This window comes from Plectropomus leopardus, chromosome 5 (genome assembly GCF_008729295.1).
Source record: "Plectropomus leopardus isolate mb chromosome 5, YSFRI_Pleo_2.0, whole genome shotgun sequence".
In the NCBI taxonomy this organism is placed as follows: Eukaryota; Metazoa; Chordata; class Actinopteri; order Perciformes; family Serranidae; genus Plectropomus; species Plectropomus leopardus.
Genome location: NC_056467.1, coordinates 11584366 through 11656454, shown reverse-complemented (window position 1 = coordinate 11656454; position 72089 = coordinate 11584366).

Here is a 72089-nt window from a genome sequence, read left to right as displayed (position 1 = left end):
TTACTGTCAGTTAACGCCACCAACACGTACAGACCATTGCAAACTGTGGGGAAAGAAGGAAGTGCAAAACCCATATTAGTCTATCACTGACATTGTTAAAATACATAATTTGTGTTTAAACAGCCTTTAAAGTAACCATCAGATGTTGTATTACTTAAGCATGTCAAAATATCATTTTAAAGATTTACAGCTTTTATTCAGATTTTTTCATAAGTATCCATCAGTTGGAATGGATGGTGGGCCTGAATGTCACTGCAAAAACAGTAGGAGAAATACAGTTTATATAGGGAAATACTGTTCAGATTAGATTTAATAGTGATTCAATCAGCTTTAATTGTATCTTTTTGATTATGTTCACAGAATATTAATCTCTGGAGGTATTCCACATGCTATTTTCGGAAGATATTTCAAAAATGAACGATATTTTGAGTCATAATGACAAAAATGAAAATCTTTGTATATGTATGTGAGGTATTTTAAAGCATGAGTTATTCCTTGATAAGAATTGACTGATTATGAAATATAAATACTTTTTTTTGTCCAAAAAAAGGCAGTTTATTGGCATTTTCTCTTTTAGGCAATTTCTGCATTTAAGTTCTCATCCATTGGAATAATATTTTTTTGTCTGATATTAGTAAAAATGTCTGTCTGTACATGTTTGAGGGAGAGGATGTGTGCTGATAGGCTTGCAAAGTTATGAATTTAGATTCTCGTTGAGTTCCATTTTTATTTAAAAGAAAGCAAAAAAAAAAGAATTGCAAGTTATTGTAGAGTAAAGGTTAACTGGTATCAGGATTTAAGAGACGAACTGAAACTTAATTTCTGCCAGAGTGAAAATTTAATGGGAGCTTGTATCCCATCCATCAGGTTTAAATTTACTTCTTCATTGTCCTCACTGAAAGTTTCACCCAGGATGTCTATTGTTAAACAAAGCACGTATTTTCTGTGCAAATGCTCTCATCAACGACATAGAAGATCTGTAAAAAAAAATAAATAAAACAAATTCTTTTTATTAGCTGATATGGGCGGGCAAGTTTTGTTTGGAAAAGCTCACACCATATTGACTGTTTACGCTTGGCTGCGGTTTGGCTTCATGGCTTCCTGTATTCTCCCTGTTGGGACTTCAGACAGGTGTGTATGTGCATGTGTTTGTCAGTCTTTGTGAGGGTGAGAGAAAGAGAGAAGAAGACAGCGAGAAGCCGACTCAGAGAATTGATTTCCGTATGAATGCTAGGGATTGATTTGCGTGTCTGTGTTTAAAATGCCTCTGTGTGAAAAGTGTCTGCAAATCCATATCAGAGAGTCAGATGTTCCACTCTTAAGAGCTGCTAGATGTGAAGCCATGTGTTTCAGGTGCATGTGTGTGTGTGTGTGTGTGTGTGTGTGTGTGTGTGTGTGTGTGTGGGTGTGCACGTGTGTGTGTTAAGATGTTGGAGTTCAGACCTGAGTGTCACAAGTGGAGTCATTCTCTGCCATCCTTTCCTTTCTCTCTCTTTCTCTCCCTCTCACTCTGTCCCTCACTGCATGATTTTCACACACAGAGACACACATACATGAAAACACACGCACAGCAACTGATCACACGCACAAAGTCTCGAGAGCTCTACGCCAACAGACCGTCAGCAACTGCTCTTGTTTACGCTGGAGATGAATGAGACAGATCGTTGCTCGACTTGCCTAAATAGTTCCCCAAACACCCAAACAGGTGGTGTGTATGTGTCTGTGGTGGTGTGTGTGTGTGTTTAGGGAATGCGCATATATGTGTGTATATGTGGATTGTGGTTGGTTGCAGAGAGTGTGTGGTTACATGTATGTTTCAAAGATCTAGTGGCAGGTGGCACCATTTCATTGTTTGTTTTTTGCTCCGTCCCTCTCGACTCCTCTCATTTCCTCTCCCTTTCTCTCTCCTTTTTCTCACCTTCTGCGCTCTCTCTCCTCCTCTCTCTTATGAAGTGCAATTCTTAATTTGAGAACAAAACTGAGGTGTGCCATACTTAGTAATTTCCTGCAGAAGCATGTCACATTCAGAGTAAAAATGCAAATGTGGCCCCAATCCAATCGCTGTAATTGCAAGTGGTTAGTTAAAATTGCAAAAGGTGCTGATACGCAGAAGACGCTACTGCTCATTTGGAGTCTGGTAAGGAAAGCGGAACATTTTTATTTCCTCAAGTAGTAGAATATTAACTAAAAAGGCAAGCATATGTAAAAGAAAAAGACAAAATCTTTCCCAGTTGCTTAAAGCAATGTTGGTTTTGGAAAACGCAACTGCAAAAACCAACACAACCAGAAAACAATAGATCTGTAGAGGATCTGGAAAAAAAAAAGATAGCAAGATGTGAAATGAAGGCGAAAGCTGCATTTAACAACAGATCAATATGGTTGACTGGGCAAGGACCACAAGAGACTTAACCCCAATAAAGGGAAAGTTAAAGTATAATTTTCTGAGTCACAGCTAATAGATCTGCCAAGAATCAATATACTTGACTTGGAAAAGAGATGTAGCCCCAAATTAGGACCAAACACATCTGTTCATGCACACACATGACGATACAATATCTCCAACATACACGTTTACTGTGTTAGAGAGGTGTCAGTTTAGTATTGAAGACTGCATCATATTTTAACAATAAGTCCTTCAACCCATACGCCCACACAAGTTGTTTGTTCTTATACTCAACTACAACCTATAAGAACATTTCCTAAAATAGCACTCCTACCAGTGTCATACCTAAACAAAAGAATAGCTCATATAACGTTTGCAATTTTTTAACACATGGTAACATTGTGAAACCATCACAGTTGAACTACTTTGTGTTTGTGGCAACAAAACTACTTGATTAGGTTTAGAAAACTAACTATGGTTTGGCTTAAAATAAGAATGATTGTTACCAACTGGTCCGGCCACAGAAGCCAGATTTTTCCTTGGTTATTAGTTCAAGGTCCACTCATAAGATAAATCACCACATATTCTATTTTATTTCACAATATGAAAACACCAGAAATGGGACTTCAAAATAAAAGCCCTGATCTGGAAATTCATTGCACTTCAAAGTGTGATATCTACAAAACTGATTTGTTTATGAGTCTCTGCAGTCCATTCAAAATGTGCCTGCGACGCACTTTTGGACCTTGACCCACCTGTTGGGAAACACTGCTCTAGATTAACTCTCATCAGTTTAAGACACACCTCCACGCGGGCAGCCCTGTTGTAAAAGCAGCGCTGAGCTGATGGGCCAAACCTAACTAAACCAAGCCAAACCAGCCCACGACTGTCGTAAAGCAGCATATGTCACCGGACTCCCTCCTTTACCCCTGTCATTATTATTGCAGTCACGGGTGCAAATTTGGGAAGGCCTGCAATGGTTTGATCCATTCCTGTGGGTAGCTGTGGCTTAGGAGAAAGGGCGGTCTCATCACATAAAAAAGTTTGTGTTCAAAGGCCCCTGCAGTTTACATGATGAGATGTCCTTGGTTAAGACCCCTAATTCCTCCCCGTGCTGTGCTATCTGCATGTGCGTGTGAATGGTCATCACCTAATCGGCAGGAGGTCTGTTGCATGGTAGCCTTTGCCACCATTTAAAAGTCTTATGCCGGCATAGATGCTATATATTTCAAATGCAAACTGGTGTAATCACACCAGAAGATTAGTATTGTGAATCTCATATTGTCTGCCAAAGAGAGTTCAAGACATGCTAAGTTGAAAGGGATGTCACACTAAATACTTGCGACTTTAGCCTGTTGAAGCTGTTGTTTTTTTTCTGAAATATTTGTGTTTTTAATACTGCGTACATATTTCTTGTATTTAGCAAAGAGGCAACTGAGAAATAAATATGTATGATCATTACAACCTTGTTAAACAATAAAGGTTAAGGTAGCCTAAGTCTTTTGCAAGGTACTATATGTGTGTGTTTGTGAATGCTGGCTTACGTTGTCCTCTCAGTGGTCTATTTACCATTCTGATTTTTTTTCATGAAATGATTATATATAACATCACTTAACAATACTTTTTCATCTTGTTCTATCACTTCTTTCAGCAGCGTGCTCTTTCTTAATAGCTGCCTGATGACTTGTTGGACAGCTGCACCAACACACAAACAAGACACACATAATATGCATGATGCTGTTTAACGTCTTCAGTGCACTTTAAAAAATGTCTACTCGCAGCAAACACAAGCCCTAATAAATCAACAAAAGAAATTGTACCTCAGAACACTTCTACACCATTGATTGGCATTTGAAGCACACTAGGAAGAAATCAATGGACATCTAGCCTTTGTTTGTGATTGTTTGACTGAAACCCTGGGGACCAAAGTTACTTGTTGCCGTACTTTGCCATCTTTTATGCATTCTGAAGTTTTCATCCTCTGTCTGAGAGTTTATATGACAAAGGCCTTGATGTAAAGTTGTATTATATGGCTATATGAGCCAGAATGTGTTGTTTACCTCTTCCAGGGAACTATGTAAGACATTAGCATTAAGCCAATTGACAAAAATCAGTAAGAAATGATTTGATCATATACAAACACAAAATGGGAAGCCTGACTAACAGGATTTTAAGAAAAAAAGACTTTAAGAGATATTATCCTTAATCCACATCTGTGTAATCACCCTTTTAGCAGCACTCTACTCCCACGACACACTCCCAATATTACACAATACTGTCCCAAAAACTAACTTAACAGACTGCATTTAGAGCACATCCTTGGGGTGTTGCATACCGTTGTATAGTAACACACACACCTGCAGATGCAACTATACAACACTTGGTAGAGACTTGGTGTGTGTGTATGTGTGCGTGACCCTGGAAAGAGCAGAAAGCAGGTCGCGTTCCTGGCTGTCAGTCCTTGTTACGCTGCATCTTTTCTATCCATGAAAAATTCACACCAATTACAATGAGACCTCATCAACTATTTACAGGAACCTGCGCACACCTCAGAGTCTTGTGATGTTAAATGAATAAGTGAAGGAATACTGAATCGTCTTTTTCAGACAATCAATAATGCAGTAATTTACATTTTGTATTAAACAATGCAGGGATAATGTGGAAAAAAACGCTAATAAGGATTTCCATTTGGACTTTGTCAAGAAAGTGCCCTTTAGGTAGTCGACCATCTTTTCACCTTGATTCTTAGAAATATATCTAAGACAACCAGCCCTCCTGCTGCTCAAGTGTATTTCAGAGCTGCGGTGCTGTGCACTTATTCTGTTGAATATCTTATTTTTGGTTGAAGAAATGAATTCAGAACTATTGCTATGCCATTACGTCTTTAACTAGAGGGCCTGGAATTCAAGCACCTGTGACGGCAAGCATCCTCCCTACTTCAGTATCCTTGGACAAGATTGCATTAAGTGAAATTTCACCCAATATCAAAAGAGGCATGGACCATAGAGAGTGCCTTCTCATCAATACAATGGAACTAGATGACACTGCTTGTGGTGCTCAAAGTACCAAAAACTACATTTGAACTAAATACAGCAATGTCTCTTTCCAGATATCATGACCTGGATACTCAAGATAATCAACAGACCAACAGCAGTTTTATGTAGAAACTATTTTCTTTTGACTGAACTACACCAGCCAACCGGATCATTGCTTAGAGGAAGTGTGCATCTACTCATGGATGAGAGACTTGTGCTCATGACAGGACAACAATAATTCCATTCCCCTTGGCTGATATATAATGTTAGGTAGCTCTGTGAATCTCTTGAAATCTTGTTTCCTTCAGTGGGATTGATTATGGAAGACCAGTGATGTGAAACAGTTGACCGGTGTAGCTTGAGAGATAATTCCTATATTATACTGCTCACAACAAGGTCTGTGGATTATCTTGAGTAATCAGGTCTTGCTTTTTGGAAGGTAATATTGCTGTGGCTGAATAAAATATATCATAGTAAGCAACACGTTCTCATCCCAACTCATCACATGTTGCAGCTTTGTCAGACTTCTGCATCTAAATATAGCATTTTAGGTATCCTTCTGCCTCTGTTGTTTAGGCAGCGGGATGCCACCACCTTGATGTCAACAAGTGAACATGGTGGGATGACGTGGCATGTGGTTATGTTAAGGCAGCAACAGCACATTGGCAACCTATGCTAAAACGTCAGCAAGCACACATGCTGCCACAAATAGTTAGGTTTAGGCCAAGGAGGCACTTGGGTGGGGGTAGAAAAACCCCCCATCACATTCAAACGGTAAGCGATCACCAGACACCTGCACAAAAGTCCAGGTTTGTCGGACCCATCCAGTGCCCCTCCCAGCCACCCTATAAGCATCCTCGAGCTTCTTAATTTATGTCATTATCAACAGTGTTTCCACCTGACGCTTGCGCCAAAAGCACTGACAAAATGTTGCTATTTTGCTTGGAATGGGGTCAAACTGGAAATATAACAATGACTCTAATGATAAGAAAAATCTGCCCAAAAAAACCAATGAATAAAATAAAAAATAAGAGAGAAAAACAGACAAAGGCAATGACTTGTCTGTCTATGGTTTTCATGTAGTGGCTGAATTGATTTAAAATAACTATTGAAAAAACACTCAAGCCATTTTCAGCTCCTTCCAATACTTTCTGAGTTCTGTGCTCTTTTCCAAAGAGTCAGGGAGTTTCATATGCGCCTTCTGGCAAAGTGATACAAATTATTCGACAACTACAGCGGTGGTGTCTTTTTAAGCTGCGATGGAAACTAGGCCGTAGGCAGAAAAAGACAGACAGATAAGGACTGAAATGAAGAGGGAAATCAGGTGGCGCAGCAGACAGAGAGACAGACGCAGGAAAGAGGGTGAAGCAAGTGGTAGACCAAGACAGAAAAAGTGACAAAGTTAGAGGGAAGAGGGAGAAAAAAAAATGGAAAGGAGGTATGTGACAGGCGAGACTGGCACCATAACAGGGAGAGAAAGCAGTGTGAGTGACAACAGTGCGATAGAGCAGTTACTTAAGCTTGAGTATGGAGCAAAGATGATGTTATGAAGCACTTCTTGTTTCTATTGAGTGTAATAGAGCTTGCTGTGGCCTGCTTCCCATCCCGGCTATTATGCTATTGCAACAAATACTGTAGATGCATGCACACACCTGCATTGATAAACACACATCTTAAAAAGGGACCATACAAAAAGAATTACTTTAGAACACACATGCTAATTTACAATATTATGCAAGCACACATTTGAATCCAAACAGTCACACATACCCACAGTCACACGTGCACGCACGCACACACACACACACACACACACACACACACAACAGCAGACAAACATCCTCATTCACATACTCAGACACTGCTTCGATCTTTGACACACAGCTGCACCCCAGCCAGGCAGCGAGCTGTTGTATGTGTCCATCTGCAGTGAACATTTATGACAGATGGGAGACACTTTGAAGAGCCATCGGCTATTACACTTCCCAAAGGAGCAACTACCTGGAACGACAAATCACTCCTCTGTTCATTTCTCCTCCTCCCCTTTTTCCTTCCCTCTCCACAGGCACCTGCCACAGCAGGAGAGAGATTTAACACGACACACCGCTGTAAATGACAAAACCGTCAGGCACATGAGAAGAAAAAAAAATGGAGGAATGGTGGATGGGGAGAGGGGATTTAGATATACTGACAGATGAAGGAGAGGGAGGCAAAATATAGTGGCGAGAGTAACACATCCAGCCACTGATACGTACAGTGGGTATGTATTATCCATGATGTGAAAATACTGGGCACAGATTTTTAAAATGAACACAAGCAGAGAGGAGGCGAGGAGATCAAGTGAATAAGAGATGGAAAAAACGGAAAGGAAGGTAGATGATGGTATACCGGGGGTTTGCAACAACCAAATGTGGTTAACAACCTGGAAAAGGAAACATTTGTCTCAGTGAAGCTGCCCTGTAAAATTAAAGCTTATGAAAATGCATTTTCTTTGCCATGAAGTCACATTATCAAAAGGAAGCGTTAGTGGGGATCAAATTCAGCTTAACAATCAACCTGTCAGTACTACTGGAACTGTGCAGCCTGTATGTGCACTTTTACTGTCTTTTAAAGTGAATTACATGTGAACAAATCAGGTTTACGTTTAAGTAAGTTAAGTTACTGTTGAGAACATACCTTAAAATATCTTAAGGTTTTATAACTACGAACACCGGCTTCAAGTCCTGGGACAAAGTCCTGTGTTTTGTTACCCACTTAAAGGTTCAGTGCCTTTTTTACTCCTGTCAGGGCATTGGTCATGTGATCAGAGCCTTCCCACCAAATGGTTACACATAAATTACTGCCTTGTGATTAAGAAAAATATATGTAAATTTTGGTGCATTACACCCCATATAAAAACATGTGGATACTGCATGAGAACAGCTCGTCTGACTTGAATAGGAGTTGCTCAAACTGGAAACAATTATATTAATAAAACCAAGTGATTGAGGTGATTTAAACTGTGCTTTTATGGAAGCTAGACTTTGAATTATCATTTTGATATCTGTAAATTGATAAAAAATAGTTGAAGTTTAGTTTATTCTTCAAATACAAAATGGTATCCCACCTACATGTCAACTGCAAAAAAAAAGAGTTCTACTTGATAAAGTGTGTATTGTTGGATTATAGAAGGTCACCGTAATCTCTTCATTTGACCTTTCTTATGACCCTGCTATTCAAAAATAAAAGAAAAAGAAAAAGTGGAATAGTGGTCTGAATTTGAATTAAGTTGTGCATAGGTTAGCAATAAGCAAATCAATGCAAAGCCTCAACAAGCCAATGATTCTGAAAGAGTTTGTGTGTATGTGAGTGTGATGATCTGAGAGCATGTGACAGAGAGAGAGCAATGGTTGAGAGGTGAAGATGGCCAAAGTGACAGAGACAGATAGAGATTTCAAAAGGCTACCGTCTCTTATCAGCAAAGGTCACTCAAGCAATTACGTGACACATTGATTTATATCCCCTGAGGCCAACACACCACCAAAGCAAGCACAACACACAAACACTTGCACGCACAAAGTCAAATACACACACTCAGACCTGGTATCAATCTGCTGCCCACCCCTAATTATTATTGTTTTCTGTGGAAGTCTTGTGGTTGGCTGAGATCATTAAGGTCTTGGCCACTGGGATGGGGCTGTTTTTAGTATCTCCACTTGCTCATCGCCACAATCTGACAAGCCAGTCCATTCATCACATAAAACATCCCTCAGTCACTCCTTACAGCCTGGAGCTCTCCTGGGGTCCTTTGTTTACTGAATATATGTTTAACAGAATGAAAGAGACAGTGTCTCCTTGCTCCTCCTCGCACTCAGTCAAAAAGCAAATGCATGTGCTTGTGTGTGCAGGACTTCTAGTAACAGATGTTTATAGCACCTAAGTGAAGGTTTATAAGATCACATGAATTGGATTAGAGGAAATTTTCTCTCACATTACACTTGCATCAGAATGCATTACTCCCGGTAATGAAATACGGGGAACGTTATTTATTTATATATTTTTGATGATTCATTTAAAGAGAGAGTTTAGCCATAACGCAAAGTTGTCAAAGTCAGTCACTCATTCCAAAAACCTCATGTTCATAAGCCACAAATCAGATGGATGAAGAGATACAACAATCTTTAGGCTATGTTTAATCTAACTTTAGCTTCAGTCTTCTCATTCATTTGAATGAGGGCAGTCCCATGATGCAGTCCAGGTGCCACTGTACAGGGTTGCAGCACAATTGTGCCACATTGCCTTGTAAAAAGTTGAACCTGGCTCAACAGTAGCATGCTAACAATGTGACTGTAGATAGATAGATAGACAGACCTTTGTTGTCATTGCAAATTATTCAACGAAATTTCATTGGAGCGGTCTAAGTGCACCGTTACATAAATGAAACATAAAAAAATAAAAGTATATTCACATACATAAGTACACAGACGCACAAGCCCAAGCATACCTCCCCATACTCATAACCACATACATTCATCCAAATCCACTCGTGTGACTGTAGAGTTTCTGTTTCATGTCTATGGATTGTGTGTGTGTATTTTGAGCCTATGTGTAAATAACATGGAATGGGAAAAACAGAATTTCCGACCAGGAGTTTAAGGTCAGGTGTGTAGGATTCAGTGGCATTGAGCAGTGAGGTTGGGCTACTGTAGAATAACACTGGGGACTCAGTGGGAAAGGCCCCACATTATACGTAGACATAAATTAACACTAAACACAACATATTGTTAAGGCTGCTGGCACGAAATGAAGAGGATCCCCAAAGCCATCAAGATTCATCATCTGGAAAAAAAATTAATGTCTTTGCCTGTTTTTGTGTCAGTCTATCTTGTAGTGGACGCCTGTGCCAATCCATCCAAGTACTTCCGTCTGGACAAAAGTAGTACTGACATTACCATTTTTAGGGGCATGCCAAGATTGTTGCTTTGCCAACTAGCTGCAATGCCATTTGCAATTTGGTATAATAAGTACTATTTTATGCTAAATGTATAATTGAACAGCAGGCAACACTAACAAAAGACTAAATATCAGCTTTGTAAGATGGGACTTAAATTGGTCAACCAACTGAGGATCCCCACCTGCATTACCCAGCAGAAAATAACAACAAATAATCAAAAGGAAATACAAAAGGATAGCCTTTAAAATTTGCATTTCCTCATTTAATTTACTAAGGAAGTCTCGGAAAAGTCTGAAATGGACTCTCAGCTTGTTGCTCCACAATCCCAAGTCCAGAACTTGTCATCCTATACCATTAGCTCCATATGGCACCACAGCACAAACTCCAAATACCTTCTCCCAGACTCAATCAAGCCATTTTTTGGCCACATTTTTCCACCGCTCTCCCAAGGGCAAAATGTGTGTACTCACCAGGAGGCAAAGTAATTCAGCTCTGCCACCAAGCCAAAACGAGCCTCCTGGATGAATGTACACACATACACACACTAATAAACACACACAAAACAGTGTGTGTGTGTGTGTGTTTGAATACATACACACCCACCAAATGGTTTATTAAACATCGTTGTCTCCTGCAGTGAGCCCTGGTTTTCCAGGGCGTCTGTTCTTTTTTGGCACTCAACACACAACCAACACACAAACTTTACACACACACACACACACACACACACACACACACACACACACAGACACAGAGTTATCATTGGATACCAGACAAGCACACAAACACGCTACATTTAGATAAATGATGAGTAAATGTAAATATCTCATAGACACACAATAGTTCACTTGCAAGCAGCCATGCCGCTACAATCAGGTTTTGACCACAAACACATGTACACGCACACACACACACACACACACACACACACACACACACACACACACACACGTGCACGCACGCACACACACACACACACACACACACACACACACACACACACACACAAACATGCACACATTCACTCCAGGTGACTGTATTTTATATGACATAATTACCTGAGGCAGTGTTAAACAATTACTGAGCCTTTGAATGGATTTAATTGACTTGTGGAGAAGGCACTTCACTTTCAACTGATTCATTAGGCAAAAACAATGGACAACTAATTGAATTTAAGCTCCAAATGCAAATAGGTGAAAAAGCAATAAGTGTCCATACTAAGCCACCCCCACATGCACACACTAACTAAAGCACACACACACACACACTGACTGCAGTGTAGTAAGTGGCTGTGCTCACAGTGAAAGGAGGGTTGTTTCTAACTCACTAAGGGCCATATTTATGCACAGGAAAGTGCAGGTTGTTTTTTTTGCTGTTCATTTTACTGAATTTTCCCTCATGATCTGCATGGACAGAAATTGCTGCCTGAGTACTTTGCCATGCAAGCAACAGCTGGGAGAGCCCAGTAGGTAAAGTTCAGTAGTGGGATTTGTTTGAGATCACCAAGCTCCAAAAATTAATAACAATGTCCCAATGCTGCACAAAACAACAACAACAACCTCCCACACATTACTAGGGCCTTCTACCTAAAAGAAAGACTTTCTGGATACAATACTGCTGCAGGGGTAATCAAACAATAAAAGGAATGGATGAAAGACATGAAAAGAGATGCATAAAGCAACTGATGGGCTTTGGATAACTACATTCAAGTCACCACACCTCATGGTGGGGGAGCTGAGGGATTCAGACAGAACTGTCCAAAATTGCAGCAGTATATCCTGCTTGTTGTTTTTAGTCATTTATTGTTTTGTTTTTTCATTCATTTATTTTATCTTAATTAATTCATTGCAACACCAGCCCAATTGCCAGAAGTAATGAGGCAACATTGAAACTTTTATTACATTTCAATTTGTAATTTTATGTCGTGACAATGCTGTGGCTTATGTGCAGTTAGGTAAAGGCACAAAAACCCATGTGGGTTAATAAAACCACATGTTTTGGCTTACAAAACCAACTTTTATCGCTACAAACATAGTTGGAAATGTCCTGATCTGTTGTTTAAAAAATAGCAGCTTTGGTTAGTTTTGGACAGTAGTCTGCTGCTGTCTGCTGCTTGGCAGCTGTCTTGTGTAGGTACCATGCCATCCACCATCTCCTCATCCCTCTGATAAGAAACTCAGCTCATATACATGCAATCTGAACTGCGTGACTTTCGAAATGTTGATATGATACGCACTAAAATCTACAAATGCAATATTTTTTTGTTGTTGTTTCATGGTGACTGGGTTGGCAACACTTATATTGTTGGACTCTGTCCACATGCAAGTAGAGACAGTAGAAGCAATATTTTCCCAGAGGGCAAACTAAAGTTTTCTCCAAGCCTTGTGACTTACCTTACTCTGCTGTGGGAGGAGAGGTGCAGTAGGGGTGCAGCAGGGGTAGTCCTTGCTATCTCGAACCAGGTCAGCGGTGCAATACACTCTCACCCATACAGTGTATCTCTACAAAATCACAAAAAACAAACAAACAAAAGCACATATTTTATACATTCTCCCAGTAGACACATCTAAATGTGAAGAGAAATGAAAGATGTATTTTAAAAAGTTCCAAAGAAGAGAGTTGCTCTATTTGGAGAAATGTTCATAGTCAAAGCAACATTTAGCACACAAGATCCTCTGGTTATGTTGATTAACTATGTGTGGTAATGGAAAAAACAAGCAACTGTTTGTGCCATCACACCGGTCGTTTTTTTTTCAGTGTCTCAAACTGATGTTGTGCAGTGGTGAAGATGGTGACATCCTGGAAACATGTTAAAATAACTAATGACAATATGGTAAAAGCTAAAATTAACATAGAGAATTCTTCCAAAATCTGCAGTTGCTATTGCCTGCAGGTCAAGATTAGTATACATGAGAAACACTGGATTCTGATTGTGACACACATGGAGCATGCTTAGTATTCTACAGTAAAATAACACACACCATGGATACAAATGCAACCCATATACAGTACACATATCAACCATTTTCTGCAATATCTACATTGGCAATACATTCATCATACGGCTAATCTGAGTGAATACAATTGTTCTGCAGATATTGCTTACAATACTTTGTTTCCTCATTTGCAATTCTGCTCTCTGCAAGTTAATTTCGGCAGCGGGTCTAAGAAACACATCAAATCTGTCCATGGAATTGGATTCTAAGTTCAATTTGCTCTGTAGAATTACTGTTTGCCATCTCAGCTTGGTTGGATTCTTTCCATTCCCATACACCCCCCACCCCCCCACACTTGATTGTGTGGTAATAGAGTTGTCAGAGGGGAGAGTGGGGTTTGGTGGCAAAGTCCTGGGTACACACTGTACTACTATCTGGTAAACCTGAGAACTTGAGGGAAAATGTAAATCTGTGGTAATACTTTTGGACATTTCCTCCTCATTGCCATTTTAGCAGAACAAAAAAGAGCCCTGAATAGACTGTTGTAAATATTAGCTAATTGTAGTGAACCCCTCAGAAGTCTAAAGATTGCTTCTCTAGTTGCGTAATTCCAAAGATTTGGCCAAACCATTATATTCTTTTTTTCCCCTACTGTATTTTGATAATATGATCATTAAGATGTCTATCAGAGATATGATGAAAGTACTAAAAAGGAGAAACAGGGTGGTAACAAATTCTGAGTGTCAATATGATACCACAAAATATATGAAAAATGTCATGTTATATATTAAGCAGCAAACAAATCATGTTTACTGCTCTCTTTTCAAAGAAAATCTAAATATAATTGAGTTACATGTGCATATTTAATATTTTATGTAACTGAGAACATAAATGCGTCTGTTGCATAATGTGTCAAAATGTGTCTGTGTACGTAAAGCAGTGCCTCTATATGATCTGTGGACTGGAATAATTGGTATTACATGATTAACTGATGTAATTGATCTGCCTGTCATTGTTGATTGCTGCATCAGGAGACAGCTAAGTGTGATTGGCCTCCCTGTGAGAGAAACATGCTCTCTCGCAATGTGTATGCATGCACGTAGGTGTGTGTGTATGCGTGCACGTAGGTGCGTGTGCATATTTGCATCCACAAGCAGCAATAGCATTACTTTGCAGTCATATATATTCAGATGCAATGTGAAATATGAGAGGCAAATAAATCATATTTGATATATCCATCATAACCAGGAATTGACTAAATAAGTGAGAAGGAAGGCAGTGTGATGCATGGATGAGCGAGGACTTTTTTCATTTTATTTCCCCCCCTCTGTAATTCTCATTGCTCTACTTCTTTATGGACATTTCACAGACGGTTCAAGCCATCGTGAGGCCATGCATCAAATAAGGATCCACTTTTCAATAAAGCCAAATCAATGTTCACTTGGGTATGAATTCGAAGAAGTGAGTTTATTGAAAAGCACTGGCGCGTACAGAAAAGTTCTCACGCATAATGCAAAATAAAATGGGTCAATATGGGACTAAAATGGGCAAAAGTGAGGAAATTTGGAGGTGCAGACTTTACTGTTTAGGTACTTTTTAAGGATGTAGATTGTATGTTGGTCACACAAAAAAAGTCCCCTACAACTCATTCAATCAGCACTGTATTTATTTCTGAATTCTTTTATTTGAAAAGTAGAATGGAACTAATAGTTTAGTGGAAGTACTGCGATGAATGTATAGATAAAACAAGACATGTGTATACTTTTACATTTACAATAACTTAAGAAATAAATAACTTTGATGGTTATGAAACATACATTTTTGTAAGACCTACATTCATAATTGACAATTTCAAAGAGCACAATATGAGTCCTCTTCAGTGGCCAGGATATGTTATTTCTTCTTTAACATATAAGTATATAGAATAGTGTATAGTGGAGGTTATAGGCACTATGTTAAAAAATAAATAAAAATTGCAATGGCAGATTAAAAAACACGAGTTGAGGCTCATCCAATGAACTAGCTTAACAGGGATGAGTTTTATCTGGAAGGACACCGTGCTTTGTTAACTAAGCTCAAGCTTATTTTAAACTTGCTTTCTGTGAGGTTGTTGGGAGGGCGGAGAGATTTACTAAAATATGCCTGGCTTAACTAGTCTTCATGATTTGTAGAACAACTTTTACAGTGTCCCACTGGCCCTCTGTTAGCACAAAACCTGGTCTTCATGTTGCATGTGTGATGGATGCTGCTAAACAAAATGTAAAATCTGAAAACCTTCATAACTTCAACAAATTAAAGTATGATTAATTCCTAATTTTGTGAAGTGAAAGGAATGCAATCTGTGTTCTCATTTTGCTCCATCTCAGTCTTACAGACACTTCTGGAGAAGTCAAGAAAAGTGACCATACAGGATAGACATAACTCATGGAATGTTGTTATTATGGCAAACACATAATATGCTTCTCCTTATGGCAGGCACGGCTTAAAAATGTAGAGGCCTCTGGGCACGAAATCTTACATGTAATTTAAAACAAATCTCTTTCAACTCTTCATCACCTGCACTAGTCTATGTTGGTTACTGTGAGGCTGTGAGAACAGCATAACTTGTTCTACAGCTGCTAACAGCCCACCATCATTCCCAGTTAGAGAATGGGTGAAATCAAAGCAAAGCAGTGGGCTGGGGCACCAGGCCCCCAAATCACTGAATCTGCCCCTGGTGAAAAGGAGAGCAGCAGAAGGCAGCTGGATGAGACATGAAGCCATGAATCTTCATATTTAAAAATAATTCCATCTTAAGTCTGACTAAAACAAAGTCTTCCGTAGAAGTCGAAGGGAGACACTTTCCACCGCTGAACATATTACTGTTCAGATGCTGTGGTGCTGAAAGGAAAAATCAGCTGTTGCACACACAGTTGGCAAACAGCCTGCATTAAAGCCTGGTTTGTAAAACAAACAAACACACAAAAAAACAATAACTATTCCTGTGCATTTTCAGTATTAACTCTCTAACCAGCTGCTGCATGCTGGATGTTCAATAAAACACAGGGCACACAGTGACAAGAACTGTGCACCTCAGATAGTGCACACTCCGTTTGTGCATTTTGACCTCCAACATCAGCACTATCACCTGCCTGTTTTATATCAGCTGTCTTCTTCCTTTGTTCCCTTTTGTGCTACATAACACCACTAAACTTGGTAAACAGAGAGCTGCCTCCACCCATGCCTCCACCCCACCGAGTGTAAATAAACATAGGAGTTGTGCGCGTGCGTGTTGGGGCGAAGCCCCGCGTGAGCGGAGGAAAACTGACAGAGAGGCAGCGGAGACTAAAACATTTATTACATAAACAACATAAGCATGTGTAGTTTACTCAGTAAAAAACTGATGGCCTTAGTGGTTTGCAAAGTAAGTTAAAACTGCCAAGACTAAAAAAGATAAGCAAAAGATAAATTCTGGGGTTATTAAACTCCTTGCTTACCTGCCAACGCGTCTCCGCCATGCGCTTCGGTTCCCCGGCTGGACCTCCACATTAGTAACTATCAGACTCACCACACACCTCTTTCTCGCCGCCACATTCTGGCTCTTTGCCAGAGAGGCGAGCATGGGGGAAAAAGCTAAAAATGAGGAAATATTTTTTCATATTTCAAGGTCCATGTTGTGCTTTTCTCTCTTCGCCTTCCCCTTTGCTCCTCCGCTTGTCCACCATTTGTTTAATCCACGTTCCGCATTGAGGAACACGTTCGGTATTCTCGTGCACTAGTTCGGTCTAGGCGCGTTCCAAATCTCGCGGTCACATGACTCAACGTCATCATCACGGGCATAGTGACAAAGTAATCATAAAACTTTTGTTGTTATCAGATAAAGTAACTGCGTGAATGTATTCATATTTCAGCACAGATACTAGCAGAACATTAAGTATTTATTTGATTTTTTTTAAAGAAGAAGCAAAGGCTGGATGCTACAGTTGGTTAGGGTTTGGAGGCCCCCTAGAGGTCGGAGGCCCCCGTGCACCGTCCCAATCGGCCCGGTGGTTAATCCGTGTTTATTATGTGCTGGCACAGAAATTAATTTTGTGCAGACATGTTTTCCCATTAGGAAAGGTTGATGGGCATTGAACTCCTTGAATTAAAAATAAATAAATAAATAACATATCAAAAAATAATATGCAGTACAAACTCTACAACAGTTTCAAAGTATTGGGATGGAAACGAAATGCCATGGGGCTTATTAATGATGAGCTGTAGAAAGACTGGATTTTTGAATTATTATTATTGTTATTATTATTTATCTATTTATTTATTTATTTTACCAGAATAAGTTTTACTTGTTGCAGTCAGTGAAAGATGGAGAGAAGGGTGTCAAAAGGGGTAAGGATAAGGAAGAGGTGTGACACCAGAAATCTGATTTACAAATTAATCTACACTACTTTAGCTTTGAATAGGTTTGCTGTAATTTTGTGTGCTGTCTTATTGACTGAAAGCATACCTGTTCTCTTTTACAATCACATGCCGCATCCACACAAGTTAATTAACGGGATGTGTATGATATTAGCTTCACCCAAGAGGTTATTCTTCAGTCATGCATGTTTGTGGTTAGCAGGATTTTCCAAAATTTACAAAGGAAAGGCAGTGAAATCAGGATAGACCATGGGCAGATAGACCATACATTGTGTTTAGTTTTAAGGTACTTTATATTTCTAATTCTTCTTTTGACAATAATGTTCAAATGTAATGTGCAATTACAATTAAATTTGATAAGTTGTAGACATTTACTTCAAGAGTTGCTTCAAAACATCATTTTACCAACCAATGGCACATCACAAAATGATCACTTAAATGGCTATCACCCAGTGATCATGAGCCTGAGTTCCTTAGAATTTTACATTTTGCAAAATCCATCCTTGTACAAAGCCCTGTGTATTTCAGTGTCTATGAGTAAGCCCAAAAACCTTTGTTATTGTTAGGTTAAGAGAAACATCCAGCAAAAATAAATGTGAATGCAAATTGTTTCACCAGAATTTTTGTAATATTAGAATAATCTCTGGTTCATGCAAATCCAGCATGGCGCATGGACATGACAGTATGGAAATGTTACAGGAGAAACAGAAAATATACTGGAATGACCAATGCATGTCAGGTAGCTGGTATCTTTTGAGTCTCTTGATATCATTTTTAACTAATGAATTCTTTTTTTGTTAATCTTTTACAAAACAACTCTGCCAATGAAAGATGTAGATAGTCTTCACAACAACTAATTAGTCATCACAACTAATTAAACTCTAGAGAACATATGATATGAGCACAACAAATTAAAACAATATTAAATTATATACAAACTGGATAAAGCTGGCTGGTAGTGTAAGTACAGCACAGTGAGCGTTAGGCTACTGTCAGGGAGCATGAACCCTTTCAGAAACAGCGACAATATGGAGGGAGGTGATCTGAATAAAAGGCAATTTTTTCATAAGAACAATGGTTCTACGTCTTTTATTTTCCATTTCCACTTCAATAACAAAAGTCTGGGATGAAGAAATGAATCTGTCATGATACTTACTTCAGAGCTCTTTCCATTTTTTTCTTGATTTCTGAGCGCCTAGGGCAACAGAATACAGTATGTGCAGCAGTGATTCTGTTTATTACAGTTGTCAGTCATCACTGTAATTATCAGCAGCAATAGGGAACTGCCTATACACACCATGACACACACACACACACACACACACACGCACACACACACACCCACGTGCATTATCAATCACGTGTAATTATAGCGTATAGAGGAAAAATATCTTGCAGTCAGTAACGTTTCTGCATAGTGAGCGTCACAGTATGACAGAATAATAACCATCATTAAGGTATAAAGAAAAAGGTTTGTAGTTCTAACAAATCTTGCTTCCTACCCATCATTAACTCAACCGTGTAGCTGTGTATGCAAATGTGCATGGAAGTGTGTGTCTGTGCAACTGTTTGAATACATATAATCTGAAAAGTGAGAGTCTAAGATATGGTGATATGTGATGTCAGAGTTGTTCATGTGGATTCTTGGAGAACCAGCAGAGGAATGTTTCAGCTGCTTTGTGTTGTATCTGTGTTTCGTGTGTTGGTTTCTGCCCAAGTGGCATCCTTTTGAAATAAATAAAAATAATTATAATTCTAAAGAGAGTGGACCAAGCAAGTCAGGTCAATATCCTCTGATTATGTATCAAGTTATGGAAAAGGAAAATTTCATATCCCACAAATATTATAAGCACGATTGAAAATGTTTACAAAGGTAGACTGAACTGATCGCAAAGAGCAATAATTTCTATCAAAAAATGAATGAATAAAACCATGTGTGTAGGTGTAGAACTGTGTGCATGGTCACACAGTTTACTTTCCTGCATATGTTACTTATTTGGATATCTCCTTGTGCATTTGTGTGTGTGTATCCGGGTGCACCAAGTGAGCTTCCCTTTGTTGGACATGAAGGGTAATTGCAGCTTTTGTTGACTGTTGGAGGCAGGTGGTGAGCCATCTGGTGACGGCAGGTAAGAGAGAAGGATGGAGGGGCTTCGGGGACAGAGGAGTGCTGAGTGGCGGAGGAAGGGATAGATGCACCCCTCCATCAATCACACATGGATGAACAGCAGGCCCAGGGACGATGGGAGGGAGCAGAGGATGGGGTGAGGACAGAGGAGAGAATGAGAGATAGAGATAAAAGAGGTGTTAAGTTACTTTGAGAGTTGTCTGATTAGTATGTATGGACATGCTCATTTGTGTGTGTGGCTTTGTACCTGCTTGTGTGGCAGCCAAGGAATAATGAGAAAGAAGGACACAAAGGGGACGGAACCGACAGAAATAGAAACCTATATTCATAAATACTGCTAACATAAAGTTACATATCGCCACCCTAGTACTATGAGCAGGAGGAGCAAAGCTGTATTTATTCAAGACACAGTGAGGATTGTGAAATAGTTTTGATGGTTAGAGGCTAGCTTGTTAGACACTGGCACTGACAATTGAAGTTATGATCCATCCCACAAAGGTTTTACCCTCTAATGGGCTTTCTGGGCCCAGTTGCTCAAACACCTGCTGTGATGCGTAAACAACATAAACAAGTAAACTTGCAACTGTCACAATGAGCTTACGTTTCACACCCTGACTGAAGGCAATGAGAGTAGAAATCAGGCCAGACACATTCCCAAGTTCCCAGACTGAATGTGAAAGGAGAGAATTTGTTATTCTTGCTGGTTAAAATGACAAACCTGTGTGTTGCTCATTTCAGTGGTGCACCAAAGACGAAGAAAACCTAATCAAGTATTGCCACACAAAGTCATCAGTAAATAGGCCTGTGCCTACAAGAAATGTGAAGACCTCAGTTTTTTTTGGATTTTTGATCTATACTTTTTTACAACATTTCAGCATGTCCCCAACAGCTTGATTTCATTGTTTTCTATTGGACTGTCCTAACTGCCTGTGAGTGACGCAGTATGCCATTTCGCGCAAATCTTTTGCTCAAAATCAAAAACGAGGTTGAAATAAGGACTTACCATCATGTTAACTTTCACTACAAAAACCTACATAAGTTGGCATCTGGCTGGATTGCCACAAAGCTGAGTTGGTAAGTATTGCTGTGTGGGACAGAGCTTGATAGCCAGCTAGCTTGTTTTTCAAAGTGGAGATGGTGGTGAGATATAGTATGGAGGCTCCAATAACATTTATTGAGTAAGCCACAACAGTATTGTTTTGAATATGGATAATGAGAAGGTCAGTAACCATTCATCTTTTCAGTGGTTACATCTAGAGTTCAGAGGTAAGTGGTTTGTTTACATGTCATGATGGAGTGCCATATTTAACAGATTCAGTGAAGGTAGAGAGTGACCCATGTAACAGGATAGTTGTACACTCGCTTGTAGTTAGGACACGGTGTAAAACATTTGCCTGTCATGATATCTGTGAAGCCTGATAGCCACTGATGAAATGTGCACACCTGCTATTGGCTGATCTTTGGTACAGCACCTTTGGTGTCTTGGTATCTTTGGTTTACAGTATAACAGGTACAGAGAATGGTGATAGAGGACAGCAGTCTGTGAGGAGCTAAAGATTAATGTATGATTTAAAGATGTATTAAAGACACCCCCTCTGATAATTGAACCCATGCAGCTACCTGAGTGCAGCAGGAAGATGTGTGTGTGTGTGTGTGTGTGTGTGTGTGTGTGTGTGTGTGTGTGTGTGTGTGTGTGTGTGTGTGTGTGTGTACATTGCAGTTCCAAAATGGACTGTATCCATTTTGGTACCTTCAATTACTGCAATGGATCACTGGGGCAGCATTTATATCAAGTACTCTACAAAAGCTATCTGTAAGAAGGACATATAAAAACCAACCATTAAGTCAGTTGCACATGGATTTGCATGCATTAATGTGCAGTTTGTATTCATAGAAAATATGTGGCTGTGCATAGCTGTATTTGTGTGTGAATGTGCTGCCTTGTCAGACTACCATGTTACTGTCACAATCTTTCGGGGAGAGGGGCTTCTTTTCTAAACACGGTCAACCCAGATAAGTTAATCTAATTGCACGAAAGGGTAGTGCAAAACTGCCACAAAAATCTGCAACATCAAGGAGTTGTGAGATCAAATGAAGTTAGAGTTTAAATAGCTCAATTAGCCATTGTACTCTGACTGGTGAGCGCAGCAGAGCAGAATTGCTCTAATGATGTGAAAAAATATATATTTTTTTGCATTCACATTCTTACCCACACAAATGCCAGAATCTGCACAACTACTACTAGTAAAAATACTGCAATCCTTGAGGCTGTGTGTGCCTGCACTCAGTTTGCAAATGAGATACAGTGCCAACTATATGGAAGCATATAGAATATCTATGTAACTCAAAAGTCTGGGCATGCACTGTCAATTTCCACTGGACATACTCACACTGCAGTTATGTCTCTCTCCCTCTACGTGATTGTATTATAAATGGAAGATTAAAGTCTATTGATATTATATTAAAAAAAAATTAAAGGCTATATCAGCATAGCATTCAGTTTCTTCTCTAAAAAGTTGACGTTTATCACATAATGTACGCCATATGTCATTGTGTCACTCACCATATTAGTCAATACATCCTCAAGCTATCTGCACTCCTGAAGTATAGCCATCTTAGATGGATTTATAGTATGTGCACTGTTTCTTATAAGAGCCTTCCAAAGTCCCACATAAAATGAATGTCATTTCCCAAATTGAGTTAGGTGTCACCAATCAGGCATGTGTTGACACCAGAGATTATTTCTGGCTTTATGCTAATGCAGCCTAGAGATGTTTGGATATTAGCGGTATTTCACTCTTGCTGAACTTTGCATGGCAGGTCTTTGATTGGCAGAGCAGTTATGAATAAATATGCATAAAATTGTTTGTTGGGACTGGTGGGCAGGTGAGGAAAGAGGAAGGAATGGGTAGGTGGATAAATGGATAGATGATAGCAGGAAAGGAAAAAAAGAAAGTCAGGAGGAAGGGAGGAATGCAAAAAAAGACTATCAGCATGTACCGTCTAAAGTTTTTTTTGAGGATTAGAATATCTGCAGTGCACTTAATCCGGTCGCAATTAATATAAATTTTAATAAGATCAACTTATTACTAAAACGTTTTGTCTTCAAAGGGAGACAATAAAAACAGGTGGAGTGGTCAAAGTTTTCTTATTAAAATTTGAGGTGTGCTGATGGATTCCCATTGTCATCTCATGCACTGAGTGACATTACAAGTAAAAATAGCACCTTACAAGTTGCCAACAGTCAGCCCAGTGAATGAAATTATTAGAGTTTACTGATGTATGGAAAACTTGTCATGGTATGTACAGTGGTTAAACTAGTGTTTATTCTCTACTAACCATTCAAAGGACTGCAGTGTTTCTAGCTCCACCTTTTAGTAGCAGATCTGTGGTATCTCTGGTATCCCCAGCAGAGAAGTGACAAAAAATGGTAATGGTTCCAAAGGTACCATCCACAAAACACACACAAAAAAAGCACATCAAACTAGACTGAACCAAACCAACATGCTAGTGGAAACACTCATTTTAAAATTTTTAGCCCTAGACTAACTTCAATCATTCGCCTAAGTCAGTTTTGTTAAATACATATGATGACGAAAAGAAAAAATCCTATTTGTGCCTACATAAGCACTTTTATCTCCATCATTTTTATCCATACTCTACATCCACATATGCATTCCCCATCCACGCCTGTACTCCTGTTCTCTTCAGGAGTGGAAAGATGATTCAGTAGATTCTGTAGCTTTGATGTGCCATGGGGTACCCAGAACAGACAGCTCCCATATGTATAGCCTGATAGTTATGTATCCCCAGCTTCCATACAGCTGTCCCATGGTGCAGATGAGAGAGACAAGACCAGCCATATGGGAAAAGTTATGACACAAGTCATCATCAAACAACTGACTGGCTGTATGAATGCCTCTTTGTATATCTGTCACAGTTTTTTAATCAGTCTACTTCTTTGTCTCCCTCCTGCTTTTAGCCATTTAGTTCAGCTGTCTGTTGGTATGTGCAGTATGTATCTATGTGTTGTGACAGCAATGCAGTGCACTGCTCATTGCAGCAGCATCAATATCCCTGCATTACAACTGCAGTACTGAGCACAGGGCACACTCACAACCAAGATGCTCGTGGCAGACGAGGGATATGGGGAGCTGCCATGACTTGCAGCTCAACAGGTCAAGCAGCTGACAGCAATCCTTTGTCAGAGCTATTACAGAAGACCACCTACAGTACTACAACACCAAGGGAGACATGGCTACAAATTCACAATGTACCATTCTTGTCCTAAATACAAAACCACTCTTACAACTGGGCTGCTCTGTAGACAAATTAATAAAAAGGCCCTGGATTGCCATTACTGTCTAGATTTACTGACTTCCAACCAGCATGCCAACTTTCCATCAGTTAATTTATATAAGTAAATCACAATGTTTTCCAATGGAATTTCCTGCCTGCTGTTTGCTTTGTGCACCCACTTGTATATTTCTACAGGATGTATAGACTATCTCAGAAAAATTGGGATCAGTGGGTCATTTTAGAGGCTGCACTCAGCAGTGCTATTAATCTGTTTGGTAACATTGTTGACCACCATTTATTTTAACAGAAATGGGAAAATGATAGACTTTTTTCTCAGCATAATGCAGTAACACCAACATAATCCATTCTTCTTTCTCTAACAATTGTTCAGTTTCGGGATCTTCCTTCTCTGTCCATCCCACTGTTGCACGGTTGGGGTGTCCCATGAACACACAGTGAATGGCAGGTTGCCTCTAGCCCCAGGCTCTCCTGCCAGCTATTTGAAAGTTCACAGCACTCATGTGGTAGGAATAAAGTGTCTCTTTAGTTACCAGAGGGAAATTCCTGTTTGGTTCCTCACTTTGTGACATTCAAACTCACTCAAATCTCACTCTGTCACACACTATTTCAGAGCTGTTTTAAAAGTGAGACTATCTCTGAATGCTTGAAAAAGTTTGCAATAAATTGAAGAGAAAAAAAAGAAAAAAAGAAGAAAACAGGTGTACATACGTTTGCACATATCCTTCAATTTACTGTGAATGACACAACTTAAAGGTTTAATGTGCATGATTTGGTGGCTCCAGGGGGGAGATTGCAGAACTTCTTACATGTGCCAAACGTGTAGGAGAACTACAACTGCGGTGACCAATGCAAAAATGAAAATGCAAATGTATCAGTGTTTGATTTGTCTGTTCTGGGATACTGAAGAACAACATAGCGGACTCTGTAGAACAGGACCTGCTTCATATGCAGACATAAATGGCTTATTCTAAGGTATCATAAACTAAACAGTTCTTATTTTGGGTGACTGCATGCTGGGCCTTCAAACCTATGTCAGTCATTTTTGCCAGTAAGTGACAGAAAAAACTCAAAACATTCTAAAATATTCATCATGTAGTGCTAAAAAGTTAGAATGTTTACATTTTTTGCAAAAAGAGGGCAATATTAGATTTCATTTGGACTTGTCCTTCTAACTGATAAAAGCAAGCCTGGAATTATGCGTCTTAAGCTCTGTACATGTTTCAGAAATTAAGACTTGAATCATTTGTTGTAGTTCAGGTGATGCACTGTAGTTTTATCAGCTTTTTTGCTGGTGGTGAGAGAAGACATGACTGAGAAGTACACATCTTCAATGTTGAATCTTGTGACTAAATAATTATACAATAATTTCTTTAGTTGCACAAATATCAGAATAAAGTGCAGCTACTTCAGTGATGAATTCAGGACCTTGATGGTGCAGTTTTAAGGCTCTCGATGAAATGGCAAAATTAAATGTTCAGATATACTTTTTTTTTTTGCAAAGTGCATACGCACACATGCATACACACACAAAAACTCATACCCACACTCAGGCCAAGGGAGTTAATGAATAGAGTTGGGGTTGATGGTGGCAGTCAGTGTATATGTAGCTGTCACACAGCGTTAGTGTTAGCATTGGGGTCAAGCGTAGCTAGAATGAGCTCTGACTTCCTCTGAGTTAACACCAGCTCATTAGTCAAGTAGAGCAGGGCAGTCACACCTCAACACACACACTAATTCCTTCTGTCTCTGTCTCTGCCCCTCGCTCCCTGTCTGTCTTTCTATGTCCGCTTGTTGGTCCCTGTCTCTCTCACACTCTCTCTCTCTCTCTCTCTCGCTGACTAACTTATACACACATGCACACACTTATATAGGCAATAACCCATGAAGGCTCTCACACTTTCTAAACAGATAGTTTGTTTACCAAGCATAAGTAATGCAATGCAAGCATTAAGTATTAGTTAAATGAGACGGAAACTTAAAGTAATGGATTTATGTAACTACTCATACAGTACTTAATATTCATTAACCCAGTATATCTCTTTCAATAGAGGCACTGAGCGATACAGTGGCTTAAATGTGTATCAGTCCTACATAGCCCCTGACTCATAGTTTAATGCATGTATAATTATTCTCTCAACATAATGGATTTTTCGCCTAAACATTTCCTCCATCAGCGCAACTTGTCTTTGTCATAGGTTTCCCCCCCATCATTTAACCCATTTTAATTTCTCTCTTTTGTCAAGACCACATCCATATGAATCACAGTAGTCTTGACATAAACGGTATACAGATGCAACCTTTATGATTATTATTATATTGCCTTTCATAATGCTTCAATGTTCCCCGCTTTTCTATGCACCATCACTGGCATCATGCAGAGTTCAATGCCTATCTTCCAGACCATAATTTAACCTCCATGAACTCACTAACAGCATTACCCGATTATTTACCAAGAAATATTTGAGCTAGTGCCAAACTGTATTATAGCAAATAAACACAAAAGTAATAAATCTTTATCATCGTCTGGGTTTTTCTTCTACAGGCAAAAGCACAGGCAGCATGAGCATGAAAATCATTGGTTTGCCAGCTAGTTGGTGTTCTATAAGTTATGCACTCTGTGTATACAAAAAATAGCCTTCAGTCTCTCATGTTCTCTTTCTATTGCTCTTCTGTCACTCCTACATTTCACCAAACTCTTCTTTTTTCACCTGTACTCTCTCTCTCTGTCTCTCTTTTCTGCTCTTTCTCTCTCTTTTTTTCCATGTCTCTATCTCTTTCCTCTCCCAGTGACTTTGTCCATGCTAATCCAAATAGGTAGTTAATTATAGACTGCAGGTCTAATGGCATGAAGTAATTATAGAACTCCAATGAGAATTCACTGGTCACCTCCACCTGCTCTCTCCCTCACTCCAACATCAATCCACATTTATCACTCTCTCTTTTCCTCCCCATGTCTGCTTCTCTTCTTCCATATCCAACATCCTAGGTGGGCATGGAGAGAAAGGAAAGATGATAATTGCTGTTCCCAAATCTTAGAATGTACAGGAAAACCCTGCTATTTGGTCCAGCATCATGTTTGAAAAAAAAAAGGGTCATTCTTATGACAACAAACACACATGTAAACACAGGCCAATACCAAGTTGAGGTCAAGTTCATTTACCAAGCAATGAGTCAATAAAATGATTATCATGACAGGCTTAATTGAAGGTGGGTAAACTTTAAATTATTGGTTCGGGAATCATGCACTTTCATATTTCCATTCCAAACAAATAATCAGGTATGATTCACTGTGCTGACATTTAGTGCCAACTCATTAATGCCCTGATGTGTCTAAAATGGAAAGGGCTCAGGAGCATCAATGTGTTCAATTACAAGGTAATTTCCCAGGAATCTACAATAAGTAAAAAAAATTGACCTGTAAATGGCATTTTTTCAGGAAAAGTAGTGGGGCCTACAAAAACCTTAGTATTCTTCCTCTGGGTACAATGAATAATTGCATGAAATGTCATAGCAGTTCTGCCAGGAATGTTGAGATATCATGCCTTTATACAGAGTATTGCATTGTAGTACCAACCCACTGAAATTTATCCTAACCGTAGGCCAATAAGATATATTTTCATATAATTGCTATATTCTGTTGGGAGGCCATTATGTACTGTATATTAAGTGGAATCAGTATGTGGGGGTATTATGAAACAGTAAAAGCAACAAACTTTCTCTGCTTTGAGGTGTAGTCCATATTCTGCTGTCGAAAAATGTTGATTATGTTTGTCTGGTTGAACTTTTGTTGTTAACAAAACCAATGCCATCACCATATTTATTTTTTTTTACATATATTCCTGTTTCGTGTTGCTGCATACCAACAATAACGAGATGATAACAAGATGAAATAAACAAAAACAAAATGCTAGATTCTCTGTCATCTTTGTTGTAGTTAGAAGTCAGAGGTTTCAGCTTTAACAAACCCAGCGACTCTGAACTTGTGATAAGTTGGTGTCTTTAATGAGGAGATTTTCATTGTTCAGATTGGAACATTCTTCATGTATCATATTTCAGAGTTAGTGTCTTTGGCACACATTTGCAACTACTTTTTTTTTTAACAATTACTCATAGAACTTTTTTAGTCATAAAGTTTATAATGGACAACAAGAATGGACAAAGTGGACCATGTTGCCAAACCTTGCAATAGGAAGATCTGGTCGCAATCCCAACTCAAGTTCACATACAGGCTTAAACTTTTGATAGCATCCAAACACACAAAGTGCTGTGTGTTTAAATCATCTGAGTGAGTTCGTCCTATCCGCATTAACGGATGACGCATTTATATATACAATACAACAATCAGTACTGTTCGAATGACAACTGTACGTTGCAGACCAACGTTAATGAAAAAATAAACGTGTGGAATCTCTTAAGTCCAAAGTAAAAAGAAATGGTATAGGATGATAAACTTGCCACCCTATGTGAGATACAAGTATTTTTCTTAGCATTTAAATATAAAAGAACGGTTATTTTTATTCCACAGCAGACACCTGCACTCATTTGCAGTGATTACCGTGTGTTCCTTCATAAGTATTCAGATAATTTGCAAAACAAAATAATGCTTGTCAAAATGACTCACTAGAGGCGCATATCAGTTTCATGAAGCTGTTGACTTTGTCTCAAGTGTAAATGCTTGATTGTGATTTGGAAAGACTTCATTCCTGATGCGAGACCTACCCTGGGTTAAGTGGGATGTCTCCTTCCTTTCCCTGTGGGGTGAAGTTCAATAAATGTCCTCCACTGTGAAAACTCTTAGTACTTCGAAAGCCTGTGTGTGTCTGCGTGCATGCAAACATAGGAGGTTTTCAGCTGGAAATGACTTGGATTAGATCTGACACAGCACACTTTTTGAGTCTTGGTTATGTGGTTTGTTCGACTAAAGGACATTCTCATGCACACCTAACTCCCTGCTTACACCGCTCAGGATGCAATGCTACAAAAAACAAAACAGCGGTAGTCCTTGTTGAATTCATGTTAAAACTGCATCACTTTTGAAGGTAATCTGTTTTTTTGGAGAAGCATCACTGAAGCAGAAGTCATTCACTGCAGGTAAAAAACAATATTCTTAAATGTCACATTCTTAAAGAGTTTCCATTAATTAATCAACCTTAAGAGTTTTATTTCACTGACCTTTGCAGTTAAGGCCGATTAAAATGATTAAGGCATGATATATTTTCCTGTAGCTCATACAGCAGCATGTGGATCATTTATCTTTCCTTGTCACTTCCCATTGAAACAGATGTGAAATTTGGCTAACTACTTTGCCAGCATGCTGAGATTCCTTACATGACAGATATGTCTATCAATATTACCCTTACAACATGTACTGCTTTTAACATCATGTCTCACTTCATCCCAAGCATACTCTGTTGGCTTTGAAGGTGGAGGGTGATAGGCCATTGGAAAAATAATGAATTGCAGAGCTGTCATGTGTCTTGGCACATCTTGATATTATACCTACTGTGCTTCATGTCATGGCTTATTGCCCCTCTAGAAATATTAACTTAAGTTGAGTGTGGACAGCAAGGTAACAAGACAGCATCTCAGGGATGGAAGTATACCAGCATGTCACCACAAACAATACTACCCACTTGTAACATGCAATGTTCATCTGGAAGGATGTTATTTATCCCAAAATATGACCCTGCTATGCACTCTTTTACCTGTCTTCAAGCACCCAGTTTTGGCGATGTGCTTATCAAAGCCCCACCATCTTGTTTGTAGTTGACAGGAGAGGAGCCATTGTATTCTTGGATAGTGTCCACAGTCTGTGTGCACATTTAGCTAAATACTTTTTATGGGTCATTTTAACAGTCACAAGTACAGCTAATTACTTTTAAGAGCCACCTTTTCAGCCCTTTACCACTTGCTGCCAACCAAATGTGCTGATAAACATCAAGCTTTATCTGCCCTTCAGATAGAGGTCTCTGTTGTTCCTACACAATACACATGCTAAATGCAAATGCACACATTAATGTATACACACACTATTTTTTCAAATACATTGCGAGAAGGATAGTTTGAAAAGAAAGTGACTGTGGGGAAAGTAACAGAGATATCAACATACTGCATTCCCCTTTTAAAACACAGTTTTCATCCACGGGCATACATTGTTTTTACTATACACACAAATACGCACACCCTCCATCCTTCTTAGCCCCCTTCCTCCTCCCTACAGCCCAGATTTGTGTGGTATCCCTCTATAATTCCTATTATGGTGGTGTCAGGTTTGGTGCAGAAGCATCTGAGTGGCTTAGCTGTCTTAGCGGCAGCATTCCAAACCAGCTTTACTGTTCCTCTCCCAGGGCAGTCCCGTTCCAAACACAAGCTTTGGCTTGTACACCACTGGTAGTACCACCCACAGTCACACCAGCCTGTCAGCTACAGTAACTGAAGAAGTTTGTTTTGGTTTGGAAAGACAATGACAAATGATCTATTAACATGTTAGACACTTATTGTTTTAATTTTAAAATTCAGTCTTTATATCATTAGATCACAGTGCTGCATTAAACAAAGTCAACTACAACATATTATTAGGAAGACTGGAAAACTGGATGGGACTTTCTGGGTTGGTAAGTCTAGTTGAAGGACAGGGACTAGTTTGTTTGTTTGATTAGTAGCCTAATTACACATCTAAGCATATAATAATAACGTGGAGTTCCCCAGGGCTCAATTCTCAGGACTCCTCTGTTCAATAACTATACTCCAGCTCAGATTGTGAAAAAACAACCAAAATGGTTTTCAGAGTCAAAGAAGAGCATTTAAAGCCAGTGCCTTAACAACATATAAGGCTGCAAGTTTAGACTCAGGGCTAAACTTTCAATGTTAAGAAGCATTCGGTTTTTACGTACCACACATGAAACCAACTCCTGGAAAACATGGGGTCCTCTCAAACTTTCAGTTCAATTAAATCAGGGCTTGAGACTTTTCTGATGCCACTGCCATTTAGATATTTGAACGTGGGACTACTCTTACATATCTTGCGCAGCAGTGCAGCTGAACTGTAACTTCTGTTTTTCTATTGCTTTTTTTTAATCTCATATCCTATTTTACTTTTTTCAAATCCTATGCCTTTTTAAAAAATATTATATGCTTAAATTGCCTTATGTTTTTTATATGTTGTCTCAATGCATGTTATGTGATACAACTTGTCCAGCCTTTTGTTGCAATGAAAATGGGTAACATAACACCTTTATTCTATTATTTTTATTTAGATTTTTCAAGGTTATGACTTCAGTTCTGAAGCTTTTGATGGCATCATACAATCTTCCACAGCAAACTCCAGAGCAGCTCCTGAGTCGACCAAGTGTTGTTGTTGATTGTTTTGTCAACTGCTTAACGAACTTTCAGTTTCTAGTTTTAGCCCAACATGTAACGGATTTCTTAAACAGCTCAGAGGAATGGTAATTTGAACATCTACATTTCCATGGTGACTCTGCAACACCATCTGCTCACAGAATCAAAAGCTCCAGAGCAGCTACTCAGTGGACCTTGTGATGAGATAGTTTTGTCAACACGTTAAAGGATGACTTTGTGGACTTATGCTTTCATTAGTTAAGGTCCTCCCTGTCCTTGTATGGTATCCATCAGCCATCACTGGCTCTGCCTTTTCAATGTGGTGCATTGTACTATTGGGATTGAGTATGTGTCATATTAAACAGACTGGAGGGCTTTGCCCTAAAGTGAGATCAACACAACAGCTCCTTCCACCCTAAACAGAGCTCCAGTATGATGCCAGTGTGGTATGTGGTGTGTGCCAACATGATTCTCAAGCCCAGCTCTCTGCCACTATCCAAGAACTGCTGTTGCTGCAGTTTTCACCTTCAGAGGATGACAATAGTGCTATGTTGTTCAGTGTGATCAAAAATGATGTCTTCTCACCCTATTCTGCTGAGGCATCATCATATACCTCAGGCACCCTCACGTGCATGTTAGTGAGACAAGAGGAGCGGAGTGAAAGACAGATGTTCTGCACATTACACCATTGGCAACCAAGGTGTGAAAAGCGAGGCTGCTGTCGGAAATTTATCTTATCCTTTGACCTTACACACTGCGGTGTGCAGTGGTGGGTGGTCTGGGACTACTGGCATATAACTTTAGCATTGCACTCTACACTCAGGGTTAGTGAAACAAAGTGGGAGAAAAAGACTCACTGTGTGGGAAACACTGTAAGTGTTCATTATCAGTTGACAATGCATGCAAATAATGTTTTTGGAGATGAGGAGATGATTGACCTTTGACTAATCCTTTTATTACATACCTCTATAGATCTATTATTACCTCTAACAACATCCCACTCCTACATGCGGTAGTTTCAGCAGCAGTGAAAAAAAGCACTGCATCGCTAAATGGATTGTTAAACATCTCTTAAATGATGAAGTAATTTCACATTTTTCAGATTGATTGTGTACAAAATGTTGCGGTTTATATGCGTTCATGCAATTCTTCAGCAAGTGAATGAGTGAAAGGATATGTACATTTCTATTGACTGACATCACAAATAAACCTGTAAATATGAAAACAAAAGTATAGTGCAGTCAGAAATAATAGATCGTTTGCATGGATCTATTCCAGAATCTAATGTGTGTGCGTATGTGTGTGTGTGTGTGTGTGTGTGTGTGTGTGTGTGTGTGTGTGTGTGTGTGCATGCGTGCGTGCGCGTGTGTGCGTGCGTGTTCGTGCATGTGCGTGTGTGTATGAGTGTGAGACAGAGATGGATGGAGTTTCTGGTATAAAAACTAAAGTTAAATGTCACACCTGTCTGTCACAACACACCTGCTCTCACTGATGCGCCTGCTCTGACAGGCTGACATTTACACACCTCACCAGACCAACACACGTGTATCCACACACACACACACACACACACACACACACACACACACACACACAAATACATTGCATTAACAGGCAACAGGGCCACATCCTAAAAGGTGTAATGTAAGCACCTGCACACATCAGTGTTTATAATTCATGAGGATGATTTTTTTTCTCTTTTCCTCCAGGAGTCAAGCTATAATCCACATCAAATAAATTCTACTTGTTGTGATATTACATTTAGCTCTAGAGCTATTGATTATGTATGCAATAGTGCTGTCTACTATAACCAACAATGACAGTCTGTTGATTACCAGTATTATTTCATTTCATCAGTATGATCTTCTTCTTTTATTAGCATCTTTGGTATTTTACATAAGCAAGTAAGGCAGACTTTTAGATTTGTTAAGTTACCCATTCCACATAAACAAACATAGCTAAGTCTTAAGGTTACTAAGCAATTGTCTGATATAACAATTTAACAGAACACCTCAGACATAGTTTTTCACACCAGTTTACTACTGTTTAGGATGTGCGTGATACAACTGCTGCCTTTGACCACATTTTGCAGCCTGTTCTGGCAAACCACTGGCTTCTAAGGAGTTCTCTTCTCTTTTACCTATAGGAACGTGAGCCCTTTTTTGAGTTTTTAAGGTGACTTGTATGCTGATGACACTGTTCTGTTTACCCTCTGAAATTCAGGTGCCATATCTTTAGTATCTGAACTACTGACAGATGAGGGTCAACCTTGCCAAGACTGAGCTGCTCAAAATCCTACGCAAATGTGTTGAGTTCTCTGGCATCTGTTGCGTGCTTCACAATGTGGGTAGAGTTTGAATCTTCCTACTTTGTGACAGAGCCCATGTGTCACACATGCTAATAAAGTGTAGACTAGACAATTGCGCCTTTAGTGCCATGTTGGCTACCATTGCTGTTCTGTGTTTGCCAGCTGATCGAGAAAGTGTTGCAAACATTCACATGTCAGTTTGCTCCTTTGCTCCCTCCACCTCTTGGAGCAGTTTACATGAATCAAGTTTAAGTGCCAATGTATCTTGAAATTTTCACTATGAAAATCACATATATTCTTAACCAAAAACTACACAATACTGTATAATGGCTGATGGCAGGTGTGATTTCATCTTTGCTCTTACTCTAAAAAAAGAAGAGGCATAAATTCAACCCTCTAAATACACACATATGCACCCAGTCATATTCTATCTGTTATTTCAAGAATGCGTCATGCCTCTTGGGAGTGTTTATGGAGACAGGCAACACTGTCATTTACTGTAAAAGGATCTGACAGCTGCCGCAGTGTTTAAGTCTCTTTCTACCTTTCTGTCTTTTCCTCGAATCAAGTTTAATTGCTCTTCGTATTTACCCTTATCTAAAGCGGTATCAAGACTGAATTGCCAAGACCTAAGACCAAAAACAATTTGGGTTGTTCTTTTGACATCTCTTGTAGTTCTGGGAAGTACATTAAAATCAATGGATGGGAAAAAAGGCCATCACATTAATTTATAACCTATGCACAACTATGTTCACAGTTTAGTCAAAACTGTGAACAAGGTGTCACTTCACCATAAGGTATTATGATTCCTTTGCCACAACTGTGGACATAAAGTAGCACTACAGGTCCATCAGTATCACTTCTGAGATGCATGCCTTGACCATGAACGGGGGACAGTGGGTCTCATTCATGAAACATGACCAGAACGAATTTGTATGTAAGCTGATCACAGAAGGAAATTTATATGTATTCCTGCATTCATGAATATGTTAGTAGCTCCAATCTTTTAGTAGGTACTAACAAAATCTACACCTGCCTCTGAATGCTCGTAGTGCTTGTATAAATAAGGATTGCACATAAATATTGCATATCATTATTAGAAATTACAATTTTAATTCATAATGTGCTCTGTCATCTTTAGTTTTGGGCCCAACCTCAATCAAAAACACGATTTTGTACTATAAAACATCACCTATATTGCATTACAATTTATATATAATATTTAAACATATTGATTACTGTTCTCTGCTGGGGAGCCCAGAGCAAACACTGCCCAATCAAGTCACCTTGCAGCCCCCCTTTCCTCTTCTCTTGTTTTCCATCCGACTCTCACGTGTGCTCTTGCTCTCTTCCGGTTCTCCCTCTTTTGCCTCTTGATTCAGTCATTGAAACTCCTGCCAAAGTGCCATTTAAGCATGAGACAGTTCTCAACAGTTTCATAAAAGAAAAGACAAGAAAAATTAACATTAAATCGGTGAGAACCCCACACGATTCAAGCCCGAGGGAATAGTAAGAGATTAAAACCCAGTCTGCCCCCGAACCCATCATGCCACTATGCAAGGAAGACCTTTTTTTTTTCTTTCTCAACTCCTCTACCCCAAAATAATTTCAATTTCAGTGTTGGACGAGTTTTTCTTTGTCTCTCTCTTCCTTTCTTTGTAGCATGTTCTCAGGTTGACCGGATGCTCTATAGTAATTTTTCACCTCCTTATATGGTGGCACTGACTGTTCATGGGCAGGATGTATGTTAATTGCTGACTTGTGAGAACGTGCTGTGAATTTAAGATCAATTGGCATTCATCAATATAGACACATGCCTATGATCAAATCTGAGTTTCCTGCTGCCTTCATTCATTCGGTGTAGGTTTTTAGTACAAAGGTGTTAAATCTGGAAATCTACTAACATTTCATGAACGAGATCCATTGAGTATAGTATAGCAAGGATCTGTGGCACAGAATAGTATACACACTCCCCTACACACTACCAGAATGAAATATCTCCTTTAGACAGTCTTAGCTGTCTCTCCATGTAGAATATAAACAGAAGATCAGTGGGTGAGCAGTTTTGTGTACTACTCTCTGGTAATCTACAAAGGGCCAACTCTTCTCCACAAAATATATTCCGCAGGATGAAAATATAATCCAAATATCCAGTGTTAACTGCCATGCTACTTATTTGCTCTTGTGACTTTTTGTGGTCACTCCGCTAGAGTGTGGTAATACAAAATTGCGTACTTTAATCTTTTCTGGGAGACGGAGCACCACATGGGATAAGGTTTCCTCCTGTATTGATATTATTGCTTCCAAATCTTAGTTGCTATGGTGATATTACCAAAGGATTCAAAGAACTCAGTAGTAAACAGAAGTTGGAATATTTTTTCCTAGACAAAAGATTACCCACTCTAGATTCTTCTGTGACTGATGAAATCAGAGGACTTACTGTTTGTCTACAGAGAAGTAAAAACAACACATTTTTATGTCTATGAATGCCAAAAACTTATCAATCTAATTAAGACACGGGGTATCAGTGTCTGAATCAACCTCACTTTGAGGGAAATTCAGATCAGAATCAATTCCTAAAGTAGCTAAAATCCCTAAATACACTCCATTATATGATGGACAGACAGACACCTATGCTATAGTGCATTAGAGGGTTAAGGCAGGGCAGAAGCTGCAGTCTTTTGGCAGCCTCCTGCAGCTCTCAGGTGCCTGTCTGGCTGGACCAGCTGGGTCTCTGGCAGCACATGGTGAATTTGACAGGGGGCACTGGCTGGAGTTGGCTTCACAGAGGTCTCAGCTGGCAGTAAGCTGCTGCACCAATGTTCGGGGAGGTTCCCACTTGAGACTGAAATGTTGTTTTATGGTCTAATAAATGTGTTGATGGAACTCTCATATTTTCATGTTCTGTAGTATAATGTTCATTATTAGGCAGAATTGTGTTGTAATAAGATTTTAACAAGTTATACCCAGTTAAATCACTAAAAAAAACTTTTGGTTTATCCTTTGGATGTTTTACTTTTCTTGCTTTCCAAATACAACATTGATGTTTTGACTAAATCCACTGGCAAAGCAGACAGAGTAGAGTACAAGCAAAACACACCACAGTTTTAGGGTGCTTTCACACCTACCTTGATTGGTTTGGTTAAAACAAACTCAGGTCTGTTTGCGCAGTAAGTATGGTTCACTTGGGCTGGTGTGAAAGCTGTCAATCGAGCCACAGTGACGACCGATTAACGGAACCGAAACCACCTGAAAATACGGGTTCTGGTCCACTTTCAAACGACTCTGGTAAAGTCTGTTTGTGGTGTAAAAGAAAAGGAACCAATCACATGTTATGGCAGCAGATATGTGATTTTAGTATGATTTCAGCAGCTTAACCAATAATAAACCCATCTGCTGATCATAAAATCTGTCCACGATCTCATAATTGATCCTGATAAAGGCCAGGGCCGCCACTATGGGTATGCATATCGAGCACTGTGAGTAGGGCACCAGTGCTGGAGGGGGCACCAAAACAGCCCAGTATGATCAATAAAAATCATAATTACATATTGCATTAACTCTCTTAGTTAAGGCCCTCTCGGACACAAAGTGGTTTGAGATGTGCTGCCGATGGTTCAGTGAACACAGCACAGTGGCAGGGCGAGCTTGCTTCTACATTATTATTACAGACAGTTGCCTCTGCTGAGCAAAATTTCTCAAAAATATATCTAAGGTCAACAATAGGACCATGTTAATGGTCTTGGTGTCATTGGTATCAATGCAAAATATAATGACCTAATAAATGACTTTGCAGCAAGTAATGCAGACATGTGTGCCTCTGTAGAGTCTCCAGCAACTGCTGAAAAAATGTCTATTTTATAGTTCTTCTGTATTGGAACATATATGCAGAGTTGAGAAAGTTTTATGACTTTTCGTCTGTTATGTGTGCACATTACAACAAAGCAACTGCACGTAGAGCATCTAACATGGCCAGCAGCAGCCCTGATGACATGCAATTGATTTGCAGACTAATCATAGCCTACATAATGCTTACAGTTAGTTTTTTCACCATCAAGTGCTACATACCTTCAGTCACTAGATTCTGATTTACCCACATGGGTCCTGATGATGCAGTGACGATGAAGAATGAAAAACACCAAAACTGTCCAATCAATGAGTTAACAGTCAGCTGAAGCCTTGTGTTTACTCCTCTTGGTTTGTTTGCAAAAACCAGAACCAGAACTAGAAAAATGAATCAGAACTAAACTACAGGTGTGAAAGCACCCTTACATGTGTTCAGATCAGAGAAAATTCGTGCATTCATGTGCTGATGCATGTATGCATTAACATGATTACCAAATGATTTGTATAAAGATATATGTTGCTTTAACAATTCAGTGTCAGACCATTCATATATACATGTCCAGTCACTCTTCTGTCGCTTCTTCACAGTGACAAAAAAATACTTACAGAGAAGGAGTTATGGGATTGACAACATATGGGAAAGATTATTAAACGGCACAAAGACATACATACAAAGTCCTCAATAGCTATATCCTTCACTAGAGGCTCTATATACTACATGGAAACTAATCTTCACCTATCTGTATTCTACACCTTAGTCACATCTATGGCAAAAGAAACCTTAAAAGCCAAATATTGTTTTCAAAATCGTCTATCACTGTCCTCCCCTGGTCAGCACAGTTAACTCTACACCAGCTGTGTTTGGGTCCATGGCTAGACAGATAAAGCTCAGCAGTGTTTTTGTTATAGAGTTCCTTCCCCACTGTTGCGGTGTCAACCCGTCCTTGAAGCCATTGTCTTGGCATTCTGAGCAGAAGTCGATATGTGAATCTCTTAACGCGAACTGCTGCTTCCACATGACTGCCCCCTCAACAGCAGGCAAACACAGCTGTTGCTTACTCTGTCCTGGTCAATACCTCAGTACTAGTAAGCGTTATCACAGGCTGACCATACAACAAGCATTATCCTTTGCAGCTTATGTTTTGATTGTGGAAAATGACAGGTTGAGGTATCTAGCCTGGCCTTTCACTGTGCTGCACGTTGACATTTGTGTTAGTTGACATTTTTTTTTACTTCTAAAAGTAGGGCATGAAAAAATGCACCAACTTTGCTCTGTCTTCTCTTTCTTGCAGTGCCTACTAGTGAGCTGTCTGTCATACAGGATAGAGCACTGTAGACATCAGTCTTTCAACTACCACCACCATTTGTCATTGGTACAAACTGTGAATAGGATTTACTGATGTCCAGACTCTTCACATTGTTTTCTATGTCTGAACACTCTCTCCAGTAGTACATCACAGCAATAACTGTCAGAGGACTATCTTTAACAAAGTGGTTTCACCTGCCTTGCTAAGGGCAGTGCAACAGGAGACGGATCCTCTCTCCCTCTTTATTTTGCTTGCAGTGTGAATGGAGCCGCAGAGATTTCTCTTGCCATGAGTTTTATGATGTCGTTTTTTAAACTCCATGTTGCTGCCTCCATCCTGATTCTGATGGCTTTACAGCAAAACCAAATCATCTGCAGCAATAATGCAATTTAATGCCACTATGTTGTAGGTTCAGCCAAGGGGCTCTGGTCGATCATGTTAGCAAGCTTGTCGATGTAAATGTTCAAACACATTGGACTGCGGCCCAGGATCACACATTGACCTTGACTGAAAAAAAGTAATTCAATTTTACCTTCGATGTGGCACTGCATTCAATATCAGCATAACTGATTTTATGATATTTTACTGATAGTTTTAAGGGTTTGGGGATCAAGGTTAACCTTGATTAACCTTGGTACTTATGATGCCTGGGTCAGGCCAATAACAACAATTTATCAAATATGGGGCATGTTTCAGACAGTAACTGACAACTTGCAGAGCCTTTGCACTATGAATGTATACATAATGTAGCCATTTTGGCTCGTGCAGCCTCGTGCCTCAAGCAACACTCGTTCACAGACATATTGATGCTACACCATCACAGCTCATCTCATTACAGCACGCTGTAGTCTGTTTGACTCTGTACATTGCTCAACACTATGTCACATGTTTTGTCACTCTGATAAGCTGTAGACTGATCCAGTTGCGTCCTGAGGCATTTTGGTCTACAGCTATTGATAAGCCACTTTGAAATCGAAAGTGAACTTAGAGGACTACCTTGCATATGCAGTTTGGTCTAACAATGTCAGTCTAATTTAAATAGGTACACACACCTGGTAGTTATTGGTTTAGTCACTGCTGCTGGAACTGTGACCATGCTTTCATTACCTTTTACAAAATGTTATACTGTTGCAACCACAAGATCCTTTCTGAGAAGCAATAAAACTTTGTCAAGGACAGTAGTTTATTTTGCATGTAAGTGTATAGATCTTTTCTATTAAATATAACAAAAACATGTTACTTTATCATTAAAATTTATCAAGTGTAATATATTTCACATTGTAATATTTTTTCTCCCATTGTTGAGGGAGAGTAACCTATCTATTGATCAGCCACCGCAGGGTAAAAACAAGCTTTTTTCCTAACCCTCTCATTACCTCAAAATGTCACCAAAAGGTCAGAGGTGAAATTATTTAGCATTTCCTGAGACAGAACTGTTTTCTTTATACTTGGTAAATAGGTTACATTCCACAACACATGAATATGATGGTAATCTGAATACCACAGAGAGACGTTCTATCTTGACAGTTTTTTTTTCTTGAACATAATGGGCTATAGTTGTGAAATGAATTTTCCCTAAAAACAAACAGGGGGCATTTATTATGCAAGAACGATGATGCAATTTCTGAGGCATATTGCTTTCTCTAATGACTGCTAGTCTCTCACCACCTCCATTTCCCTAGCGACTCTCTGCCATGACAATGTGCCCTCTCAGCCTTCCACCATACTTCGCTCCTGTGCATGTATGTGTTTATTAGATAGAAAGATATGTAGAAACCCAAAAAAAGAACAGCATTATGGATATGGATACACATCACTTTGCTATGTTTTGCAATGTGTGTCACTGTCAGATATAGTGTCTTTTTTTGAGACTATATTTGGCAGGTAAAGTCAGAAACATTCTAATTCTACACAAAGTGGCTTTTCTATTAAAAATATGCATCCCTTTGTTATCCTCTTGTACTGACTCTACATAAAAACCAACCCTTAACATTGAGGATCACAATGCAATCCATTGCCGCACTGACGACTATGACTGTAAGACTGAAGTGGGCTGGTAGCTACAGAACCTTTACAGACATGTCAGTACCTACAAAACAAAGAGAGAATCTTCTAATAAAACAAACCTTGGGTGACAAAGGACCTGGAAGCAATCCTGAATGAAAACAATAACATACTTAGAGGAACAAATACACACAGAAAGAAAAGAAGCTGTCTTAGGCCCACAGCAGATCAGACATCAGTTAGTTTTTCAGTGGCAAAAGAAACTTTGTCATTTTTTTTTTAGAATGACTCAACTTAAGTCGGAGTGAGCCAATGCAGATCGAACCCAATAATATTCTCATGTGCAAAAAAAACCCATCAAGAACCAGTCACTTCTTGGCTATTTAGCTTCAAATTAGATTTCAACCTTACTTTCTATCACCTTAAGAAGGTCTTAAAAGTCACCTGAACAGCATCAATTTTATTTAGACAACATCAAGAGGTTGATGATGATGCAGTACCTATGCTATTACCTCCCGCCTAAAAAAAGTCAAGCTCCTAATGCCAGAATATTTCCCTGCTGACCTCAAAACAGCACAGCCTGATTTGGTTGGAGAAAAGTGTTGAAAATGTAAATCCACACCCCAACATCTGGGTCCTTCAGCTGCTATTTGACAGACAACAGCAGGTTAGAGTAAATGTTCTGCTAAGCTCTATCAGAAACACCTCCACTGGTTCATCACAGGTCATATCACCTGCACTCTTCACCTTGTGCACAGGCATCAGCAAGACGCTTCACATTAATTATTAGGTGCACACAGTGGTGCAGGGCAAGCCACATGGACCAGTCTCTCCTGCGGACCAGAAAAATGGTTGAGGACTTATGTTGCTCAGGCTTCCACCCACGTTTAATAGCCAGATCATTAAGTTACAGAAAATCATCTCTTTCAAGTCATATTCAAAACCAGCACTCAAAATGCAGTGGTGGTGGAGGAGGTATTCAGATCCTTTATTCAACTAAAACAATGTAAGTTGTATCTACATAATATACATAAAAAATCAAAGTAATACTACTCATTCTGCAGAAAAAAATGCCTTTGCAGTATTTTGCTATTATATATGAAGTCTGTGATTACTATTGATGCTGCATTAATATGCATGTTGCATTTTACTGTCGTATTTATTTGACCTAATTTGAACAACTTTATGTACTGTGGGGTGAGTTAATGTACAGCAATTCATCATCATATATTTGTAGCATCACCTTCCGGTAAGAACCGTGTTTCTCAGAAAAGTCAAATTTCATGAGCTCAGAAAAACAGCCGTTTTTGTCTTTGTGACGATGCATTTTCCAGCTTATCAAGGAGAGTTTATATTTTTCTATTCAACTTAAGAAGTATGGAAATAGTTTAAACCCAAAAAGAAACACTTAATCCTTTAGTTTATTGGAAACATTCACACTCACTAAATTTGGAGATTCGTACATGTTTTTCACTAGACAGGGAGGAGATTTAAAACTATAATTTGAAAAGCATCACACGCTTTGAATCATTTCAAGGTATGTCCTCCCCTTGTGTATTTTCCTAAACCTAACCACAGTAACTTTTTTTTGCCTGAACCTAACCTCTGTGACTTTATGTTAATTACATAACTTTATGTTGAGGTAACATTACCCATGGGCCACTAATTTGTAGGATATCACATGAACTATTGTATGTGCATTTTATTCATATCATATTTACCAGTTATATGAAGATATGTTAAGCAGTTAAAGCTGTAAGATAAATGTAGTGGGGGTGAAAAGTATAGAAGAAATTTAAAAAAACAGAAACACTCAACTAAAGTACAAGTACCTTGATTTGTACTCATTAAGAAATGTACTTAGTTGCATTCAACCACTGTCAAAATGTCAACAGCCCCACATATTCCTCAGAAACTTCAGAAAGCCTGCAGAACACTCTCTCATCTCATTATAATAGCATGGTCTGCACTGTGCAACCTCACCGCAAACCCCAGTTAGATCATTAGGATTTGCAGTAAAATCATTTGCAAAGACCTTGCATAGCTGAACAGAATATAAAATAAAAAGACTACGAAGAAGGGGTCAGAGATTTCATCAGACACACACACATAAACACACAGCATAACCAGTACAAGCTTTTTGAGCTCATTTATTTTTCACTATGTTTCATTATATTGGTTGTTTTGTCCTGTGAATGTTAAAAAGTTTTATCTTCTAATAAGAACAATGACAATAAAACAGTAATCTATAGCTGAATTCAAATACGACACATTATAGATGCACTACATGTTACAATCACGTTTAACATGTAACATATAAGATTTACTTTTACTGCTTTTATGCAGAAAGAGATGTTAATCTGCCCTCAATCATCCGGTCCTGTTGGTAAACTGTGGGAATGGGATGCGTACTTTATGGAAATAGATGTTGTGTTTATGAAAGATGAGTATTTAAAGGGAGGACACACTGAGAAACTGATAACTCCTTTCTTATCTGGACTAAACACGTTATCCATTCTGCAGAATATCTGTCAATGTGATGCACATGGACAGCGTGTGTGTCTATGTGTGTGTGTGTGTGTGTGTGTGTGTGTGTAATTGTGGAGAGAGCAGTGAGTGTTAAGCAATTGGGATAAATGATAAATGTATGTCTGTGAACCACAATTGTGAAATAATGAATTTATTCATCACTATTATTGGCCTAATTCAACTATAAAACATTTTATTTCAAAGCTTGTTTTTTAGTGCAACAAGTCAGCAACACACACACACACACACACACACACACACGCACACACACACACACACACACTCAAAATAAATATTTCCGGGCAAAAGTACACTCAGTTGCCTTGATAAATTTACCTAAAAACTGAAAACACTTTCCTAGGGGATTTTCCTCTCAAAGATCGGAAAGCTTTTTTCCACAAGCAATGTTCTTCTCCTGCCGGGAAAGATGTGATATTCACCCTCACAAAACCATTGCTAAATCCTGCTTAGTCGTGTCATGACAAATTGTAGCATTCCATATCAAAACACTGTCATGCCATGTAGACACTAAATATTTTCAAAAATCTTCACAAAAATCTATACTGGCTACAAGTTTACACATCTTACTCAAATCTTAACATTTTCATTTGGAAAATCTCAGCCATGCTACATTGGAAGATTTGTTTTGATTCAGTTACTGTTTCAGAGAAAAGTTGACATTTGCTGTCAAGGTATACCATAAAAGAATGAGGATGTCTTCAACAGATCGAGATGGAGACAATGGTAACACACAAAAGACTCCAGATTCACTTTAAGCTCTGTATTAGGCTTCATATTCTGTTTGTTGCTGTTTGTCTGTTAAAGTCATACGTGGCCAGTTTTCAACATAGTTTGTATAACAGCAGCGTGGGTAGTAGTTTTATTCATCTATTTGGCTGGAATATGCAGTAAAACAGGAAGGCAGGGCAGCTTTATTTGTATAGCACATTTCATACAACAGGGCAATTCAAAGTGATTTGCAGAGCAAAAAAATAAAAATAAAATACAGGACACAGATTTACAATAAAAGAGTAAAGAGACAGTATATAAAATTAATTACTAAATGATTTAAAAATGTTTTAATATTAAATGAAGAAGTCGCCTTATTGTTTCCTTTCTTGTAAGAACAGGTTGAAAATATTGAGATCAAACGGTAAAACTAGTACTGATCCAAATGAACCCAATATTACTGTGTTGCCAATTTCGTACAGAAAATGTTTTCAGAAAGATATTTTTGCTGACTATTGAACTGTAATTTGAGAATGCTTGTTACCAGTGAGACGCCATATTGATTCTGGTGCCTGAGCGGCCAAGCGCACATTGTGTCACTCAGGAGCAGGAGCGTTTATTGTTCTGTTCTGTTTGGTCTGTTGTACATTTGATTGCTAAAGCACTTTGAGTTCCCCTATTATATGAAATTTGCTACGCAAATAAAGCTGCCCTGCCTCGTCTGGTGCAGGGCAGTGCATTCTGGTAGTTGTAGGTTTTCTACCTCTTGAGCAAAAGTGAATACCAGAGACCTTTTTCTCTGTTTTCTCTGTAGCATCAGTTTCAAAGGTCTTTGTGTATATCTGCTACACAGACAGCCTAGTCTTATAAAAACCCTATTCTTCCAGCAGTGAAATACTCCTGAATTACTGTGCTCTGACCCATGTGTGCATCTGGCATCAAATGACATGATGTGGCACTGCATTTAAGACATTTGTGAGGCATGGCAATACAGGTGCAGGAAGAAACATTTTGACAACCAATATCTAATAGTGATTACAATTGTAGGTATGTGTGTGCAAGTCTAGGCTTATGTGTGTCTGTGTGAACTGTACAGTTAGAGAAAATTCAGATTTGGTTTTATTTATCTTCATGCCAGCGTGTGTGTCTCTGTATGTGTGCCTGAGTGTGTTTGTATGAGAGCAGAGAGAGTGCGTGCGTCCCACCCCACCCGCCTTTAGCCATGTTCTGGATCAAACATTCCATCTGCTCACTACTGTCCTGCTGTGTCCTGCAGCAGTTACACACTCTCTCTCACACACACACACACACACACACACACACACACACACGCACACACACAGACACACACACAAACACACAAACAAAATACACATACATGGACATACTTTTCCCACTTCTGCATATACACAAGATGCTTCCCAACAACAATGCTTGCAAGTGCGCGCTCACACACACACACTCACACACACACACACACACACACACACACACACACACACACAAAGATGTCAATCATCCATCCCACTCCATACAGAGTGACAGTCGCAGATTGAGCTGCAGCTAGCCAGAGGGCCCAAAGCCAACCATGGATGGACATAAACACACATACTCATACACATACAACTAAATGCACAGAAACACACACACGCACACACACACACACACACACTCCAAGTATCCTATCCAGTCGTCTCCCAGCAGTGACTCAGATGCAACTAGCCTATCTCCAGGCTCTGGGGATGAAGAGCCCAGCCTCCAAAGGAGAGATATGAGCTCTGGGAGCTTTGCTGATCCACGACGTCAAGCTTGTGCCCAACTTATCTGTCTGTCTTTCTATCTGTGCTCAGACAGACAGACAGATAGACAGACTATTCCACTACCCAACTAGCCCAAGGGTGTGAAAGAGGGTCAAATGGAAATAAAGTAAGAGCATGAATTTTTAAGGGTCTGCAAACAGGGAGTGGTCCTGAATATTCCAAGGTCACGACCAGGACTATTCAGTCTGTTTGAATTTATTTAAACATGTCGAAGTTGGTATGTGTGAAGTCTATTCAGCATAAAACATCCATACAATTCCATACAACATACATTCTGTTGGTTCATCTGTAATTTGTGTTTTGTTTTTCAGGGTATTGTTTTTTGGATAGAAAAATTGAAAAAGGTGAAGTGCCACCTGCTATGTTTGAAAGCTTCACCCTTCTATTCAGTGGAGATACTTTGTTGTTAGAATTTTATTTCCTGATTCTTCCAATTAGCAGCCTTAGAGGCTGAAAAATTAAGCCAATACTGAAGTGCCAAAAACTGAAGTTCGTTGTATGACTACCAAAGTCTTTCTCCAAAACACAGTAAATCCCCATAGAAACCCATTAAAATGTCCAACTTTCCAGCAGAAATAGATTTAAAAAAAAAAAAAAAAAAATGGCGACGGTCATAACACCGAACCTGAGGCTTCTAAACGGGATTCCACGAAGTCTCGTCTATGGACTTTTCTTATGCACTGCCTCAGCTACAACTTTCTTATTAGGATCCCCCACAAGTGCACTATTTTCTTTCAGGAGGACAAAGGGGAATTTTCCATCTATTTCTCATGGTAGCCCCAGGAAACACATCATCACTGCTCTAGAAAGTAAGACACATCAAAGACACTTGGACTATCATCCCACAATTCTGTGGGCTCATACAGCTGTGGCCAAGGGGCCAAGGAAAGTACAGCATCCTATGGGGTCATATGTTCCCTCGAGAGGACGCTCATCAGAAGGCAGAGTTCAGTGTTTGTGTGTGTGTGTCTGTGTGTGTGCGCATGCGTGCATGCATGTGTCTGTGTGTGTGACTGTGGATGCTCCACACAATGTCTGGCGGGAGCAGAGCATTTATATACTGTCTACTGTAACCCTGTAGCTTAAAACCCATGTTAATGAAATCCATAAAGCCTCATGGACAAGGTTGGGTGCACGTAGAGTACAGTGCATTCCTTTACAAGGAGAATAATAATGTGTGCAAATGGTTTCATCTTTTACTTTGGGCTTAAATATGTGTGCCATAGAATTTAAAGCAAGTAGGCCAGGTCCTCTCTTGGGGTTCGAGCTGGAGGCCCAGATGCAGGCAGTAGCCTTGCAAGATTGGGCCATCAAGAGGACGATGGCAAAAATGGTCTGGCAACAAGCCCCCACAGCTCCACACACTGGCTACAGATGTAGCAATCAAAGTCCCACTTTAAACATTATTTATGAGAGAGACATTGCTGCAGAGACTTATTTGATTATTGATTTTATTTATTTACACTTTCAGCTGCCAGGAAAGTCTTGTGATCGAACATTTCTACTCTGAACATTAGAGAAAGAACAAATTGCAAATGCAAAGTGGCTGCTGGACTAATGGAAGAAGCTTCCAGAAGGTGGATTATGGGTAACTGATGTTATGGCTACTACAGTGATATGGTAATAACAGTGGATATGCCTCCTACACTGCACCGTCATGGAGGAGGGGGGACTAACGGGCAAAGGAATATATTAAATTACACTCACAAACACAAAAAAGGAATAGCTCTAATTAATAATTGACATATAATACCAGGACTGTTGTAAAATGAGTAAATAAGGAAATAATACAATTTTTGGCTTTCAATCTTAATTTGTCCTCACCAAAACGCTCTAAATTGAATTTGAAATACCTTTTTGGATGATAGCTTGGGTATAACTAAATTACAGTGCTCACCTAGGCTCTGTACCATTTAATAGCTACAAGTACATGTCAGACACATTAGCGCTAACAGCTTGCAGTATTTCTCATTTTCTCTAGGACGGAAGAGTCCTATTATTATTTATGTCTGAGACATTGGCAATGATTTACCCTGTAAAACTGAATGATGAAGTGATCATTTTACACTAAAATTAAAACAAAAACATGAGTCACCACGGTTGGAATAACATGCTGCCAATGATTTAACTGTGTGGTTTCTTCTCATGTCAGATCAGTGGATGATTCATAGGACTAAAATGTTAAATACATATCCATGTATTGTTTGAATGTTATAGGCCAATAGTACTGTCAGGTAATTGGCAAGGTAACTGTGAGTATTAAGGCTGTATTTCATTTGTCTAGTACTATATCATCTGAACTGAAGACAATGAGTAAAAAAACAAATGCGAACACTGACAGTGTGTAGTTCAATTCCCATGTCATTGTCAGATCTCTAATGGCTTACCTCATCAAATTACCTTTTAATTATGCTAAAGTACATCTCCATCATGACATTCATGCAAGGCACTCAAGAATTCACAAGTTGAAGCCCTTCAGCTCCTCATGTCCAACAGCAAATGTTTACTTAAGACTGAATTATGTAGGTTCTCAGGCCAGCATTTCCTTCCCATAAAAGCATTTTGCTGTATTTCCACAAGGCAACATATCTATAGAAGAAATGCAGTATTTAAAGACTGAATAATGGAAACCTTGATTTAATTTCTGTTGCCAGTTAGTTTAGTTTAGCTCCATCTGCACAGAACATGTTTTCAAACAGAAACCCACGAATTTATTGTTGTAAAAAATATGTGGTCTTCATATTTTCCCATTTGTTTTAATTAACTAAAACCAATTTCTAAGACAATTTAGTTGGAAAAACAGTTACTAAAGGCACTAGCACATAGATAGAGGGATAAATGGAGACTATGCAAATGAAGAATGGAGGCATTTATGGATGAATTAATTAATAGAGAGATGGGTTGGTTAGAATTAAGACTGGGTAAAGAGAAGAGTGAGGGAGAGAGCAAAAGAGAGGATTAGTCCCTGATGGAAACCACTGTGGTTTCCCATCTGCTGTGCATCCTTTAACCTTGCGTGCCCCAACCAAAAATAGATTAGTTTAAAATGTTTAATGCATGTGGATGTTCATAATAGAGCGAGAAAAACGCAAGAAACAAAGAAAGGGGGAGAGCATAATCTTAATATTTTGTGCATCCATTTAAGACAGGCACGCATATACGCCGATGCATGCATACATTCATCATTTATATCGTCCTAGCATGTCTGTTGTAAGTGTGCTAGTAAGCCAGTGCATACATGAAATCACTGCATATTTTGGCTCCAGTTAGTCACTTGCTTGTGCTGCTGCCCTTGCCTCATGGCAAGGTTAAGCACTGAGCATTAGAACCATGCGTTCTCAGTACATTATACGATGAGTAATGCCTGGTGATGGCTGCTACAGTTCAACATTACTGTTATTGTCGTGTGCCCTCATCATCTGTCGTCATTACAGTCGGCATTGTCTCTGAAACCATTATCATTTTCATAAATATAGTCTTATTACTGATACTTATGTTTTGTTATTTTTTTGTCTATGTGGGTGCACTCGTTGCCACTAGTTGCTTTTTTGTCATAATTATAGTAATCGTATCCATCTTTGTCACCTTCATTATAGTCATCTCTTCATTTAAACTCCAGAAGATGTAATTATTCGTCTTGTCAACAAAACTATCATTGTCATTGCCATTCTATCATCATTACTGTCAGTTTATGAGTGGGTTTCTATTAATATTATTATTTTGAAAATTTTCCCCAGAAACAAAAACCTACTTATCAGTGTGATCATTTGTGCACTGAATACAGTTTTTGGCGTCTCTGGAATTTAAAGCATACATGAGATTTTTTTTCCACAGTTTCAGACATCACAAAAGTAAGAGTTTGGGGAATGTTTGCTAAAAATGTATTGTCTTGGATTGAAATGAATCCTTTACATTATAGCTATGTAACAGAATCTACTGTAATGACAAATCTTCAATCTTGTGCTTGCATAGAAAGGTATTGAGTGACATTTGGATAATTCATTGCATATTGATGTTGCATGTATCTCAGTGTCTGAAAAACAAATTCATATACTGGTGGCTGAAGCTACCATATAAGCTACCACATGCTACTCAGTATAGATGTTCACACATCCATGGCATAGCCGTTGGGAGTAATTTGGGGTTCAGTGTCTTGCCCAAGGATACTTGTAAACCGGAGGAGCCAATGATTGAACCACTGGTCTTTAATTAACGGACTCTACCTCCAGAGCAACAGCCACCTTATTGTTTGCATGTTTGGCTCTAATTTGAACTGTAAGCCAGGTTTGACCTCTGCCATCAACTGGGAATGGATTGGACAACATAACATTTCTTTTATTTTTGTGTCTTGGTTGGTGGATGAATAGATTATCTTACACCCATTTGCTGCTTGAGGCTCTTTTGTTGTAATAACAAAAACATCAACAGTGTTAGCACCAGTTGACATTTGCACAGCAGTGACCCTAAGTATCAGCCATTCAGCCAATATACACTATGGATAGACCAATATTTTCACTGCAAATAATGTGTGCTTCAGGTTCAAATTTAATTACATTCCAAGTGACTATTTTCTCCAAAACTAACCTTTTCCTTGAAACATTTCCTGTGGCCATGTCTACCATTTCCACTCTGCTTCTCTTGTAATTCACAAATGCTGCTTAGGTCGCTTGGAGAATTTAGCAACATGACGTGACAAGTTTCCCAAAAACATGAAAAGCCACTAAGTTTCACATAGAGTGTTATCCCCTATTAAAGATGTACAATTTCAGGGGAGAGCAGAAGTCTTTTGCATAGCTCTTCCTCTCCCTGCAGTAAAATGGTGATGTTTTTATGAGTCTGATGAATATTTTAACTTTTGGGGCAATTACATGACTCTAAATGAGAAAAAGCACACTTCAGCTGAACTAAAATATGCAGGAGCTGCAAAAGACATGATGAGGAGTGCCAAACAAGTGGCATGTGTCTGACGTAAACACCTCTAATACAAACTATCTTAATTGTCCTTCCATTTTTTTCTCTGTTGTTTTGTCTGAACTTCTTGCATCAACAAGGGGGTTAATCACTTTCGTTTTTTAGTATTTACAGTCTTCTACCTCTCTCTCTGTGTGTTACACCTGTTGCAGGTTAGAATATTAGCACTAAAGAAAACAATCTTAGTAAAATAATGAGAAAATGACTTTTTTGAAAGTAAATTGCTGAAAGGTTAAATTGGCACAAATGTTATGAATTCTCTAAAACTGTATTTTTATTATTTATTCACATAGGGTTTGGTCCTGAAGTGTTATTACTGTTTAACTGCCAACAATTAACACCCACACTGTACAATTAATGGAAATGCTTCCCTCAGACACCTGCTGTCATATTTTCTCAACAAACAGTACTTCACTTAAGTCAGGACAGCTTACACATGCTGTAGGTTACAGTGTAGTAGGCAATTACCAATAATTATCACTTTAGGGTCATAATAATACACCCTGAACACAATAAAATTGCAACGTATTTATTTAGCACTTCTTATCTTTCTGTTGACCTCACTTTTTTCTCTCTTTTCTACAATACACACCCAAACACACACTGCAGTAGCAATATCATTTCACAGGGCCTGTGACCCATGGGGTTCCTTGCTAACCCTTCTGTCACTCATATCTGCAACAAACAAAAAGAAACCTCAACAAAGTATCGAGTAAGCAGTTTTTATTCTGCTGACCACAATGCCCCTCCACTAAGGCCAATCAGACTGGGATGAGTTACTGGATGTCATGGACCCACACAAACATGCCCAACTTTGTGTGTGCGTGTGTATGTATACCTGCTAGTGTGTGTGTATGTGCTTGCCAGTGCAGAGGGAGTTGCTCTATGTCAAGACAAAAAGAGATACAGTACAGTGTTTGTGAGAACACACACATACCCATACACATACACACACACACACATGCATGCACGCATGCGCACACACACACACACACACACACACACACACACACACACACACACACACACTGTAAAACGTATGCGTCTTCACTATATTGTAAAGTCGTGGTATTGGTTTTGTAGGCTTTTGGGGTTATACTGGATTTATTTTGTTGTGTTTGCAGGGTGGAGACATTAGCATAATCTGGGTCAAAGCCTATGAATGAGGATGTGGATGCATGTTTTACTCTTCTCCCCAAAGACTACAGCACAGCCCAGTTCATACATTATTCACTTGACTACAAGTGTCTCTAAGAAGAGATGGTGAGAGAGAGAGAGAGAGAGAGAGAGAGAGAGAGAGAGAGAGAGAGAGAGAGATGTGCAGACAGAAAGAAAGATGACAAAAACTAGAGTCTTCAAGACAGACATGAGGGCAAAGGTCCTGTTGTAATTTGGGGAAAAAATGAATACTTAATTTACATGTACAAACAAATAAGACAGTTCTTATCAAGAAGCAATTAATACTGTTTGACTTTTATCGAAAGTTGGACCCTGAAATTACCATCTCTGCTCTAGTTCTTGGCCTCATCGCAAATCTCACAAAGGGCTACAAAAATCCCAAAAGTATTAACTGCAGCAAACAACTCTCAAACAACTTAATAGCAAAGCCCTTTACTTTAGGTGTCAAAAGTTGACATTCAATTGAACAAACATTATACACTTGCACTGTTTTTCCTTTCACGTTTTTATAACTATCTTGAAATGATGGGTAGAATACGGCCAGACGTGATCAGAATATCCACTCTTAAATTGTGAGGTCAAATGCATTCTATCAGTTACCACTCTTGCACTGTATTCCACTGGTGATTTAATGGCTGAGCACAAACAGAGTGGCTGAGCAAATACTAGCCAGTATAGACCCTTGTTATCTCTCCACTGCAATAATTCCTTTTTCTTTAAAATGTATAACTCTATATGGGTATTTTTAAAACCACTTGTTTGTCAGATTTGTTCCAACAGTGAAATCCAGGTGATTCCTTTAAAAAAACCAGAAACCCCAAACCGTCCCTTATTCATATAGTGGAGTAAAAAAAAAAAATTAGCCAACTATCAGGCTATAAGATCAACTGTAGGAAATCTTAAGCATTGCTTTTCAACAGACACTGCCACAAAGTTCAGTTTCAGTCCCTCTTGTTTTTCCTGTGTTATGATTATTTTTCCAAGGAAATTCAACTTCCATACATACAAACCAAACTTTGAACACAGGTCCAGTCCGATGTCAAACCTCAACTTTACCTCAGGATCCCTGATGATGGAGCTACAGCAACTGTCTTAATTTCAAAAGTTTGAAAATTCATAACAAATCATTTGTATGTGCTTTGCAACTTACACCAAAATGTTAGCTCAACTGAACCTTGTAATAGATGCAAATGCACCTGTAACCACACGAGCTGAACACAACAGACAGCTGTAGCCTCAAAACGTTCAGAAGACTTAGAAATGCATGCCTAGCTTTTGTTGACAAAAATAAAACTAACAAAAGTCTTAAACCGACAATCAAAAGAAATTTTACTTTAACGACCATGCATTGTCGTCAACTAAGACATAAAAGAAAATCAAAATTTGTTTCCAAAATTAATACTGCTAGTAAGTGTTTTCAAGATGGAATCTAAGTAAGGCTTTGTTTCTCACAAAATGAATTTGGACTGTGTTGGTTGGTCACCTTTTAATATATGACTACTTAACTGAAGTAAAAGTGCATTTGATAAGCTTGATGTCTTGATATTTTACGCTAGTTTGTGTGTGTGTGTGTGTGTGTGTGTGTGTGTGTGTGTGTGTGTGTGTGTTTGCATGTTGACAATTCTAGCCAATCTTTTCAATGTTAAAAATTCAATTTCCGCCAAGTACAAGGTATGTATTTGACAATTTGTGTGTAAATGTGTGTGTGTGTGTGTCTTTGTGTAAGTCTGTGAGCCTGTGAAGGAATAAAAAAAAATCTGCTTATTACAGACAAAGGAAAAAAGTCAGCAGGCTTTTTTTTTTTGCACCCAGCTGCATTTCTTAGCCTTCTCTGACCAATATTAGATTTCTGCCTCCATTCAAAAATAACTGCAGACATTTTCCAGGTCTCTCCTTTCTTTTCAGTCAAGAGTTTCTGTAGGCCAGAATTCATTGTTTTGAAGGTATCATGGATGGATTCCAGAGTGCTAAGACTGCAAGAAAGGGGTAGTAGACTATATGTGTGTGAATTTAAAATTGACATATTCTAGTGTCTCTGTAAGCACACATGTGAAGGATGTATATGTTTGTATGTAGAGGAATGAATGAAGGGGCTATAAATAGCTTTAAATCATGCTGCATGGCATGGCAAGGACAGCGAGTCATCACATATGAAATACTCTCAATGGAGGACAAGGCAAGGCCCTGACACCAGCACATAAACATCTGACCAGAACACACTGAACGCACACACATGTCTGTCTAAAAGATTTATACTGAGTGTAATTCAATGAATATTTGGTGTCTAAAGGTCTCCGTCTAGGTGCATGTATGTGTGTATGTGTATGTGTGTGTTATTGGTCCATGCTATTTTTGCTTTCATTGCATGTACTGTGGGCATGACCTATTGCATTATTGTAATTTACTTAGCCTAATGCAATAACATTTGTACCATCCCTTACAGCGATTCACCGTGCATCATATTGTGTCTTTTGTTGGAAAGCAAAATGGTTTCTGTGTGTGTGTGTGTGTGTGTGTGTGTGTGTGTGTGTGTGTGTGTACAATGACAATTCCACTGTGAGTCCTGCCAAACCCTCCAGTGTAGCAACATTCAGTATCTGTATAAGTACATAATATGTTTAACTTGTCTTTATATGTGACTGAAAGGTGTTTGGCTTTAAAAACAGCATGTTGCACATTGCATTCAATACATGTATAAGTTGGAAATACAAGCAGGGGGAGAAACTGATGATGAAGAAATATAGATGGAAGACAGCAAATATGATGTATGAGGGAAAAAAAAGAAAAACCTTCCATGTAAAACCATGAGGCATTTTTGTTCTCACTCCGTACATCCTACTGTACAGTATACTGAGACACTCGCAACTCATTAAGATTTCTACACAGAGTTTAATGGAGGCAATTTATTTAATATTAATGCTTTCTGCTTGCTAGCGTGCCACCCATCTGCTTCAGTTATAAACTTACGAAGGCATCTGTTTGAAATAAAATTTCACTAAATGAGTAAAAATGTATAAAGTTTACTCACACTTGAGTTTAGCTCCATATACAGCATGAGCAACTGCATCTCCCCACCCACAGCTTAATGCTTTTTTTTCCCTTTTTTTAAAATTTTTTTAGCACCTGTGATGCAAATGAGCAGACATATTGAATTTCAAGTAATGAATGAATGAATGCATAAATATTTGTCTGTGTGCATGTCAGCGCCCAGAGCCAACAAAAGTAAAGCTGCCCCAGTAAATACACCACCACACACAATGTGTGTGGGCCATCTGTGTTTCTTCTACCAGCCTGAATAGGACACACTATCACACAAACAGTGAGTGTGATATTTCTTTTGATTTGTTTCTCTGTATCGAGTTAACTTTTTCAGATCGATGTTCAGTATTAATCAAGATTAATACTAAATTTTAAAAACAACACTTTTGGATGCATCTTTTCTAATTTACACCTGCATTAATTTACTTTGTAGGCCACTTGGGGTCAGTGGACAAGCTGTAAACACAACTCTGACAAAAGTTGATTGATATGCTGACCTTGTAAGCAAACAGGTTAATATTTAAATTATCCCTTTGGAGTTTTATTTCTGGCCATCTGACAAATGCAAGTCCAATAGTCAATCTTTTTTATCTTTGTTTTTGGCCTCTACCAATGCCTGAGGAAAATAACTCTGTATTTGCTAAATGCACCACTTTGTTCACCAGCTAATAGCCAACTTTGTTTATTGCCTTTTAAGTGCTGAGGAGATAGTGTACAGTGGGTTAAAAAAGTTTCCTTCTGCGGCTAAAAACTACTCAAATGACAGCCCTGAGACTATACCAAAACAGTGAAGTTGCAGGCTGGAAAACCACACAATGAATATATCCTGACAGAATGCACAAAACTCCAAGCAAGAGGAAAAATACTTCCCCAAATTCAAACACAAACATCCTGATTTTGACCTCATCACCCAGATAAACAAATTACCAATCCTGCTGGGAGAGCACAGAGAGAGTGCAGACTGGCAGCAGAATATGTCTTTACCTGCGGCACTCTGAGGGATAGTGAGTGAGTGACAAACACACACACACACACACGCACGCACACACACACACACACACACAAACACACACACACAGCTAACTATTGTCATTAGTGTTATTATTACTTTATTATTTATATTATTATAATTATATTATTATTATAATTAATTAATATTATCATTATAATTTTTAGTTGGTTAGTTTGTTTTTGTTTTTTCTTTCAAATATTGTTGCTGATGTCCAAATATATGTTTAAATGTCTTTAGATAATGTTGTTGACATAGCTGGTGTTCTTGTTCTATACTGTTCCCTGTGAAAAACAATTGTTAAAATGTGCTTTGGTAATACTGGTTCACTATGGCCATGCCAATAAAGCCTCCTTGAGTTGAACTGAATACAGCTGCTTTATGTTTTTTTCTTATATTTTTTTCATCTAGACTTGACTATGAATATGAATATCACAAATCATTATGTAATTCATTAAATAAGTCCCTACATAATGTGCTTTACAGGCTTTCTATGTGACATTCAAAGCATTTATATACCAGCAAACAACTTTTTGCTGTGTAAACATAAAGTAGAGTAGTAGCGTCCTGAGCAGAGAATGAAATCATGCTACCTCTGTGTGTTTTGTAATCCAAGCTTGCCTGTGGTTTGTCATGGTTAACAGTCCGGTTGGGCATGCCAGCTCATGGCTGTCACTTTGCTCTGCATTCATATGGCGGTTAGTGCTGATATCAGAACCGCTTTATCATAAAGACATAGCATCCACCCTCTGGTTAACACCATTAGCGCTGTCACTATTGCTGATGTTTAACGTTGTTTGTTGAGTTAACATCAGCTACTACCCACCGCCTCAACCACCTATATGGTGAGAACCGTGTACGAACAACTTACACACACTGAGCCACTTTAAACATAATAATGATTTCATTTTTGAGTCAGTGTAATATCAGGCTATACATCCACTTCAGTCGTAGATAACTGGGTCATTGGATAATCAATAACTGTTGCCAACAGCAACACTCTGAAGACATCCTCAGAGAGGAACCTACATGTAGAAATTGGCAGTGCTCTTTACTTCCCCCGTGGCCCTTTACATTCAAGCTGTCACTATAAACGTGGGCAGCACATTTCCACAGCACCCGTCACACTCCTTGACACAATCTAAAGGGGCTTTCTGACCTTCAGAACACGTTAAAAGCCTCCCAGTATAAATCAGGCATGACCTGCAAAGTTGGAGCACCAGTGAAACTATAAGGCAGGAAGCAAATAAAAAAACAGACATTTTCCTGCAGATCATTTGTGCATATCTGACATGCACAAGTTTCCCTCTATCATTCTCCTCAAAGAATACTGTTTTTTTTGCTGGAATGTATCTGCAATGCTTATCACACTTCAGTGTTAAGTCTTGCATTTACTAACAGCAGCATACTTTTTTTTCAGTTGAAGACGTGTATGTTATAACATACTGTGAAGATGGAACAGGGAACACTGCATTATCATGATTGGGTCACTATCTATACAGGAGAAAAAACAAATACGAAAGACTATACACCCAACACGTACGGTCATGAAGAGATTGAGCGAAAATGTGGTTGTGTAGCTTGTGGGCAAACAGGAAACGACAGCACTGAAGGCAGGAGCACAGATTCGTGTATGTGTGCATGGGTCCGTGTTTGCGTGCACCAGTGTGTGTTAGGTGAATTCCTTCTCACATGTCTGGAGGCCTCCGTCATTGTCACTCCGGCCCATTCCATATTTCTCCTGCCTATGCACCTGGGACGTTTTATTTTATTTGCCTGCCATAGACCAAGGTCTAGATGATTGATCGACCCACATCAGCCTCTCTCCCACCATTTATCAAATGGCCGACGATTAGGATAGGTAACACTCAGGCACACATATACACACCCACCCTAAGTCTAACCTAAATCCAATGAAGACTGAAATTATATCCGTTCAGCTGAATGCAATTTTGGTTAAAACACATTTGGAACACAAAAGAGTCTCAAACACAGTGTTTTTTTTGCAGTGACACGGTTCAGTTTGTGTTTGTGTTCACTTGTATTCAGTGTTTTGTATGTATGTGTGTATGTGTTTGGGTGTTTTAACTGGGCAGACTGAAAAGTGTTTCTTACTCCAAAGTCCCTGTGCTAGTGCCAAAATATGCAGCTTAAGTTGAAGTCTTGCAGAGATGGAATAAATTATAGCATCGCTGTTCTAAATGCCAAGTGTTTATCAGCCATTTATGCCTAATAACCTACACTTCATCACTACAAAATCTAAACTGCAAGCCAAAGATGAGAGTGATATTGAAATGGAGAGCGAGTCAAGAGATAGTTCATCTATTCATGTTAATTTTAGAAACTACAGTAGTAAATGAGCATTGCATGCTATACTGCTTTATCCATGGCAAATTTAAATATAACAGTCAAGCAGTTAACACAAACATGGGGAATGTGTGTGATGGAAAGACGAAGAGAGAGACTGGTATTAAAATTGAGTAGAGGATGATAAATGTGAGTAAAGAGAAGTTGCAGGTTAAGTAGTGAAAGGCACACTCATTCACGGGGCTCGATTTATACTCTTTAAAGTGCTTTTAGAAGATATGTCACTGAAGATGTGTGGCTAGATGAGTATCAGGTGGCATGACTGACGCCAGAAAAATGCGAGTAAGGTGTGACTAACACAAGAGAGAAATACTGCAAAGGGAGGGGAGCAAATACAGAAGGTAATATTGTCAATATCAATGAATACAATATCTGAACCGTTAAAGATTCAGCCCAATTATAACAATAAAAACAGAAAGATCCAAATGTTGTAGGATCCACAGTTTTTGGATCAGCTTCTTGTTTAACATGTCCAACCCCTACCACATAAATTGTCTGAAGAGGTTAAAGTTTATCATAATAAAATGCAACAATTTTCCCTCTAAGTAAGTACAAAAAAGCCCTGCATTGTGACATAAAAAAGACCAAGCACCCACCGATCTCCATCAGTCCTCACACCACTTTAGTACAGTGCTGTCAATGAAACATAGTCTATCCAGGAGTTAAATGACAGCTGTATTAGTATATGAGGCTTGTCATGTTCCATGAGTGTGTTTTGACATAAGAGGTGCCGAAAAGGTGCCAAGCAACAAATGGGAGTCAACAGGAACAAGGGAACAGGCAGTGTTCAAGCAGCCACTTAGTGTGAAGAGTCATTAATAGGCAATGACAAGGCTGTGTAGAGTGGATCTCTCTGCCTGTGTTACTGGCCTGAAGGAAGATCAGGGTGAACATTTATACACTGAATTACTTTATACAGTTAGACAAGCAGACAGGGAGATTCTGTTCGGTGTTATTATGGTTTTGTCAATGTCAAATTTCTGATGAGATGATCCTTTATACTTAAAGGGATTTGTGGTTGACTCTATAAGCCACAGTGGGGGGAAAATAGCTCAAAAGAAGTGGGTAGTTGTTAATGATTTCAAGTGTCCTCAGATAACCTGAGTAAAAAGTGCTGGCCTTATGACAGCAGGTGGTTGTATATTGGGAGGGGGAGGGGGTGATAACCCCGGGCTCTGTTCAAGTAGTATGGTCAAGGATGATGTTGGATGTGAGTGGCTTTGAGCTCTCTTCTTATGTGCACACTGAAAGGGAAAGATGGTACTGTTATTACTGCATACCTGTAAATGCTATGAGGGAAAGGAAAGCTTGACAGGTGCACCATGTACTATGAAAGGTGTGGATTAAGGCATGCTCAATTGAAGAGTGACATTGTTTATGTGAAGGGAAACAGAAATGCAAACTACATGGTGTAGAAACTACATTTTAGGCTTTTAACTACAGTTGTTCAGATGCCAGTACCAGTATTGGAAATGCCTCTGATATTGTCTAAAATGCTGGATCGGTTGTCAGCCACTATGCAAGTCTATGCACAAATCCAATTACACAAAATTTTCTTATTAATACGCTTTTACCAGAATAAATCAGCAGTTTTCAGTTTTTAAATGGTGTAATGTTGGATGTAAGCAAAATGTCAAAATTTGGCAAAATTGTACACTGGAATCCCACCAATTAAGGATTTAACCTGAGCCATGTCAAACAAAAATGATTTCAAATCCATAAAGGCTAAGTGGTATACAGCTGTTAATTTCTTTCTTTTAAAAAAATCACGTTTAGGTAATGGAATCAGAATCAGGAAGGTAAAATGGCATTGGAACATCTTTACTTATAACTTTTGTACAAGCATGGTTTTCAAATAAATAGTATACAAACAGCAAATAGGTGAGAATGCATTGCGAACTTGATGAAAATCACCTGGTTTTGTTGCAACATACCCAGATGTAACATTGGAAATACCCCAATTTGGTTGTTTGTTGGTCTCAACCTATGGTATTCTGCTGGCTGCTGTCCCTTGCATGTATTACTGCATCCACCATCACCTCCTCCTAAAGATGAATTCAGCTCATACATGTAATTTGAAGTACTTTAGAAAAGTGGATATGAAACGTAAGAAACGTAAAAATGTAACGCTGTTTGCAAAAAATGAACAATGCCAGCATTTTATTCTGATGAATGTCCTGATGGTATGCTATGCATTGCAAAACTAATAGTGTAAATGTGTGTGACTTCATCCAGAGACCAACGAGGTCACTGTTGTTGCTGTAGTATACATTTGTATTACTGATTAAAAGCCTCTACCATGACTTCACAAATATTGCAAGGTCCTTCATTTCTCTAACCATGATAATACAATATGTATCAGTGGAAGTTGAGCTTAAGTGTCACTATGTACCCAGAAGAGATTGGTATGTTTTGTTCATCTGCTCATACCCTTGAAAACCCAGCTGGCTACGGAGAATCCACAGACAATCAATTGGCAGAGTAGCATGTGGGCACAGATTACTCTGGATAATGATCACAATAAAAGGATTGAGAAGAATAAAGAATGGGGGGTGGGGGGTGGAGGGAATGAGTGAAGGCAGGAGAGAGGGGACGGGGGCACGAGATGCTTAAACATTAACAGTCTGGTGTCAAAGTCACCTTCATTACACTATCACGTTCTTAATGTCTTTGTCACATAAATATATTCAATTTCTATCTCCCTCTGACTTAAAAGATGCTGGGGACACTTTTTGATAAAATACTGTTGCCAGAGCTTTAAAACAGAACCTGTAAAGATCTGTTCATGTGTTGAATCTGTGACCTTTGTATGTTCTTTTAAGCCTGCATGCATGAATGCAAATATTTGAACTATGCGAAACTGGAGTGACCACAAATAGCTGAGTCCAACATTTGTTTTTTGTATCACTAATTTCACACCACAAATAGCTGTGCCACATATTGGTTCACTGAGCAGCCTATGTTGTGTGCATGCATGTGTTAGCTTGTTAACAATTATTGTTTTATGGGTTTTTTTTTTGCTTTTTTTTGCTGTGAGTCCCCATGCCTGTGTGTGCATGTCCATTTATGTGTGTAAGCGCAATATGCCCATGAAACTAAACCTCTTTTACTGAAGCTGCTGATGTTGTGTAACAGAGTACAACAACCAGCTGTGCATGGGATGTCAAGAGTGTTGTGCATTTCAGCTCAAGTGGACATAATGCAGTAATTACATCATTTTAGTTTGCCACCCTGTATGTCATCCTGCTGCTCATTTCTCACTTTTTCCCTCTCTCTTAACACTTCTTTCCCCTCCCCCCTTTTCTTTAGCTGGTTGGTACATCAGCTTCATTGGAGCACATTATTTTCTTGTTTGGTGGTTCTAGCATGTCGCAGTGGTTCAATACCAATTCTATAATATGTTATAAGGGATCTGTCCATGCCTGTCACTGTGAAGATAGATTGGGCCTGATGAAAAACAATGTAATTGGAGGAGAGTAAGTTGTAGATTTCATCAGCATGACAACTGACTCATTTATAGTGGATATGTGACGGGATACTGTGCATGATTGTCCTAAAAAATGTACAGACTTATGCTAAAGTAATCCCCCTCATTCATCACTTATGACCTACTAAAAGTATGTGTCAGTGTATTTATCTGCAGAGACTCTGCCCTCTTCTCTGTAATTTCTTATTTTCTTCTTATTTTGTTGTGGGCTGAACATTCATGGCCAGCAACCTTTTGGCAGTTAAGGGTAGCCCATAGCCAATACCAAAGCACAGATGAGGTCAGGACTCTTAAAAACGTAGCAAAGTGCCAGAAAGCAAGCAACACACATTCAAGAGGAAGCAATAAAAATCCTGAACATGGAGCCTAAAAAATGCAAATATTACAAGGTGAAACAACAGATGGACAAAGCAAACTCAAAAACAAGATTGACTCTGGGGTTGGCTTTCACTTGGCTTGTTTTCTACAGACTGGAACTAGAAAAGATAAACAGACCGAGGCAATATCTTTTCTTTTCTAGGTTAGTAGCAGAAAACAGCAGAATGACTATCGTTCACATTAACAAGAGAGAGCGAGAAAGCGCTGCTGGTGCTGGTTTATCTGGTGTATCACTGAAACTATTTCAAACATTCAGAATTGATGTGTATCAATAAATGGATATATATATATATATTTACAACATTAGTTCATTTTTGACAAAACTGGTTCCTACATTAGTAGCTTGCAGTTTACATAGAAGCAGTGTTGGAAGGGCCAAGTCAGTAACAGTAAGCGACAGCACCTGCGTAGTGTACAATTAAAGCTTAGTTAGACCAAAAAACTGGGAAAATAGGCTTCCTCATCACTACAGGTGGATTTTACAATATATCTATTGAGTCTGGTTTTCTGAAAGGCAACATTTGTCAACACAATGACCAGTAAATGACTTAAATATAGCATTGTTCTTTTAATTACAATCTGATTTTATATTTTCTTTTCTGCAAAATCAATTACAGAACTACATGAGCACTGGCACAATAATATACTGTAGAGGTAAAAGGTCCCTAGAAGGGCTTGGGAGTAAAATCTGCCCTGTCCTTCAGCAGATTCATTCAAGTGAAACTGTTTTTAAAGGGAAACCTTTTTATTTGAGACATACACATTGGGATCGGTTGCAACACTATTAAAACATCTTATTGTAACATTGATTATCTTCATGTTTTAACCAATAACTAGTGAAATAGAAAATCAGTGTAAATCTTTAGGCGTATTAGACTAAAGCAACTGTAACCATTTTTTTTAAACATTATATTATTACCTTTATTTAGCTTTTGCTTTTATCTACAGAGTTGTTTTCAACCAGAAGGGCACAATCCCAAAAAGTGCAAGAATCAATCAAGTACATCAACTTCATCAAATATACTATCAACTTAAAGTGCTAAAAGAAGTATTTATTATTATCATTATTATTCATTGCTATCTAAAAAGATGGGTTTTCAGTCTGCAATACTGAGAAAATGTGAAAACAATGCTCCAAGAGTCACTTGTTCTGATGAAACTAAAAATAATTAGCACCTGCATCTACAGCTTCCTCTGGCTTTATGGAGCTCTATAGTGAGTTTTTTCAGCCATAGCAAACAGCTGTTTGCAGAAAAAAACAGAGTTAAAAGATGGATAATATCTGACTTGTTCACCAGATTTACAGAAACAGCACACCAAATAAATGCTAATATTGCTATGTAACCTGTGAATGTATAACTATGCAACTGTTTGCTCACAAGTTTGCAAAATCAACAACTTCTTTTCAATATCATATATTCAAAAATTGTTTCCACTGCTGCCAAGTGGTCAAAAAAATTGATTGCTTCAGTGATTATTTTGTAAGCTTGATGTTTACAGGTTTTGCATTTATGTGATCTCAGCTTAATTATTTTGCAGTTTTTGTCTTGATTACATAAAAAAACAGCATATTCTAGTGTGATGTAAATCACTACAAGTAAGACATTTTTTGAGATTGCAGCCCAGTCTCCATATTGTGTGTAGCTAGTGACATAATACAGGAATGGTTGCATTTATGTCTAATTTTGTCACTTTAGGCTGCTATTAATTAACTGCTGATGACTAGTGGCACACTATCAGTGCCTGTAAGAATACATTAGAGATACTGCAGGCTGGTTTGATTCCTCCAGGTTGCAGATCCACATGGAGTTTAGCAGGCTTGACTGAATTCGATCTGAATGGATTGTCACAGGCCCCACCTGCTCTTCCGCCTGAGGTAGAAGGCAAAGGCAAGGTTTCATTTCACTGGGTACACATAAAATGTGTTTCTGGGAGTCCTCCTCCAGAAAATTTTGAGTACTAAATTCTTAGTTTCCTGCATTCTGGTGAATTTCTATGTTTCTTCTGCTTATTTCTTATTTGTGTTTTTTCTGCAAAACATGTATGGTGTACATGTCTTTTGCCAAAATAAAAACCCTCTGCTACTTAATGTTTTTATTTAGAGGCAAGTGCAGATGTCCTAAATATTGAGAGGGACATGTCCCTTGTGCCCCAATCTGAAATACACACCTGCAGTAGGCAGTGCAGTCTTTGTAAGGTTTGAAACTTAGCTTCTTGCCTCTCTCCTGTGCCCATGCTTTTACACTTTTGAGGAGGTCTGAAGTGTTTAAGAAAAGATGATTTACAACAATAATTAGCCTCCACAGCAACTGAGCTCGTAAGTGTGACTGGTGGCTTGGTGACTGCTGGGTTTCCAGAGATTGCATCTTGAGACAATTGTGTCTCATGGTGAAGTGTGTGTAGACATCAGTCCTAGTGGATGATGTTTTTTCAGAGACTAAAATTTGTGTGTAGCTGGCTGCCTTCTTGCCTTTCAGATGCCATCAGAGCTGAGTGTGGTGTTTGCGTGCTAATGATTTTTTGTGGGATCAAAAGTAAGTTAGCATATCCAGCAAGGAGTGTAAGCATCTGACTTCATCCCCTTTAGCCTTGCTCGAGGGTAAAGCATGTATTAAATACAACAAAGGTTATTATTCATAACTGTAGTTCTATGACAATTATGGAGACCTCAAACTTTGTCACTATGTCTCTTTTGCAATTTGCTGACTTTGTAGAAGACAACTTCAACACAGAAGACAACAAGAGTGTGATGGCCATTTATACAGCCTATACCAGGAGGGTTAGGTGTGACGCTTTGCAGAAGTGAGTCCATAAAGCTTGTTAGAGGGTGCCTTCACTAATAAAACAAGGGTTACAATGTGTAAGCAACACTAGCAAGACGAGAAGTACCCTGAAAAAAATGAAGTAACAATAAATGTACCATTAAATATATTCTCCAAAGGGGGGGGGGACTCTTCCTCTTTCTCCTTTTCCTGTATTCCTTTTCTCTTCCTCTCAGTGGCTCTACACTGGGACCAATCAGTGTATTTTTTTGCTGAGGTGCAAGACTGTGTGTACGTGAATGTGCGTGCACAACACTCCAGCACTCTGGGGAGTTGTTTAAGGTATCAGAGGCGGGAGCGTTCTGAGTAAAACCCTTTGAAGTAACTCATCTTGATGTCAGAAGACACCATTAGATTGTCTGATGTGTGTGTATAAGTGTGTGCATACTGTATATGTGAGTAGATTGGAGAGCTGAACGTCAAAAGTATACATATAATTTGTGCGGTGTGTTTACCTGCATGTTTGTACAGTATGTCCTTGTTTAAATATGTGCAAGACATGCAGAAATCATTCTTAAACACTGATTGTGCTTCGACAGTGAGCCTCGTTGTATGCGTGTTCCAAACTAACCTTTGAAGTTTTTATCATTAATTAACAATTTCAGACTTTTTTTTTCTTACAGTCAAATCCTCCACTCATTTAATTCTTTAAACCATGAAGTAGAATAGAAAGAGGATCTACATGGTGTGCAAGGTCTTAGATATGAATCATGTTTTTACATTTTATAATCATATTAATTACATTAAAATGACTGTAACAATAGCATTTTTAAAGAGGAATGTAGATCCAAGGTTATAGCAATATTTACAATTTATTTGTACACTAAGGTTTTGTATTAGGTTATCAATGGCCTAATTAAAAGTGAATACTCTCCTACATTTCATTTCAACACCTCCATTAAGCTTCCTTATCTTGTCTGAGCTCTCCAACAAAGAGAAGTTGCATTCTCATTTCCATCTGTCTAGATTAGTTGCTCGAACCAAAAAAAGAGCCCACAGAGAAATAATCATAGCACTGGTTGGAAGAGGCAACAAACAAGATCATAGACCCCTCTCATGTCAGCTGTTCCTTTTACTTCTTTGCAATTAAACACATAACAAACAGCATCTTCTTACATGATACTGGGTTGGAGGAAAGCAAGCGCAAATTGGAAATAGCTGCAACCACAGTGGAGCATACATCCACACCTAAATACACTAACACACACACACACACACACACACACACACACACACACACACAAGTACAATGTTGCCTCCCTAAAACAACCTGTTTATGAGTTATGAAAGGACGTGGCAAAAAAGCATGCTTATGTCTGTCTATCTGTGCAAGTCTGTGAATCTATTTGGAGGTTATTCACCTTTTTGCGTTAGGCCCCCTCCTCCTTTAGCCAACTGGCATGAACACAAACACGTACTCTGACACACTTGGCCAAATTTCAGCCTTCTAGGGCACAATCTGTAGCTACCAAATGGTGTAGAAAATTGTGATGACTGACTAACCAACCAACAATCCGGAAACTTCTGGAGCTGCTGGTCGCAGCTAAAAAGCACATTGACTTATGTATTTCTGTGCATACATAAATGTAGGTCCTTTTTATGCTGATTCTAAATCTATAGAATGAAGACATGAAAACAAATAGAGCCCATATACACATAAGGGTAGAAAGAGATACATGGGTTGAGTGTCTTAGTCAGTCAGATATAAATTGTAAGATGCACACAGGTGGATATGGGAATGAGGAAAAAAGAAACATGGAGTGTTACAACTTCTGCACACACAAACACACACAAATACAAAAATGTCGATGCAAACATGAGAGTGAAAGAGAAAGAAAAACAAAGCATGTGAGCAGACAAAGTAAATCTGTATGGATGGACACTTGATCCTTAAGGCGTTATTTGCAGAGAGAGGTGAATCATAGCCAGAGTCTGTGGCATAGTGTACAGTCTACTGCTGACCAGTCTGTGAAAGTATCTTAAGCCTGGGGGAGGTGAGAATAGACCCTATATCCACCACAATTACTGTCTAAAGCCCACGGGAAGAGAGTGGGTTGGAGAGAAAAGGACAGGAGCAGGAGAAGAAGAAGGTGTGGGGGTGGAAGCCTGAGAAAAGATATGCTTAATGGGATATTTGCTATATTAATAAAGTTGATGATTGAGATTACAGGTGGGGGTTATATTATGCATGATTAAAATGGCCGTATAGCTTCTATACATTATTTGATAAGAGAAAGTGACAGGGTGTGAGTGAATCTGCACAATTTGATATGGTTGGGTAACTCCAATAGATTAATTTACTAATAGATAATCTACCTAGTTAATTAGTACACTGATTAATCTGCTAATAGATTATAATTTCAGATCCTGTGTTATTGCTTTTATATCTCCCTTGATACCTTTGATCCCACAAAACTATTTCATTGATTTCAATGACCTAAAGGATAGTGAAGAGCACCTACAGAACAGGCATCCAAGTGTCTCACATTTACTTGGTGGTAAAGTTAAATATATTTTGGATATTATCTCTAAGAATAAACTCTTAATTAATTGAGATGGGATACACAAACAAAGACACAGAATCCCATTATTGCTAAAAAAAAAATTATATAACTGTTTTGGGTATTGTATTAGACCAAAGCAAATCAAGCCGTCCTCAAAAACATATCAGATACATTACATAAACTGTGTATCCCAGCTAGTGGCTCAATCCACCTGTGGAATGTTGCTTTGAAGCCTCGTAACAAGCTGTATGTGTACATGTCTTGAGGGAATTGTTGCGGAGGGTTGTACTTGCTTGTAATGAATTGTAGGCAATGGAGAAGGAAGTCTGAGAGGTTACAGGATTGCAGATTAACCGAATACTGGATACTGAGAACTCTCTTTTAACCAAGCTATTTGGACTGTGAATGGGTTGTGAAACCTTGTTGCTCCATATAAACTACCAATAAAAACTGAGCATTGCCAAGGAGAGCGGAGATGGACTACCTGACTATTTGTGTGTTCAAAAAGATTAAGATAAAGAGAAACAAACACAAAAGAGCAGTGTAAGGAGAACAAGAATCGAAGTGAGTGTAAAAGAGTGAGACAGAGTGAGAGGGAAAAGGGGAGAGATGTCCCATCCTATTAAGAGTCCCTCACTGGTAAAGCACTGAGGTTTGGTCTGTGAATTATGGATAGAAATGTATCAAATATGGATGGGTCCCTCCCTACTGTATAGCAATGGGGTGAATGCGGAACATCCGTCTGTCTTTCTGTCTTTACCAAACACACTCATACACATAAACACACAACAACACAAGGGTTGAAACATGAAAATTCATTGGAATGGACGAAGTTATGGTTGGGAAAAAAAAAATAGAATAAAAATGCTGTCACGACAACCCAGTTGTGCTTACAGCTACTCAATCAAAAGATGTTGTATATCAACACACACAATAAAAAAGAAAAAAGAGGTGCATTTTTAAAAACACCTTCGTCAGAACATGCATCAAAAAGTCACAAAATACTGTACGTAAAAATACAGTGAGCAGTACAAGACAGTATTTGTCAATGAGTTTTTAATATGAAACTCATCTTTTATTAAAAAGAAAATCATTCGTGCCATTCTACATTGCTTTTGGAATTAAAAACCTTGTTTCATTTAAAAATGCATAGTAACATAAATTATGCAATATTTAATGAATGGTAATTTTAAGGTTCTTATGAAATTATTTTCATAAGGGCACAATGACAATTCAGTCCTCGTGTGCACTCAAAAACATTGACTAGGATTAAAGATGGGTGATAATTGAAGGCGATTCTTCTGCAGTAGGCTGATAAATGAGTCCATGCATATTTTCAGCAACATGGTACTACTGAGAACGACAAAGAAAAGAGGCATTCAATTTAACCTCTCATAATGCAATCCAAAAAAACGTTCATTTTACATTAAATAAATAATTTAGAGGTGCCTGAAATGATGTGTAAAGGCTGCATTTCAGTAAAGTTAAGTAATTTTTTGAATATACGCCACCTGTTCTATCATTTGTCTTCACCCAGTAGAAGCTGACAGCAACAGTGTAATGGGAATAACATAACAGTGTTGTTTTTGTTGATATTGAAAGAAAATGTGGAAATGAACATTATGCTGAATGCATGATGCAAAATGTATGAATGTATCAGTAATTATGTTTTTCACTTTGATTCTCCTGGTTTTTGTTTCTGCTTGATTTGCTCAATAGACAATAATTATTTGATAACCAGCTATTGGTCAAGTACTAGATTTTGCTTGAGAATTTATGGTAAGTCAAGACAAAACATACAAAGTACATTTAATACACACTTGTTAGTGCACCATTATGAAAACATTTTCTCATCATGAGCATGTGTTAATTATTGCCACTTAAATATACAGCACAGGCAGAGATAAGTCTGAGCTGTAAATTAAACATTGACCTTGATGTAACAATTGAGTCATGGCTGCCTTCGTCACTTTGTACCTCCAACATTGCTCTTTTCTCCCCTGTCTGGAACTCCCCTCCACTCCATTTCCATGGCCTCTTGCCAGTGAGAACATATGCTCTTATGCCACTTAGTACTCTCACAAAGTACTTCACATAGTCTCATATACGTGTCGTATGTAAAGAGTGGGACAGACCCACCCTACATTCATACATAAATGGACAACATACTGTGCAGTTTTTTATAGTGTCCTTTGATGATGCTTTAATTTTGTTACACATATCATATTTGTTTGTTCTTGCTCACTCTTGTGTAACCTCACAAGCATGTATACCTGCTCTTGACTGTTGATCATAATAGAAAAAGTCAAATTGCATGAATCCTCAAAAAGAAATTTCAATTATTTTTATTACTCTCCTCTGAGACAGTAAATGACTCTGAAAATGCCAGGAAATAGTAGATATGCTGTACAATTTTACAAATGCTTTCAGGACACACTTTCTCCATTCCCTTTTGTTATTAAGCAACAATATAATAGTGCAGCAATTAAAGTCAAAGGGATTAAATGTTCCACAACACTGTTAATACTGAAATCAGAGAGGGACCTCAGAAAGATGAGCAATTATTGCCATTTAAGCCTGCTAAACAATAATGATATGTTTTCAGCAAAAAAAAGAAAGAAAAGTGCAATTTAAAGTTAATATCCTCCTTTGGACTCCATACTAGGAAGACAATGAGTTCCAACATCTAGACAGAGCAGCTCTGCTTGATTCAGGAAGGTTTAGGAAAAAACACCGTGGCCATACCTGATTTATTCATTAAGTACTGTTAAGGTGCTGGCTTGTGTAAAATGGATAAGTACTTTATCATACAATGGGAACTGATGGCATGGTATGGTATTTGACGTAGTGCTCTCATAATCATACAAACAACACAGCAGGATTATCCAAGTTATCCAACCCTGTGATTAATTACCAATGCAAATCTCTATGCCAACAACATACTTTTCAGATAATGCAATGCCATGTCTTCTTGAAACAGTCAAAACATAGCAAATTCCCCTGATACAAAATCAGCAGCGGGGTAACTGAAGCAAATCAAGGATTCCTTACATCACTTGGAGTGATGAAAAGCTTAGGTAATAAATGTCATCACTCTATTTATTAATGCATGCTTTCTGTCCAATACAGTGTACAATTCCAAAGTTCCCACAGCAACTGTTCAAGAAATTAACAGCAAAAATAGTTGGACTGAGTTTCCCTGAAAATTTCAGAGGGCCTACTTTAAATATCAGGTAATGTAATGCAGAGCGTTGTACTCAGAGTTTATCTTGAAACACACTCTGTAATGTCCTACCCTTGAAACAAATTGCAGTGCAAATGCTGTTTTGTGGCATTAATTCCTGAAAGATATGACCATGGCGACACGCATTAGAATACTTCATCTGTCTTTGGGTGCAGATTTGTGTAAATGTGTGTTCATGTCACACTCTGAACCACTAAGACATTTCCTGAGGCAAGGCTTTTGCTGAGCTTGTTTCACAGCTGTGAGACCCCTGACGTGACTGGCTGAGAGAAATCTCGGCTATCTTCACCTTCATCCAGTCCTTTGCAAGTTGTGCTGCTGCAGAAAGTGCACGTGGGGACTCAAAATTTTATTGGGAGAACGCAAAGATTTTTACCCCAATATTTTTTCACCCCCATGTCCCGTTAGGGGCTCTGTTTACATGTGTGTTGGCACAACAGGGATAGCATTAAATTAGAAAAATTGATCTACAGGAGAACAAAAATTTGGAGGAAAAAAAAGAATGCTCAAGAGCCTAACTATATTGTAAATCATTATGTTTTATAGATATAATCTTCAGTTAGTGCTTGAATTTTGTATTCTTCTTTTCAAAGAAAAAGACATTTCCACCATAAATTGATGCACAAAAGGCACTTTTGGGTGAAGTCAGGGAGAATATTCATTGGCTATAGACAGTACACATTCTCAGGTTGGGTCCGTTTCAAGTGTACACTATGTGACAGCATACGCAGTCGGCACTTAAAAATCAAACCTATCTGATACGCTCGGACTCATGTCAGAAGGAGTCTGTTCTCCTCATACACTTGCTGACTCGAGTCTGTACCCTGCATACACTAACAGATCTCTGTGCCAACTCCCCACGCCAACTGGCCGCAAGTTGTGCTGACTGTTACGGACTAGGACAGAGTTGTCACAATTGTGAATCCTATAGAAAATGCTGCCTAAAGTTGTATAGTGTGTCCCCAGCTTTACACCATCTGATTTCATCCAATGAACCTGGGATTCCCAAAGGAAAGGAAAGGAGCAAGCAAGAGGAAATAGCAAAGGAGGCTGAGTTTTCCATCTGTGAGTTGTCAAA